Source organism: Saccostrea echinata, unplaced genomic scaffold, assembly GCF_033153115.1.
Source record: "Saccostrea echinata isolate AGI-Se365-2 ecotype Australia unplaced genomic scaffold, CSIRO_AGI_Sech_v1 ptg000016l, whole genome shotgun sequence".
Lineage (NCBI taxonomy): Eukaryota > Metazoa > Mollusca > Bivalvia > Ostreida > Ostreidae > Saccostrea > Saccostrea echinata.
This window is the reverse complement of record NW_026889765.1, coordinates 18,385,388-18,457,476: the sequence shown is the minus strand read 5'-3', so window position 1 is coordinate 18,457,476 and position 72,089 is coordinate 18,385,388. Positions and strand designations below refer to the sequence as shown.

The 72,089-nt window shown below is 33.7% G+C and overlaps 2 long non-coding RNA genes across 2 annotated transcripts; both read left to right on the top strand.

Moving 5' to 3' along the window:
• The first annotated feature begins 52,396 nt into the window (after nt 1–52,396).
• On the top strand, nt 52,397–53,874 carry LOC133188977 (uncharacterized). Its single transcript, XR_009721366.1, has 3 exons — nt 52,397–52,497; nt 53,061–53,133; nt 53,424–53,874. It is a non-coding gene; the product is annotated as an uncharacterized LOC133188977 (long non-coding RNA).
• A 402-nt stretch (nt 53,875–54,276) lies between these two features.
• Nucleotides 54,277–58,705, top strand: LOC133188976 (uncharacterized). The gene is made up of 4 exons (XR_009721365.1): nt 54,277–57,432; nt 57,866–57,928; nt 58,369–58,528; nt 58,626–58,705. It is a non-coding gene; the product is annotated as an uncharacterized LOC133188976 (long non-coding RNA).
• The last annotated feature ends 13,384 nt before the right edge of the window (nt 58,706–72,089 follow it).

Below are 72,089 nucleotides of genomic sequence, written 5' to 3'. Positions count from 1 at the left end.
TGTTTATCTTAACAATTTACAGCTATATATTATAATATTTATGTCATATGTTACATAATAAGGGGCCATAAGGGGCCAGAATGCTTAATCTTTGACGATTTATATCTCGAAAAGGGGAAATATTTTGATAAGCAACATTGAACAAAAGTTGTTTAGAATGATGTTCTCAACAATGTGCGTCCTTTTAATTTTTTCCAAAACAGCCCCTTTAAGGACATAAAGGGACGGCCCCTTAATATTTCAAGTCGTCTACATATCTCGAAAACGAAACGAAATTTCTGAATAGTTGTTGAACAGAAAGTCTTCAAAATTACAAGACCTTTCATGTGATATCAAGAAGAAGGGGCTGACCCCTCAAATTAGGGGCTCAGAGGGGCCGAAAGTCTTACCTTTAACTCTTTAATGTTAAATATTTTGATATCAATTATTGAAGCAAAAATGTTCATCTTCACAATCTGCAACCATATATTTTAAAATTTTCATCAAATATTACGTAATTAGGGGCCATAAGGGGCCAGAATGCTTAATCTTTGACACTTTATATCTCGGAAAGGGGAAATATTTTGAAAAGCAATATTGAACAAAAGTTGTTTAGAATGATGGTCTCAACAATGTGCATCCTTTTGATTTTTCCTCAACAGCCCCTATAAGGACATAAAGGGACGGCCCCTAAAATTTTCAAGTCTACATATCTCGAAAACGAAACGAAACTTCTGAATAGTTGTTGAACAAAAAATGTTCAAAATCACAAGACTTTTCATTTGATGCCAAGAAAAAGGGACCGATCCCTCAAATTAGGGGCTCAGAGGGGCCAAAAGTCTTTCATCTATAACTCTTCAACGATCAATAATTTGTAACACATTATTGAAGCAAAGATGTTTATCTTAACGATTTACAACAATATATGATAAGATTCTGATCATATGTTACATAATAAGGGATCACAAGGGGCCAGAATGCTAAATCTTTGACGCTTTATATTTCGAAAAGGGGGAATATTTTGATAAGCAATACTGAACAAAAGATGGTCAGAATAATGTTCTTAACAATATGCACCCTTTCAATTTTTGTCAAACGGCCCCATTAAGGACTTGGAGGGGTGGCCCCTAAATATTTTCATTCAGCATATCTCCACAACGAAAAGAAATCTCTGTATAGTTGGTGAACAAAAAGTCTTCAAATTCTCGAGACCTTTCATTTGATATCAAGAAGAGGGGGCTGACCCTTCAAATTAGGGGCTCAGAGGGGCCAAAAGTCTTTCATCTATAACTCTTTAACGATCAATAATCTGTAACACATCACTGAAGCAAAGATGTTTATCTTAACGTTTTACAACAATATATGATAAGATTCTGATCATATGTTACGTAATAAGGGGTCAGAAGGGGCCAGAATGCTAAATCTTTGACGCTTTATATCTCGAAAAGGGGGAATATTTTGATATGCAATGCTGAACAAAAGATGGTCAGAATAATGTTCTAAACAATGTGCACCCTTTCAGTTTTTGTCAAACGGCCCCATTAAGGACTTGGAGGGGTGGCCCCTAAATATTTCCATTCAGCATATCTCCACAACGAAAAAAAATCTCTGAATATTTCTTGAACAAAACGTTTTCAAAATCACAAGACCTTTCAATTGATATCAAGAAAAAGGGGCTGACCCCTGAAACTAGGGGATCAGAGGGTCCAAAAGCATGTCATCTATAGCTCTTTGATAAAGTTATATAAATCAAAAGAATAAATCTAATTAGGGAAGTCTATATATTATTATTTTTTAACAAAGATCATAGTCAAAATCATATCTTATCTTATCGAAAAATTGGACGGAAGACCTACTCGTTGCTCGCAACGAGATCTCATCTAGTTATTATTATTATTATTCCACTTTTTCTTTACAATTTTTGTGCAGAAGATATCTCGCAAACGGTTCGATCGATTTTCATGAAATTTTCAGGGGTAATGCCTTTTGATCTGCAGATGATCCTTTTTTGTTCAAATCCTTAAAATTCACTTCCGGTCGGAAGTTATCGCCCTTTAATCGATTTTCAGATAACCATTTTGTCAACACAAAAACTAAAAAACGGCAAAAGCTAAAGCGCCGAAATTTTCAGCGATTATAGACGACATGTTGAAGTTTTCCACCTGGGTTTTCAAATTTTCCAGAAGTACCTAGTATGGAAGCTCGGTAGGGGTCGAAATTTAGGACATGAATTAGGAGTGAATTTTCGAGATATTTTTTATCATATCTCTAAAACTATGGAGATTTTCTATAAACATATAGAATAGAAATTGTGTAGAATTACAAGATCTTTTATATGATATCAAAGAAAAAGGGCTGACACATCACATTAGGGGCCGAGAGGGGCCGAAAGTCTTTAGTCAATAGCTCTTTAACAATCAAAATTTTGTAATGCATTACTGAAGCAAAAATGTTTACCTCAACAATTTACAACTATATATTATAATATTCACATCATATGTTACATAATTAGGGGCCATTAGGGGCCAGAATGCAAAATCTTTGACGCTTTATATTTCAAAAGTGGGAAATATTTTGATAAGCAATATTGAACAAAAGATGTTCTAAGTAATGTTCTAAACAATATGCAACGTTTCATTTTTCTCTAAACGTCCCCATTAAGGAGTTAAAGGGCCGGCCCATAAATACTTCTTTTGCTAATATCTCGGAAACGAAAAAGAATTTCTGAATAGTTGTTGAACGAAAAGTGTTCAAAGTCATAAGAGCTTTTAAGTGGTATGAAGAAAAAGGGGCTGGCCCCTCAAAATAAGGGCCGAGAGGGACCGAAAGTCTTTTATCAATAACTCATTAACGATCAATATTTTGTAATGCATTACTGAAGCAAAAATGTTAATATTAACGATTTACAACTACATATTATGATAATCACATTATATGTTACATAATTAGGGGTCATAAGGGGCCAAAATGCAAAATCTTTAACGCTATATATCTCAAAAGTGTGAAATATTTTGATATGCAATACTGAATAAAAGATGTTCAAAATAATGTTCTGAACAATATGCAACCTTTTATTTTTTGCTTAACATCCCCAATAAGGAGTTAAAGGGCCGGCCCCTAAATGTTTCTTTTGCAAATATCTGGGAAACGAAAAAGAATTTCTTAATAGTTGTTGAACAAAAAATGTTCAGAATCATAAGAGGTTTAAAGTAATATGAAGAAAAAGGGACTGGCCCCTCAGAGTAGGGGCTGAGAGGGGCCGATAGTCTTTGATGAATAACTCTTTAATGCTCAATATTTTGTAATTCATTATTGAAGCAAACATGTTTATCTCAACAATTTACAACTATATATTACATAATATTCACATCATATGTTACATAATTAGGGGCCACAAGGGGCCAGAATGACAAATCTTTGGTACTCTATATCTCGAAATTGGGAAATATTTTGATAAGCAGTGTTGAATAAAAGATGTTCAAAATAAGGTTTTAAACAATATGTAACCTTTTCATTTTTGCTAAACGACCCCATTAAGGAGTTGAAGGGCCAGCCCCTAAATATTTCTTTTGCATATATCTCGGCAGCGAAAAAGAATTTCAGAATAGTTGTTGATCAAAAATGTTCAAAATCATGAGAGCTATAAGAAGATACCAAGAGAAAAGGACTGGCCCATCAAAATAGGGGCCAGGACGGACCGAAAGTCTTTAATCTATAACTCTTTAATGATCAATATTTTAATACACACTACTGAAGCAAAATTTTCGTCTTAACAATTTATTTTTATCATTATATTTGAACAAAAATCTAAGCCAAATTGTGATCTCATCTTATCAAAAATCGGACGGAAGACCCACTCGTTGCTTGCAACGAGATCGCATCTAGTTATTATTCTTTTTTTTTTTCCTTACCGATTTTGTTCAGAAGATTTCTCGGAGATGGATCGTTCGATTTTCTTCAAATTTTCGTGGTTTATGCGATGTCATCTGAAGTTAATTCAGGCAAAACCGTTTTTTGAAATTTACTTCCGGTCGGAAGTTATCGCCCTTTATTCAAAATTCAGAGGACCTCCTTGTCTGTGATGGAACTCAAAAACGGCTTAAGCTAGAACGCTGAAATTTTGGGTGATGATAGTGGACATGTTGCCATTTTGCACCTGGGTTTGATATTTTCCGGAAGTGCCTAGTACGGAAGCTCGGTAGGGGTCGAAATTTAGGACACGAATCATGAGTGAATTTTCGAGACATTTCTTATCATAACTTTTAAGCTATGATTATTTTGTTAAAACATACTGAACAAAATTTGTGCAAAATGATCAGATCTTTTATATGATATAAAGAAAAAGGGGCTGCCCCGTCAAATTAGGGGCTAAAAGGGCCAAAAGTTTTTAATTTATAACTCTTTAACTGTAAATATTTAGATATTAATTATTGAAGCAAAAATGTTCATCTTTACAATCTGCAACTATATATTTTAAATTTTTTATCAAATTTACGTAATTAGGGGCCATAAGGGGCCAGAATGCTAAATCTTTGACGCTCTATATCTCGAAAAGGGGAAACATTTTGAAAAGCAATATTGAACAAAAAATGTTTAGAATGATGTTCTCAACAATGTGCATCCTTTGAATTTTTCCTAAACAGCCCCTATAAGGACTTAAAGGGACGGCCCCTAAATATCTGAATTCAGCATATCTCGAAAACGAAAAGAAACTTCTGAATAGTTTGAATAGTTGTTGAACAAAAAGTCTTCAAAATTACAAGACCTTTCATGTGATATCAAGAAAAAGGGGCTGGACCCTCAAATTAGGGGCTCAGAAGGGCCAAAAGTCTTTCATCTACAACTCTTTAATTATCAATATTTTGTTATAAATTACTGAAGCAAAAATGTTTATCTTAACATTCTGCAACTATATATTATAAAATTTTGATCATATGTTACGTAATAAGGGGCCATAAGGGGCCAGAATGCTGAATCTTTGACGCTTTATATCTCGGAAAGGGGAAATATTTTGATAAGCAATATTGAACAAAAGATGTTCAGAACAATGTTCTAAACAATATACACCCTTTTAATTCTTGCAAAACATCCCTATTAAGGACTTAGAGGGCTGGCCCCTAAATATTGTTATTCTATATATGTCTTAAACGAAAGGAAATTTCTGAATAGTTGTTGAACAAAAAGTCTTCAAAATCACAAGACCTTTTATTTGATATCAAGAAAAAGGGGCTGGCCCCTCAAATTAGGGGCTCAGAAGGGCCAAAAGTCTTTCATCTATAACTCTTTAATGATCATTATTTTGTTATAAATTACTGAAGCAAAAATGTTTATCTTAACATTCTGCAACTATATGTTATAAAATTTTGATCATATATTACGTTATAAAGGCTATAAGGGGCCAGAATGCTGAATCTTTGACGCTTTATATCTCGAAAAGGGGATATATTTTGATAAGCAATGTTGAACAAAAGATGCTCAGAATAATGTTTTAAACAATATGCATCCTTTCGCTTTTTACAGATGATTATCTCAGTCAAGATCTTGACGAATCTTATCCAAAATCTTACGGAAGACCCACTCGTTGTTCGCAACGAGAACCATCTAGTTATTATTCTTTTTTCTCTTTACAAAATTTGTGCAGAGGATTTCTCGGGGAAGATGCGTTAACATCTGAAGTTAATTCCGGCAATTCCGTTAAGGGATATTTACTTCCGGTCGGAAGTTATCGCCCTTTTATCAAAATTTAGAGGACCTCCTTGTCTGCGATGGAACTCAAAAACGGCTTAAGCTAGAGCGCTGAAATTTTCAGTCATGATAGAGGACGTGTTGCCATTTTGCACCTGGGTTTGGATATTTTCCGGAAGTGCCTAGAACGGAAGCTCGGTAGGGGTCGAAATTTAGGACACGAATCATGAGTGAATTTTTGAGTCATTTTGTATCATATCTTTTAAAGTATAATTATTTTGTTAAAACATACTGATCAATATTTGTGCAAAATGACAAGATCTTTAATATGATATCGAGGAAAAAGGGCTGACTTATCATATTAGGGGCCGAGAGGGGCCAAAAGTATTAAATCAATAACTCTTTAACGATCAATATTTTGGTATATATTACTGAAGCAAAAATGTTTATCTTAACAATTTACAGCTATATATTATAATATTTATGTCATATGTTACATAATAAGGGGCCATAAGGGGCCAGAATGCTTAATCTTTGACGATTTATATCTCGAAAAGGGGAAATATTTTGATAAGCAACATTGAACAAAAGTTGTTTAGAATGATGTTCTCAACAATGTGCGTCCTTTTAATTTTTTCCAAAACAGCCCCTTTAAGGACATAAAGGGACGGCCCCTTAATATTTCAAGTCGTCTACATATCTCGAAAACGAAACGAAATTTCTGAATAGTTGTTGAACAGAAAGTCTTCAAAATTACAAGACCTTTCATGTGATATCAAGAAGAAGGGGCTGACCCCTCAAATTAGGGGCTCAGAGGGGCCGAAAGTCTTACCTTTAACTCTTTAATGTTAAATATTTTGATATCAATTATTGAAGCAAAAATGTTCATCTTCACAATCTGCAACCATATATTTTAAAATTTTCATCAAATATTACGTAATTAGGGGCCATAAGGGGCCAGAATGCTTAATCTTTGACACTTTATATCTCGGAAAGGGGAAATATTTTGAAAAGCAATATTGAACAAAAGTTGTTTAGAATGATGGTCTCAACAATGTGCATCCTTTTGATTTTTCCTCAACAGCCCCTATAAGGACATAAAGGGACGGCCCCTAAAATTTTCAAGTCTACATATCTCGAAAACGAAACGAAACTTCTGAATAGTTGTTGAACAAAAAGTCCTCAAAATTACAAGACCTTTCATGTGATATCAAGAAGAAGGGGCTAACCCTTAAAATTAGGGGCTCAGAGGGTTCAAAGTCTTTCACATATAAATCTTTAACGTTAAATATTTTGATATTAATTATCGAAGCAAAATATTCATCTTTACAATCTGCAACTATATATCTTAAAATTTTTCATAAAGTATTACGTAATTAGGGGCAAAAGGGGCCAGAATGCTTAATCTTTGACGATATATATCTCGAAAAGGGGAAACATTTTGAAAAGCAATATTGAACAAAAGTTGTTTAGAATGATGATGTGAACAATGTGCATCCTTTTAATTTTTCCAAAACAGCCCCTATAAGGACTTAAAGGGACAGCCCCTAAATATTTCAAGTCTACATATCTCGAAAACGAAACAAAACTTCTGAATAGTTATTGAACAAAAAGTCCTCAGAATTACAATACCTTTCATGTGATATCAAGGGAAAGGGGCTGACCCCTCAAATTAGGGGCTAAGAGGGCCAAAAGTCTTTCATCTTTAACTCTTTAACAGGAATGTTCATCTTCACGATCTTCTACTATATATATTTTAAAATCTTCATCAAATATAACGTTTTTAGGTGCCATTAGAGGGACAAAATACCTTTTATTTATAACTCTTTAATTATCAAAATTTTGTTAAACATAACTGAATTGTACGTCTCGACTATTTATACAATTATGAACGAAAATCTCAGTCAAATTCGTTTCTCATCTTATCAAAAATCGGACGGAAGACCCACTCGTTGCTCGCAACGAGATCACATCTAGTTCTATTATTATTATTCTTACCGATTTTGTGCACGCGATTTCTTGTAAATGCATGGATGGATTTTCATGAAACTTTCAGCAATGATGGCAAATTAGATGAACTTAAGGAATTTTTTCTTATTTTGATGACGTCACTTCCGTTCGCGAGTTATTCCCGATTTTCTTTATTCATATTGAAATTTTGTCCGGGTCTCTCCTCTAAAATGGTTAAAGATAGAGTCATGAAACTTCTGGGATATTAAATCATAATCTGTAAATTTGTCTCCGCTGTTTTGTTTTTTCCGGCTTCACTTCCGTTGTCCACCGGAAGTAGTTTAAAAATTTCAAATTTTTAATTTTTTTCATTTTTAAATGTTTATAACATTGATATGTACAGTGTTTCAAGTCATTTCATTTCCACCGAAAGTTGTACTTCTAAACCGGAAGTTATCCAAAAAATGAGTATTTTTCATCCAAACTTTCAGGAAAGATTTCTACACACTCATTGTGGAGTTTTAAGTCGTTTTGAGCACTTCTTGTCATACCGGAAGTAAATTTTAAAGAACCGGGAATGGGTTGAAATTAAAAGATATCACTCTTTCATGTGTTTCTAAACATATTTTGAATAATTGAATCGCCTATTTTATTCAAATATACTTGTTCTTCCTTCTTTTATTTTTCCGAATAAATCTATCACAGTCAACCTCGTAAATCAGACGGAAGTCCTACTCATTGCTTTGCAACGAGCTTTGCTCTAGTTATTATTAATCATTCCACTTTTTCTTTACAATTTTTGTGCAGAAGATATCTCGCAAACGGTTCAATCGATTTTCATGAAATTTTCAGGGGTAATGCCTTTTGATCTGAAGATGATCCTTTTTTGTTCAAATCCTTTAAATTCACTTCCGGATGGAAGTTATCGCCCTTTTATTGATTTTCAGATAGCCATTTTGTCGGCACAAAAACTAAAAAACGGCAAAAGCTAGAGCCCTGAAATTTTCAGTGATTATAGACGACATGTTAAAGTTTTGCACCTGGGTTTTCAAATTTTCCGGAAGTACCTAATATGGAAGCTCGGTAGGGGTCGACATTTAGGACATGAATCAGGAGTGAATTTTCGAGATATTTTTTATCATATCTCCAAAACTATGAAGATTTTCTGAAAACATATTGAAAAGAAATTGTGTAGAATTAGAATAGAAGATCTTTTATATGATATCAAAGAAAAAGGGCTGACTCATCACATTAGGGGCCGAGAGGGGTCAAAAGTCTTTCATCAATAACTCTTTAACGATAAAAATTTTGTAATGCATTACTGAAGCAAAGATGCTTATCTTGACGATTTACAACAATATATGATAAGATTCTGATCATATGTTACGTAATAAGGGGTCAAAAGGGGCCAGAATGCTAAATCTTTGACGCTTTATATCTCGAAAAGGGGGAATATTTTGATAAGCAATATTGAACAAAAGATGTTCAAAATAATGTTCTAAACAATATGCAACGTTTCATTTTTCGCTAAACGTTCCCATTAAATGGTTGAAGGGCCAGCCCCTAAATACTTCTTTAGCAAATATCTCGGAAACGAAAAAGAATTTCTGAATTGTTGTTGAACAAAAAGTCTTCAAAATCATGAGACTTTTTATTTGATATCAAGAAAAAGGGACTGACCCCTCAAATTAGGGGCTCAGAGGGGCCAAAAGTCTGTCATTTTTAACTCTTTAACGATCAATAATGTGTAATACATTACTGAAGCAAAGATGCTTATCTTAACGATTTACAACAATATATGATAATATTCTGATATTATGTTGCGTAATAAGGGGTCACAAGGGGCCAGAATGCTAAATCTTTGACGCTTTATATCTCGAAAAGGGGGAATATTTTGATAAGCAATACTGAACAAAAGATGGTCAGAATAATGTTCTAAATAATATGCACCCTTTCAATTTTTGTCAAACGGCCCTATTAAGGACTTGGAGGGGTGGCCCCTAAATATTTCCATTCAGCATATCTCCACAACGAAAAGACATCTCTGAATAGTTGTTGAACAAAAAGTCTTCAAAGTCACAAGATCTATCAATCGATATCAAGAAAAAGGGGCTGATCCCTCAAACTAGGGGCTCAGAGGGGCCAAAATATAGCTCCTTGATAATGTTAAATAAATCAAAAGAACGAAATCTAATAAGGGAAGTCTATATATTATCATCTTTTAACAAAGATCATAGTCAAAATCACATCTCATCTTCTCGAAAAATCGGACGGAAGACCTACTCGTTGCTCGCAACGAGATCTCATCTACTTTTTCTTATTATTTTACACGGAACTGCCTTGACACAGAAATACATGTAAGGTTGTTACAACCGTTGTAATTCATTCTATAAGTCATTAATGCACTCTTCGAAAATCATTATTTGTAATAGTTTTATATATCAGATAAGAATAAACATATCTATTTTACAACTAGAATGATTTTATTCTTTAAACTACAGCGTTCGGTAACAATGACAATGTTTTACAGCGATAAAAATCGTGTGATTAAACAGCTAAATATAAACATCATACATATGTGAAGAAAAAATTGTAAGAAACTTAATTAATAGTTTTACTAAATGTATATGTTTTATCTTTCTTAGGACAATTACCGTTCACGGTAGCTCAGTCGGTAGAGCGCTCGCTCCGTGATCGGGAGGTCGTGAGTTCGAATCTCGGCCGCGACAGACCTAAGTCGATAAAAAATAGGTAGCAACTGTTCCTTCGCCATGCGCTCGGCACTTTGAAGTGAAAGTTGCGGGTCCTTCGGATGAGACCTTAAAAACCGAGGCCCCGTGTCACGGCAGGTGTTGGCACGATAAAGATCCCTCACTGCTCAATGGCCCTGAGTGCCGAGTAAAGGTCAAAATTTGAAGCCCTTCACCGGTATATGGTGACGTCTCTATATGAGTGAAAAATTCTCGAATGGGACGTAAAACAACATACAATCAATCAATCTTAGGACAATTTTTGAATATTTATTTATTTTCCGCCTGACATTAGAATACAATAGAATAGATACAATGCATGGAAAAGATCAGAGGCATTCCGAATAAATCGTTCATCTTGCGTTCACCGTTCACTTTGTGCTCGCGTTCGCGCTCCGTTCGCGTTCTGCGTTCGCTCACCGTTCAACGTTCACCTACCGTTCACCAAGTTGCGTTCAGCATTCACACATCGTTCACTCACCGTTCGCTCTGCGTTCGCTCACCGTTCGCTCTGTGTTCGTTCAGCGTTCGCTCACCGTTCAAGTGGGAAAGTAGAACGTTTCAGAGACTGTATTAACCAGTCGATAGTGAATGATTATTTCACAATGGTAAGTACACTCATCTGGTGCTCATCCTTTCTTTGTTTAACCTGCTCTCAGTTTGGAATCATAGTAGAAAAAACATGCCTTAAAAAAAAGTTCAAAACTACCCCCGGGATAATTCATTTCTGTTTGCAAAAAAATAATTATGAAAGAACAGGGCCTATAAGAAATGCAAATAGAATCCTTCTTTCCTGTCGCAGAGATAATTCAGCATGAAACCTTACCTTTTTTAGTACATAGGGCCGAAGAATTTTATCTTTCGCGTAAACCATAAAGTTCTAGCAGCATTTTACAAGTAATGTAGAATTCAAGCTTTCGATTTGGACAAAAATAAGTTCCATGGTTTGCAGTGTATGCAGCTATGTGAAGGGCGCTTATAGGAATTATGACTTGAAATATTCCGAGAAAATGAATACAATGTTGATATTTTAAAACAGCATGCGTTTTGATGAATGGGAATTCTGCTACATGCATTTGCATTTGTCTATTTCAGGTCTCTGCTAATTTCAGCTTCTTTTTACTTGAAATTGCTTGTCCTGTTTACAAGCATTTCTCAATATGTTAACAGGTGCAAATGCAAAAAAGAAAAACGAAAATTATATGGGATTATCTTATGACCTTAAATGACAAAATGATATTTATAACCATAAGACCTGGAAAAAAGGCAATAAATATCATCCTGAGTGAAGTTTGAATTTTAACGTGATATCTAAAAAACGTAATTCAAAGACGTGGAACGTGGAATTACACACACAAATACACATTTTATGCGGGTCTAATTCTATGGCATAACGGCTTTTAATAACCCGTTTTGAATCTTAATGGGAAAATACCACCCTGTTCTCAAATGTGCATTTCCCTGTTAAGAAGCTAAAAAATTTAGATTAAAAGTAAAAAGTAAAAAAAGCAAAAATATTAAAGTTGTTTATTTTAAGTGTTGATCATTTTGATTGATAGAAAATATGAAGTATTTGGACTTCGAAATCGATCAATAGAATGTTATATATCTGGTAAAGTATTCATACTATAAAAAAGATTGCTGGCTATTGGTTTTGTAGCTTTGTTTAAGAAAACATTATGAAATTGTTGAAAAATTACGCTTTGTGATATGCAGTCTGTTGTATTGTATGTTCCCTGAGGAATTTAATACATGTTTAAAGTGCATCGAGTGATCTGTTAGCTGTGTATTTCAACTAAAATGCTATGATAAAATCATTCAACTATACGGGATACAGAAACATTAAAAGTTCTAAATCCTACATTAAATAAACACACTCATGAAATCTGCTAAATAAACATTTCTAGAAAATAATCCGAATCTAGATTTAATCCTTTTTTTTTAATATCAATCTACAACTCTTATTCATTGGCAATTTGTTATATAACTACATAAATGACTTGAATATACGAAGCTTAAATTGTACATTTAATTCTAATTTACACATGGGCAAATTAATGAAACTCCCATGATAACAATTATAATTTGCTTCTATTCAATTAAATGCTAGGATAACGATCAGCGGTCATGTTTCAAAAGTGAATTTAAACAATTTATACAAATTTTGAGCAGAACAATCACGAACGCCTGAAAACTAAGGTGGGATCGTACACTACTTTGAAGTAAGTACCGGTATCCCTTACCGATCAGTCACACTCACTACATGCCTTTTTTCATGATCGACTTAACGGAAAAATTCGTAGACAATTCAATATGAAAATAATGAAATATCAATTCATAGAAATGTCATCAATATTCGAATCGAAGACAGCTTCTATCTAAAAACAAGGTCATTGTTTCGACAATAGAATTTGTGAAATATTGACTTTGAACAAACATTTTGACAACCTTGTGTCAGCTTTTTACATGTAATTGTTAATAGCTTGTCTTGTTTTTGAAACATACTCTTGCGTATCAAATCAAAGATCTTCATATGCAGGCGATAATTGTAGTTTCCTTGGTTTGAACATATTTTTTTGTTTAGATATTACAACAAAAGGATCGGACACAAGTTCTTAAGACTTAGAACGTCCTCTCCTTTATAACAATTAATTACACAAAATAATGTTGAAAAATTAAACTGGTTTCCTTCATAAGTTAAATATATTGAAGTCATCAATATAGCAATATGAATTTGAATTTTAATTAGATAATTCCTTTTTAAACATCATTGTCTTCTTCGATGTTATATAGTATGTTCAGATTAATAATGAATTCAAAGAAATCTCGAGCTCAACGAAATCGACATTTTTGTATTGAATTTGTCCATCAAATAAGCACAAAAGACATCAATTTTTTAACATTTCTTGATCAGGAAGATGATAAATGCAAGATATCTTCCGTTGAAGTCATTTACTAGATCTTTACCTTTATATAACTCGGATATAATAGACAATAAACGGCACTCTTTAAAAAAAAAAAAACCGGCATTCGGAGGTTAGAAGGTTATTCCCTATTCCCTATTGACTATTCGAATGGTGAACCGGATGCTGCTACCGGTTCCCTATTCAAATTACCGTAAATGTCCTAATATTTTTTTTTCAAAAAACTTGATTAACTCATTATAATACATGTTAAAGAAGCAAATAAAAGACATCACTAAAAAAAAAGAGTGAGGACACCAAACCAATGTAGCTAGCCTGACGAAAATGATGACAATGCATAGAAAAGGTAAACCTTGAAACAGGAGCTAGCTAACACCCTAGATCCCATATTTTGACCTTCATCTTTTTACAGGAGAGGGGACTGCGAGGGACCCCTCCACTGTCAAAAGAAATTGAGTTTACAAGAGCGGTAACTCATTTAGCTAGCCCGGTCAAAATTGGAAAAATCCAGTATAATACAGTTATAAGAGTTCATAGTTCTAGGGGCTGGCTAACACCCTGGATCCCATATTTCGACCTTCATCTTTTTACAGGAGAGGGGACTGGGAGGGACTCCTCCACTGTCAAAAGGAATTGAGTTTACAAGAGCGGTAACCCAATTAGCTAGCCCGGACATAATTGGAAAAATCCCGTTTAATACAGTTATAAGAGTACATAGTTCTAGGGCCTGGCTAACACCCTGGATCCAATATTTCGACCTTCATATCTTTACAGGAGAGGGGACTGGGAGGGACCCCTTGACGATCAAACGGAATTGAGTTTACAAGAGCGGTAACCCATTTAGCTAGCCCGGTCAAAATTGGAAAAATCCCGTATAATACAGTTATAAGAGTACATAGTTCTAGGGGCTGGCTAACACCCTGGATCCCATATTTCGACCTTCATCTTTTTACAGGAGAGGGGACTGGGAGGGACCCCTCCACCGTCAAAAGGAATTGAGTTTACAAGAGCGGTAACTCATTTAGCTCGCCCGGTCAAAATTGGAAAAATCCCGTATAATACAGTTATAAGAGTACATAGTTCTAGGGGCTAGCTAACACCCTGGATCCCATATTTCGACCTTCATCTTTTTACAGGAGAAGGGACTTGGAGGGACCCCTCCACCGTCAAAAGGAATTGAGTTTACAAGAGCGGTAACCCATTTAGCTAGCCCGGTCAAAATTGGAAAAATCCCGTATAATACAGTTATAAGAGTTCATAGTTCTAGGAGCTGGCTAACATCCTGGATCCCATATTTTGACCTTCATCTTTCTACAGGAGAGGGGACTGGGAGGGACCCCTCCACTGTCAAAAGGAATTGAGTTTACAAGAGCGGTAACCCATTTAGCTAGCCCGGTCAAAATTGGAAAAATCCCGTATAATACAGTTATAAGAGTACACAGTTCTAGGGGCTGGCTAACACCCTGGATCCCATATTTCGACCTTCTTCTTTTTACAGGGGAGGGGTCGGGGAGGGACCCCTCGACCATTAAAAGGAATTGAGTTTACAAGAGCGGTAACCCATTTAGCTCGCCCGGTCAAAATTCGAAAAATCCCGTATAATACAGTTATAAGAGTACACAGTTTTAAGGGCTGGCTAACACCCTGGATCCCATATTTTGACCTTCATCTTTTTACAGGGGAGGGGTCGGGGAGGGACCCCTTGATTGTCAAAAGGAATTGAGTTTACAAGAGCGGTAACCCAATTAGCTCGCCCGGTCAAAATTGGAAAAATCCCGTATAATACATTTATAAGAGTACATAGTTCTGTATCCCATATTTTGACCTTCATCTTTTTTTTACAGGGAAGGGGTCTGGGAAGTACCTTTTTTGACTATCAAAAGGAATTATGTTTACAAGATCGGTGACCTATTTTGCTCGCCCAGTCAAAATTGGTAAGAACACCCATTAAACTGTCATAAGAATAGATTGTTCCTGGATCTAGCTAACATCCTGGATCCCATATTTAGACCTTCATCTTTTTACAGTGGTGAGATCTGAGCGGGACCCCTTGACTGTCAAAAAAAACTGAGTTTAAACGACCGGGAACCTATATAGCTTGCCCGGTTAAAATTAGGAAGAATGCGTATAATACTGTTATAGGAGTACATAGCTCTATATGTTCTGGATAACATTCACGATCCTTTATATCTTATATGTACTTTTCTTATATCTTTAAAACATTACATTTACCGACAGGAAAGGTCGCCTAATGTTGCATATCAAATGGAAATAAGAGGTTATCTTATGTGGGTCATCAATCCAGTGACAAGAGGACACCTAACGTTGTTTATTAATACGGAAAGTTAGCGCCCCCCCCCCACCTGTTATATAACGCATTCCTGAAGCAAGAGGCCCATGGACTTTATAAGTCACCTGAGTATCATGTATCAACTTTCAAACAATTGAATTTGGTTCTTGTTTTAAACCAGAGGCCATGAGTTTCACAATTTTGAAAGAGGCACCATTGCTCATCATAACTATACACTTAGCATGCTTAGTTTTATTACGTAATACCCAGAGGCAGAGCAGAGGAACAAAGAAAAAAATGCATTTCTATTATATAATCAGTAGTGCCCCACCCCAAAGGAACCCCTGGCCCTGCAGGGGCCACATATTTCACAATTTTAAAAAAGGCACCCTTGCTCATCATTAATGTTTGATTAATACCAAGGAGCAGATTTCAAAGCATTAATTCATTAATCATTAACCAACCAACCCCGGGTACCTCTGACCCCTTAAAATTCACAATTCTGGAAGAAACACCCTTGTTCTTTATAACTATGTCCTTAGATAATCGGCATACATCGACGTAATACCCAGGAGCATAGGAGTTTCACAGAATTAATTAATGCATTTTCACTATAAAACAATACAGCCCCACCCTTACACCAGAAGCCCTGACCCAAGGGCAATGAAATTCACAATTTGAAAGAGGCACCCTTCCTTATCATATCTATGTACATAGTTTATTGATTTAATACCCAGGACCAGAGGAGAAGATTTTCAAAGAATTAATGCATTTTCACTATGTAATCAATAGAGCTCCGCCCTTACACCAGAATCCCCGACCCTGGGGCCATGAAAATCACAATTTTGGAAGAAGCATCCTTGCTTATCTTAACCAATCACTTAGTTTATTTCACTTATACCCAGGAGTAGAGAAGAAGATTTTAAAAGAATTAATGCGTTTTCACTATGCAATCAATAGAGCCCCTCCCTAACACCAATACTCCTGACCCAGGGGCCACAGAATTCACAAATTTGGAAGGGTCACCTTTGCTTATCATAAATATGCATTTGGTTTGTTTGCTAAATACCCAGGAGCAGAGGAGAAGATTTTAAAAGCATTTTCATTATACATTTATATTCAACATAGCCAACCCTAGCACCAGACTCCTAACATGGGGCCATGAATTTCATTTAGGTAGAGTGCTCAATGCTTATTACAATCATGCTAACAGTTTGACTGCTTATCTTGTTATTACAGCATGTTAAGGCCACTAACTGACATCTACTTTTCATCATAATATCTGACAAGTCTATATAATATCTGATAAGTCTACATAATATTCTGACAAGTCGACATCATTATCTGACAAGTCGACATAATTTTCTGACAGGTCGGCTTGTCAGCTGCAAAGAAACCTCTAAAAAGCCCTGTCATTAAGAGTGATAAACTATTTGGCACTGGTATTAAATCTATTGATCAATAACTATTAAATTAATTTTTGCATTGAAAAAATGTTTAAAGGACATAATTGTCATTAATATTAATTTAAATGGGTGTAAAGTATAGGCTAAAATCGAGGGTTAGCGTGCGTAGTTCTTTCGATTGAGACGGGGTCACAGTAGTTCATTTATTGACCAGGCAGATAGTGCTACTCAAAAATGAAGTTTCCCTTTTTTTATCATTGTCTTTGTTTGTGCAGTGTTTCTTAAAATACATAGACGAGAGAAACCGCTCTTGTAAACTCAATTCCTTTTGACAGTCAAGGGGTCCCTCCCAGACCCCTCTCCTGTAAAAAGATGAAGGTCAAAATATGGGATCCAGGGTGTTAGCCAGCCCCTAGAACTGTGTACTCTTATAACTGTATTATACGGGATTTTTCCAATTTTGACCGGGCGAGCTAAATGGGTTACCGCTCTTGTAAACTCAATTCCTTTTGACAGTCAAGGGGTCCCTCCCAGACCCCTCCCCTGTAAAAAGATGAAGGTCAAAATATGGGATCCAGGGTGTTAGCCAGCCCCTAGAACTGTGTACTCTTATAACTGTATTATACGGGATTTTTCCAATTTTGACCGGGCGAGCTAAATGGGTTACCGCTCTTGTAAACTCAATTCCTTTTGACAGTCAAGGGGTCCCTCCCAGACCCCTCCCCTGTAAAAAGATGAAGGTCAAAATATGGGATCCAGGGTGTTAGTCAGCCCCTAGAACTGTGTACTCTTATAACTGTATTATACGGGATTTTTCCAATTTTGACCGGGCGAGCTAAATGGGTTACCGCTCTTGTAAACTCAATTCCTTTTGACAGTCAAGGGGTCCCTCCCAGACCCCTCCCCTGTAAAAAGATGAAGGTCAAAATATGGGATCCAGGGTGTTAGCTAGCTCCTGGTTCAATGTTTACCTTTTCTTTCCATTGTCATTATTTTGGTCAGGCTAGCTACATTGGTTTGGGGTCCTCATTCTTCCTTTTTAATGTGATGTCTTTGATTTACTTCTTTAACATGTATTATAGTGAGTTATTCAAGTTTTTTGAAAAAAAAATTATTAGGACACTTACGGTAATTTGAATAGGGAACCAGGTAGCAGCATCCGGTTCGCCATTCGAATAGTCAATAGGGAATAGGGAATAACCTTCTAACTTCTGATTGCCAAAAAAACCACCAACGCCTACAAAACTAATCGGAAGTGCAATAGGTGCGAATAGTACATGTGTAGCAGATGATCACCGATATTAACTTCTTAACACAACCACAGGTGATAATAAAACTGGTATTTACTGGTGTATTTTACGCTTAATATTGTATACACTCGTACATGGACAATGCATATTTTATTTACATTGCTAGAATTTATGATAAATAAATGAGTTGCGTCAAGCGAAAAGGGACCTTCGTGACCAAATTTCCGAAAATTGTTTTTTGACAGTTTCTGATAGAGAAAGTCCTTCTGAATATTTTAATACCAAATTTTTATTGGATACCTACTTAATTCTAATTAAAACTTAAAATGAAATCAGTGCAATGCTTACAAGCTTACGCTATAAAACGTTAAATAACGTCACATAACGTCATTGTAACGTCATTGCCAAAACCACTTTTGTATGGCGGTGAACTTGATTTTACCAGATGTATTTTTAAAAAAGTTAATATCATGAGATGAATCTATTTATTGTAAAATAATGATGTTTGTCCAAGAAAAAAAATATAATTTGCATGTATACTGAAATACAAAGGAAGAAGTAAATTTTCAAGGAATATATTCAATGATATCATCTCATTAATACGTTTTTCTTACATCATCTACATAATCATACTTCAATTTCTGGAGAGTGTGCTTGTAAATTTCATTTCGAGGATTTTTATTTTTTGCTTTCAATTATTTTACACACCTTTAAATGGCAATGTCCGTATTATTTTATTTCTATCTTTAATGATAATGAAAATCTAGAAAATCTGCCCCCCCCCCCTTTTAAATAGGCTTATTGCGTTTGTTTTGTTTTTCTCAACATCCTCCCACCGATGCTACGTGCATGTATGTTAGTGATTTATGATGCTAAAATATATCCAATATACACTCGTATCTTAAATTGTGACCTAATAACATCAGTACATGAAATGGAATTTTTGTACATAGGGAAAAAGAGAGCGAAAATGGGCTTCTATACTGAGAAATTTGAGCCCGGCACGCTGTGCTTGTAAAAACAACACGTTACCTTGGTGTTTGCAGTTCGTATAAATTTTGTTTAAGACAAATATTGTACAATTCTGTAAAAAGAAAAACGTGTATTTTGTTTCCATGGTAAATAATATTTCACTATAGACGAAGGAAATTAATTTGTTCAGCACTAAAAAATTACGTGTAAAAAATCAGTTTTACTATCTTGGCTTAAGACGTTATTCCACTTTAAAATGTACTAAAATTGTTAATATATTTAGCTTCTGGTGTATTTTCTTATGTACCACCTACTGCTCCATGTACACGTTTTGGTTGTTTCATACAAGATATTTTAGTGATGGCCAATCGAGGGCCCGGGATGACATTTTAACTTAAAAAAGTACAAATTAATCATTATTTCCCTAAAAAATGATTTTTTTTTAAAAAATAAGTATGCCCAGTTATATACATGTAAATTATCAGGCTATCACGTATTCAGTGTAAATGATTACAATATAATATATGTATAAGTTGTTTGAAATTCATATTTCATATTACTTCTTTCAGTACCAATCTTTTTTAATATATAAACTATTACATTATCCTTATTTGACTGCAACAAAAAGGGGGGGGGGGGCTTTCAATGAACATTTTCATTACTAAAAAAATATGTTTGAAAAAAAGTGGGGGGGGGGGGGCTGATGCTACGTGCCTGGATTAATATGGTAGTTCATGATTATTGTATAATATGTACGCCATATCAAAAATAAATGAATAAATAAATAAACGTAACGGATTTTTATTTCAAAAACATAAGTAAATTAAAAATTTCTATTCAATTCTTAATCGTTTTTCGTCCGAGAAAGGAGGATTCAATGTCGTACATAACGCCGTGGGATATTCTAATTATAGAAATTTTAATCACATATATTGTTTTAACAGAGATAAAAAAAAAAAAAAGGAGTCCTCAGAAAATATTATTGAGAGGGCGTAAGCATAAAATTTTATAGGCATTGATTTTGCAATTGCAAATTGTAAATTAAGATAGGTTTCTAAACTGTGGAATTTACGGCAAGAAAAGGGGTGCACGGCTTTCTATTATCGAATTCTAATGATTCACTGGAAATATAAAAAAAGATACACAATTTGTAATGAAATGACGTAACATTCAAGGGACGAAAATTTGCTCCACGACTTTATTTGGATTTCAAGAGAATCACCCTGCACTAAATTTGATTGTTCAAATTGATAAGCGATTTTTTTTCAATCTTGTTTATTTAGCATTGCTTTCAAAGTGGCCGGGGTAGGACTAAAACGAATTTAATGTTAAATACAAAAAAAAAAAAAAAAAAAACGAAAACGAACAAAAAAAAAATCGAAATGAAAAATAAATCTTTAAAAAGAAAAGAAAAAAATGAGGGGGAAGAACTGGGGAATTAGGGCTGGTTTTTCCTCTTTCCGTTGTGGTAAACATTAATAAAAACGAACATTAGCAAATGAAAAAAAATGGGAAAAAGTTTAGGCCTAACCATTAAATTATACAATATAATGTAAGTTTATGAGCCCAAGATGTGTGCTCATTATAGTCCAGAACTATTTGCCTGAAATAAAATTATTAAACCTAAAATCAAAAATTGTAACTATAGGCCTACATCAGTACATGTTGAAAGCGGAAAGAGTCTGATTTTAAATTCTAGATTCCGACTTCACTGTTGATGTTCGACTTTATGAGCATCAGCTTTACCCAGTGTCACCGTGTTTAGTTTTAATTTATTGTTGTTTATTTATAGACAATGAATACAGGATTTCAAATTACTCTTGAAAGGTCACTGGTCGTTATCTTTACATTTCATTACGTCCAGTTTGAAGGCGAACACGTAGAAGAGGGAATTCAGAAGTCCGTATGGCTTTCGCCGCTTCACCCTTTATGACAGGGCTAAACTTAAATTTCATTTGCTGCTGCATTAATTTTTTTCTTATTCATGTTGACAAAATGCAATTGCAGCTATGTTAGTGTCAGTTAGCTTGAATATTGCAGCTATGTTAGTGTCAGTTAACTTGATTCGAATATTTAGTCTCTGCCGACAAACTCCCTGGGCATTGAGAGTAATGGCGACTTCTCGGGCATTTCCTACAAACAAAGAAACAACCTCGAATGTGTTACATAAATTTACCATGTCCTTGACACCCCTCTTTTTTCATAAACATTGAAATAAATGCAGGAGACTACTTATCTGTAGAGTCTGGAGCTCTGCTAGAAAGGCACAAGACGCGATTGCCTTCAGAGCCAGACCCGTAGGAAGCGATTTCAGTTGTGGTTTTTTTTTTTTTTTTGGGGGGGGGGGGGACCATACATTTTCAATTGAAAGGGCACTAACAACTACCGAAAATTCCTTGACAAGCAAAAAAGTCATCAGATGTTTTTATTAAGGGGGCACAAGCATATAGTAGTTTTGCTTTCTATAGTATTCTAAATATCGGCAAAAATAGGGAGGCACCCCCCCTCCCCCGGTTCATACGGCCATGAAAGCAACGTACATGGAAATGTTCATGTACATTTATTGACAGCTCATGAATGAAAACTATCAAGATTTGTCAAAAATTAAAATGATTTGTACATTATTTAAAAAAAAAATTACCAGTAAATCCATAAATAGAGGACGTTGTTCAGTTTTAATTCGGACAGTAATGAGCGTGTTTAATTTTTTTACATCAGGTATTACATAAATATATTTTTTGTGTTGCTTTCTCGCCTGAGAATTTTTCTTTGGCAAACACACAGGCGAGACGTCACGTCTTTGAAGCGCTATTGTGACGTAATTACGTTTATGTCACGATGGTCCCTTTTCGCTTGACGCAACTCAAATGTTCTTTGAAATGTGAAAAAAATTAACAAAGTACCGATTTAAGTATTCCATTCTCGGACTTTCGATTGAGTACTCGATCAATCGGGAACTCGTTAACATCTCTAAAATCAATACATGTTGCAGAAGAAACGAAGTTCCGCATTTGTTTAACACTCTTTGATCAGAAAAGATTACTTGAACCGTCGGCTCAGGTGAGCTTTAAAGTAATTTTTACCAGAAATAATCATTTCTTATTCTTAAAAATGTGCAGAGATTAGTAACTCTTAAATATGTTTTTTTTTTTTTCAAAATTCCTTCAGGCATTTTCTTTACTATGTGTCTATTTTAAAATGGTTTCCTTTATATCCACAATTTATTCAATCGTATAAAGTTACACTTATTTGTGACATTTAATAATACAGTTATGTCATTTGAAACAGTTTTTATGCAATTTTTATGATGCTGTTTACCAAAACTGCGCAATTTTTATGTTGAGAAAAGCTTAGAATTGTTCATTTGTTATGTATGACATTTTAAAACAAGAGGCCCAAGAGCCTTAACGGTCACCGGAGTATGATACAATAATTGAAAGGATGCATAGAGTATTATATGAACTGAAAGGTGAAGCTTTGTTGCCCAAAAGAAAAAAAAATAATTGGTCTAAATATTCATTAACAGTTCATGAATTAGGTTCTAATCCGTTCCCCATTTATCACTATCACCATACGGTATATTAACAAATTATCAATGTTTCTGTACTATTTTAATCCCAAGTTGAAATCTCTTACATTGGCCTCTCTTGGTCTTTGATGAACATTTAATAAGACAAGTTATTTTTGTCTCAATTTTATTTATCTACTACTTACAAGTCCATTTGATCATTAAAACAATGAAAGTACTTTTTGTATTATACAATAAAAGTTCTTGCATAATTCTCTTATTCTATTTACCTTTCAAGTACATTATTTACAGTGATAAGTTATCAAAAGTAAATGGCAACTGGGAATAACTCCTCTCAGTAGAATACAAACTAATAGAGCCCTGGCCAGGACCAGAACACTTGACCAAATGGTCCAGATGTTCAAAAATCTGGTAAAAATTCCATTCCTTATAAAATTTTTTACTCTATTTACCTCAGATATGCCCAGGTGTGGAGAAGATTTTTAAAGAAATAATGCATTTTTACTACAGATTCACTATATTATCAATAGAGCGCCCCCCCCCCCCCCAAAAAAAAAAAAAAAAAAACACCAGAGCTTCTGACCCTGGGACCATAAGTTTGCTCATCATAACTCATCACTTTGTTTATCTGCTTAACACTATGGAGCAAACAGGATTATTTAATAGAATTAATGCATTTTCACTATATTATCAAGAGCCCAACCCTCACACCAGCACATTTGACCCAGGGGTCATAAAATTCACTACTCTGAAAGAAGCACTCTTGCTCAACATAACTATACACTTAGCTTCTTTGCTTTTAAAACCAGAAGCAGAAAAAAATATTTTCAAAGAAATTTTGCTTTTTCACTTTATAATCAATAGAAGGCCCCCCCCCCCCACCAGAACCCTTAAACCTGGGGTCATAAAATTCACAATTTTGGAAGAGGCATCCTTGCGTATCATAACAATGTACTTAGTCTGTTTAAACAATACCCAGGGGCAGAGAAGAAGATTTTCAAAGAAATAATTCACCTTGACTATAGGATCTATATAGCCCCGCCCTAACACCAGAACTCCTGTCCCCGGGGCCATGAATTTCACATTTTTGGAAGAGACATCCTTGCTTATCATAACAATGTACTTACTTTGTTTAAATAATACACAGGTGCAGAGAAAAAGATTTTTAAAAAATTAAAACATTTTCACTTTATAATCAATAGAGCCCCGTCCTAACACCAGAACCCCTGATCCAGGGGACACGAATTTCACAATTTTGGAAGAGGCATCCTTGATTATCATAACTATGTATTTAATGTGTTTCAATAATACCCAGGAGTAGAGAAGAAGATTTTCAAAGAAATAATGCATTTTCACCATATAATCAATAGAGCCCCGCCCTAACACCAGAACCCCTGACCCAGGGGCCATGAAATTCACAATTTTGGAAAAGGCACTCTTGCTCATCATAACTATGTACTTAATTACTGAATTTAATACCCAGGAGCAGAGAAGAAGATTTTCAATGAATTAATGCATTTTCACTATATAATAAATAGAGCCCCGCCCTAACACCAGAATCCCAGACCCTGGGGCCATGAATTTCACAATTTTGGAAGAGGCACTCTTGCTCATCATAACTATATACTTAGTTAGTTTATTTAATACCCAGGAGCAGAGAAGAAGATTTTCAAAGAATTAATGCATTTTCACTATATGATCTATATAGACCCGCCCTAGCACCAGAACCCCTGACCCTGGGGCCATGAATTTCACAATTTTGGTAGAGGACTCAATGCTCATTACAATGATGCTAACAGTTTGACTGCTTGATGTCCAGGAGTAAAGAAGAAGATTTTTAAAGATTGCATTAATTTTGGTGGTTTTAGCCCCACCCCTCAGGCCCCAGGGGGGCAGGCACCCTGAAATTCACAAATTTTGTTCCCCTTCACCCATAGATGCTATATGCCAAATTTGGTTGAAATTGGTTGAGCGGTTTCAGAGAAGAAGCTAAAAATGTTCAAATGTTAACGCACATCGCACGACGCACGCCGACGGACAAAAACGGATAGCAATAGGTCACCTGAGTGACTCAGGTGACCTAAAAAGTGGCGATCTATATGTATTTTTTTGTTATAATTAATTATTTCAAACTATATTAAATAGAATTTAATGCAGTTATTATACTTCGAACCCATAAAAATGTGAGGATGAAAGCACTTTAATGTTTTTATACTAGACAGGGTATCAATTTTATGTTTTCGTTTTTTAACGTTTTGGACATATTTGAATAACGTTTGTGTGTTATGAATCATATTTTAAGAGTTTTATGAAAAATATTAATTGACTATTTCTTCTGCGCTTTCAAAAGGAAAGGTAACTTTACGAAAGGAAGTATTGCAGTGGATGAACCTTGTCCTATTTTTATATTTCCAATTACATGAGACGTTTTGTAATCAGATATGCTCTTCTTGGGTGTTAGAAAAGCCATGGAAACTCCTGTTGATGAAAGACTGTTAATCCATGGAAGAAAGTCATCGAGAGTTCTGATTTACCATCAAGTCATAAAGCCTGCAATTACAATTATATTTATCAAAATGGATCGCTATTTAATTTTAAAATGAAAATTAGTTCATGCAGAGAATGCGTATTTGTTGGAGGCCGAATCAAGTTTTTTTTTTTTAATCATAAAGAAAAAAAGATAATTTTATATGTAATTTAAAATGAGTCATTTCTATTTCACGGTTCGTTACGGGAATTTTTTGGGGGGGGAAACCACCAACAAAACGCAATTTTATACTCATCTTAACGAGTTTAAAAACACAAAATAAAAAATCTCATTTTCCTGGCAAATATCCCAAAGAAAACAGATTAAATGATAGTAGTAATGCCTTGAATATGATGTGTATCACAGAATTGGGACAGATATTCATAAAAAGGACATTTTGTTTTCTTTTTTAACACAAACCTAAAACACAACACCTGGTCTCAGTTGTCGCATATTATACTATATATGCATAACATATATAATCAAAATGATTTTTTTTTAAGAATTACATAAAGCGACACAATTTATTGACTGCTGAACGGAAAACTAAGACTAGAAATGTATAGATAAACTTGTTAGGTTTGGATAGGTATGTACTCTCTTACTGGCTTTCTCATATAATGTATAAAAAATGGTATACTGTAAATTACTTTAAATTTTCGAGATCTTTATTTTTGTCTAATTCTGTGAGACTGTCTGCTCGCGAAAATAAAGTTCTCGCGTATATTTTTTTTTATTACGAAAGCTTGCACTGTGCATACAAGAATAATAAGAATTCATGAAAATTTTTCTCTCGCACATAAAAACCTTTCTCATAAAAATAAAGAGTCGAAAAAAACTTTTACAGTAGAAAAGAAAGCTGATGTGCGACTAACTTGCACCTATTTCCAAATTGAGTGACTTCCAATACATTGAGTTCCTATATATTTACATGATGAGCTCGATTGATTTATTGAAGAACCTATGCTTCCCGCAGCGTTGTAATATCTGTTAAAATCAGTGGTTATACCAGTGGCTTGTTGTAACTGATTCTGCACTGCCCGAGTCTGGCCACTGGAACTTCCGCTGTCCATGAAAGATACAACCTCTTTTGCTTTTCGTCAAGTTTATCTGACTATTTGTGCTTCCTTTCCTCCTAGCTTTAAAAGGAAGCATTAAATCTGATCAGACTGTGTATCATCTTTCTATAAAAAGTGCATGAATTATTTTAAGATGTCAGCCTCTCCTTCTACATTTTTCTATATTGTCTATAAAATCAATATCATTAGGGAGCTTGACTATATTATCATTGCCAAACGTATATTAAAACAAGCTTATCTTTTAAAAAGATAGGTGAGCTAGCGCTGTAGATATCATAAACCACAGAATTAGATATCTGAATTATTGGATTAATTTGCTGAATCGATTAAGGGGACGACCATTTGATTCTGAGGAGGGGGGTCGGGTGGGGGGTCTGGCAAAATCTTTCGATTCAGATTATTTATTTTCATGCCAGTCAAGGACAGATTATTTTTTTTTTCAAGATGATCAAGGACAGATTATTTATTTTCTTCTTCGCTGAAAAAGTTTGAAAAAAAAAAAGTTCAAAGAGGGACGGGGGGGGGGGGGGGGGGTTAAGTAGCAATAGTCAATGACAGATTATTTATTTTCTTGCCGGTCGTGGAAAGACAGTTATTTATTTTCAACTTTTTTGAGGACAGATTATTTATTTCCAAAATCTGCCACCCCCCTTCAGAATCAAATGGTTGTCACTAATTATTAATAGGAAGACACAGTGGTACACTGGAGGTAGTGCTGGGCGGGGGGGGGGGGGGGGTGACTTAATTAAGAATGGTGAATGTACCAGCTATTCAGTGTTTAATGCAGAATATTCAGCAGACTATTTATAAAAACGGCTATTGTTGGATTAAATTCGGGATACCCAAAGTCAAAAAACATTACAATATTGAACTTCAAAGCTTTGTTTTGAGTGGGTTTTCACATTGGCAATAGCATGAATCATTAACTGTGTTTTAAGCATTCTGTTGTTTACTGTAATTTCAATTTTGAAGTGAAAAATAAGAGATAAGTAGAACCAACGAACACCTATAGTTTAAAAATATTCCAGTGTGGTACTGTTTTGTAGCAATCGCATCCTTTCGGGCCTTTCCGGCAAGCTCGGAAAACATATCCGAGGTTGTTATTTCGAGCTTGCCGGAAAGATCCAGAAAGATAGTTAAAAATAGCTAGTTTTTTAAATTATAATTTTAGAAATTAGAACTGATCTGTACAGTTTTGGCATTTACTGTTACCTTTTGTACATTTATTTAAGATTAGACAACAAAACGCGAAACTTCAGATCATATGTATTTTCAGATTAAAAAACGAAATTGACATTATACAGTTTATCTACAGTAGTATTCCCAGAATGCCCTACCATGAAGTTGAGCATACGTATTCCAGTAAAAAAGACTAATGTAGTTGCTAGCGCTCGAGAGCGCTAGCAATAACAATCGGATCATTATTCGGGCTTTTCCGTCAAAAAAGGAAAAATTAAAAATTAAAGAATTATAATTATATCAGTGCTACTGCATTGTATCAATCGCTTCTCGTGTCTTTCCGACAAACTCTGAAAGATTTCCTGGGTTTTTTTTCTGAGCTTGCCGGAATTATCTAGGAAGGTAGTATACATGGTTAGCTTTAAGGAAAGCTACGTTTTACCAGTTGATCTCTACAATCTTAGCATTATATGACCCAAATTTTCTTGTACTTTTAATCATAGGTTAGACAATAAATTAAGAAATTCAGAATTCGGATCATATCAATTTTTTATGACAAAACGAAATTATCACCGTACAGCCTATCTTCAGTAGTTTTCCCAGAATGCCCGACCGTGAAGTCGAGCATGCGTATTCCAGAAATATTGACTAACGTAGTTGCTAGCGCTCGAGAGCGCTAGCAATCAGTCTTGAGATGTTTGGCTTGGAATAAGGATGCAAGAGTTATCTCGCCTGCACTGGAATTAAAAGCATTTATCACAAATAGGTTATAAATATTGTGATAAATGCAATTAATCCATCGACCAGTTCTAGCACTTATCTGTATTTGTAATTGTTTTTATCAACATAATGTTTAATTCAGTACATTTGTTTTGAAATTAACATAATTCTTAAATCTTTATTGAGTTAACTGACGCATAAGTAAATCCAAAATCTTAATGTATTAACCAGAGCTAACTACTCTCCTCAGCCAGTCTTGTAAAAATTGATTTAATATTTCGTAAACAATGTATTTAGACTAAACTTTATTTCATTTAAACAAGTCACCATATAGACACAAAAAATAATACATGCCGGTCCGGAAATAACTTGTTTCAACTTATTTTAATCCGTTTCTTTATATAAACGTTCAACTATCAATAATTGAAAAAGGGATAACGAAAAAATGAAAGGGAAAAAAAGTAGTATATGAGCAAATATTTAGATACATCATAAGTAATAAAATGTTGTACATGTACGTTAAAAATGTTTATTTGAAAGAGTTGAAGGTAATTAATGAACCATCTCAAGAAATCCACGATACAAATTTGTGAACAGGGCATAAAACACGGATCCCCGGAAATTCCCGAGGTGGGATCAGGTGTCTAGGAGAAGTAAGCATCCCCTGTTGACCAGTCACACCCGCAGTAAGCCTTTAGTACTGATCAGATAGACGGAATATTCCGTAGTCAAATTAGTATAAAAACAAAGGGCAACAACTGGTATGAAAATCTTCAGCCAAAATACCACCTTGATGCGTTATATTTGCTAAAAGTCATTATAACGACCATAGAATTTACGAAATGCTGTCTTTAAACGAGCTTGTTGAAGTCACTGCAACATGAACTTATCTGTCAGTTGCCTGCCTCCGTTTACTAAATGATCGTAGTTAGAGCATGCTCTTGTTTATTGAAAAAGATAGGAAAAATAAAGGAATATTACTACATAAAAATGGAAAGTTGACGATGGAATAGCTTAAGCTAGTTTGTCATAAAATTAAGTTGTTAGTTGGTCCTTATTATATATTGTCAGTAAAACATCCAAGTATGAAACAAATATGGCAGACTCTTGGTGTCTTTTATTTCGAGTTTACTTGGATATATCGAATCGACATATGATTGAACGCAATTATTATTAATTGATAAAACGTCTTCAGTATATCTGATTATCGCGTTGGGGGCTACGGCAAGTGTTTTCTTCTCATGTAAAAGTTTATGAACCAATTCTCCCTCATAGGAATATAGGTAATCTTACCAAGCTTGCCAATAAGGACTCCAGAATCCTTTTCATATCAACTTCAGAGTAATTGTTATGTCAAAGGAATAATTCCCAGTTAGTTTGTCATGTAAGATAATTCAATGTTAAAACAGATGATTTTGACAATCTACTCAATTAATGTATTATACTTTCGTAAGTACTCCTTTAATAGTTTTTGAAATGTATTTCGTTTTACATGTTTTGCATTAATGAATAATGTACTATGAGACATTATAATGCCCTTATACAAATTCTATTTCCTTTTCTTAATTATTTTTGACAAGTTAGAATATTTGATCCTTGATACGTGTTTCTAAATATGTATGTCATGTACTTTTTTTATTTAAATTGATAGATAAACAAATAAATAATTCTACAGAACTTATTCTCATTTTCTTATAACAATCTTTTACAGAAAAATAGTACGCACGCCGATCCTTTTAGATACATGACTTAAAAATATTCTTCATGTTAAGAATCAATTATTACAATTAGAGGGTTCTCTTTATCTCTTTTATATATTTACTTAAAACCTGAAATCATATCCTATTATTAAGATATAAATATCTCATTTATAAGTCTCGTATTTAATCTAATCTTTTATTTGTATAAAATCTCAATAATATGATAATATATATTTAAAATGCCATTTGGTTTCCATTTTGAGTTCCATTGGGTCCATGTGGTCTCCATTTGGGTCAACTTGGATTCTATTGGGACTATTAAGATTCCATTTTGGTACATAATTAAGTTGTGGGACAGTTATTTTTGAAGGGTTTTCCAAAAGTATAAAACCTATTCTGTTTGATCAGATTAGGTCTTACTTCTTGTGCTTCATTCGTTTTTCCATTGCTGAAAAAAATAATTTCATAAATAATCTAAATATGCAATCTAATGAAAAAGGATACTGATATAACATCTTTTGCAGCGACTCAATTCGAAACATAAAAAAAAAAAAAAACAACCAAACTAACGACATGAAGACAAATTACCTGAAGAAATTCTTCGCACACCATAGTCTTTTTGAGATCTCATGATGCATTTTCGATCCAGAGAAGGAAAATCGTGCTCTCTATAGTATAACATTTAAAGATATTTTTGTCTGATTTAGTTTTTTGTATTTTTTTATGCCCTCTTATCGAAGATTCGGGGGTATATAGTTTTTGCCCTGTCCGTCCGTCTGTCTGTTTGTTTGTCTGCAAAAACGTTAACCTTGCCTATAACTTTTGATTGGTTGAACTTTCATATTTCACATGTGTATTTCTTGTGACAAGACCTTTCTTTTGGTACCATCATATTTGACCTTTTAACCTTGACCTTGGAGTTTGACCCACTTTTGCAAAGTTTTATGAGACTTTAACCTTGGCCATAACTTTTGAACAGTTGGTGCTTGGGGTTTCAAACTTCACATGTGTATTTTTTGTGACATATCCTTTCTTTGGATACCAACAGCTTTGATCTTTTGACCTTGACCTTGGAGTTCGACCTACTTTCGAAAAACTTTAATCTTGGCCATAACTTTTGAATGGTAAGTGCTAGGGCTTTCATACTTCACATATGTAATCCTTGTGACAAGACCATCCTTTGGATACCAAGCACTTTGACACTTTGACCTTGACCTAAGAGTTTGACCTACTTTCGAAAAATTTTAACCTTCGCCATAACTTTTGAACAGTTGAAGCAAGGGCTTTCAAATTTCACAGGTATATTCCTCGAGACAAGACCTTTCTTTGGGTACCAACATTTTTTTTTTAATCTTTTGGCCTGGATTTTGACTTACATTTGAGAAACTTTAACCTTCGCCATAAGCTGCCATACGGGGCATCATGGTTTCACAAACACATCTTGTTTTTTTTTTTTTTTTTTTGGGGGGGGGGGGTCGTAATGGAAAATTATTATTTAAAGTCATAATTCTATGACATACCTGACATGCAATGTGATTGTACTTAAACTTAAAATACCAGTTATTTTAATCAAGTCACTTTCAAACCTTGTAGTAAACAGGACAATGAGCAGGTAAGTGCCCATTGGTTTACAAGATCAAGTTTTGGAACATTGCTACAGTGCATTGCGTTATTCAGATCAGGCAAAAGACAAGCAGACTGTTTGTAAATATGGCAACTAAAATTATATGCCTGGTTTTTTTTTTAATTTGAAAGGTAATATAAAAGAAGAACGATAAAGCAGATTTACTGGTATATATGTGCCACATTTCACAGGTTGTTAATGTTAAATAATGAGGCTTTTCGAATCTAATAACATTTTTTATATGTACAAAAGGGACCTTTTTACCTTGAGAATTCATACCTGGTCTCGTTTTTCATTACATAATTATTTTACATTTAAAAAATAGTAGTAATATATGCACGCTTTTGGAAATGTTAGACCTCGAACCACAAAAGTAATCGTTTGATTAGAAAATGTAAAGAGGAAATCCTAATGAATTTTAAACCGAAAAGCTAAAATATTTTTCTTAGGTGATAAAGAGGTTTTTTTTTTTTCGGGGGGGGGGGGGGTCGTTAAATAACCTCTTTGATGTTACTGACAATTTTTATGAAGAGTCTACAAAAGGAAAATATAATGTAACTGTAAACTATTTGTTTATATACTTTTTTTTTTTTAACAAATAAACGAATTTTTTGTTTATATAATATTTGTCCACTTTTGAAAGTATGACTGTTTTCTTCAATTTCAGCTAGTAAAACGCCTTATTTCAGAGCTATTAATACAAGAAATCAACTTATTCAATATTCTGCATTAATGTAGGTGATTAATATGTATATTTGATTGACTTACCATTTTGTTATATGATATATATACTGAAAGGAAAAAGAAACGCAGGGTAAACTTTTTAGGTGAAATAAGGTTATATATTTCAGACGTATTTTCCAGTTATCCTATCTAACATTTAACATCAATTCTCTGTAAGGACCAAAAATGCTTGGCCACGCACTGTCATGGAATTTTATTTTATCACTATAATATTAAAGTGCCCTATATAAAGACTATTGGTGGGTAAATTTTGGACAGTACCTCCTTGGTTTCCATAGCAACGGCTTTGAAATATTTTGTTATGGCAAAACTGACCTGATTGTCATCACCATGTAAAATAATTCCGTGCTTCCTTAATGTAGGAAAGTTATCAACATAACATGAGTTTCATTTTATAGCTAAGTAATTAAAGTTTCTGTGCATCTAAATTTTATTCAATTTAACCCAAGATTTTTAATATGATACAGATCAATTTACATGAATTTGTCATAAAAATGAATACAAAGGCGCCTATTTCTTGATATGCATATAAATTTTTGCAGGCAATTGAAACTTAGAAAAAAGATATTATTAGTAAGATCGAGCTTAGATCTAAAAGATGCAAAAAGATTTGAGGTGGGGAAATCAGTTAAAAGTCATATTCCAATCCCCTCAAATCATAACTTTTCCTAAAAATTAACCTAGAGTTATTTTCCTTTGCTGACTCTTTTGCACTGAAGACAAAAAATTAAACTGGTGTTATTTCCCTTTGTTGACTCTCCTGTATTGAAGTCTAAACATGTGGCAAAAACAGACGCCGGAAAAATAAACATGAAACAATAACAGAAAAATGATGTGTTTTTCAACTTTTTAAAATGGAATTCAGGTGTGAATAACGAAGTAAGTCATCAAAAGAAGGAGACACTGCTTTCTCAGCATTCAACTTGATAATGATGTACAGGTCTTTATTAATAATAGATTTTCAAAGTCAAATTCACTTTGCGAAATATTGAAACAAATTTTATGAAGTCTGACTTGCATTCCCATCATGTGGGATTCCATGTACTCTCTGAAACCCATGAGAAAAATGCAAGATGCAATTGGAGGAATACAACAAGCAGAAGATACGACAGTCAGTGGGAATGGTTAGAACAACCCTAGGCACAGGTATAAATTTGAATTTTTTCAAATATTCATTTTGTATAAAAACTACATGTAAGAAGCTTTTTCAATTAAATTGACATAATTTTTAAATTAAATAATTTTTTTATATAATAGACTTAATTGGTCTATATTGAAAGATCACCATGTTAGCAGGACATTCCAGATATACATCTTAGTAATATATTTGCTGCATTATAGGAATTTTTGCTTGCTTCAGAAAGCAACTTACTTTGGCAAATCATAACTACAAAGTTTATCAAAAGGAGGAGAATGTTATAGAAGATGAAAGTTTGTATGTAATGAAAAATATACACAAGGCAATTTAATATTAAAAAAACATATATTTTTGTTAACGTTGTACACGGTGGCGGATCAAGGAATCTTGAAAAGGGGGGGGGGACCAGTTTGGTGTCGGGATAGGGGCTCAAGGCCACGCCAAAAAATTGATTTATTAAATCTGATGTATATTTTGGACACAGAAAGGGGGGTTGGGGGGTTGGGCCCCCCTCTAAATCCGCCAGTTGTACAGTTTAAAATCTGATTTGGCCAAAAAAGTAGTACCGGTAGGTGGTGGGTAAAAATTAGAGATGGTCGACTTAACGGAAACACATAAAAAAAATTTTTAGCCTAAAAGAAGTCATATGATTCAGATTCACTGTAAAAGAACAAAACATATTTAACTGTATTCTCTATTGAGAAGTTGATGGCTCGTTTTAATACTCCCCCTGAGGGGGAGTATTAAAACGAGCCATCAGCTCCTTAAAAGAGAATGATTTAACTGCAGCTATAAATACACATTAATAAGATATAAATATAATATACCCATGTAAATGTATGTATTCATGATTGACAATAAGTATGAATTTCTTTAATTTGAAAAAAAAATATTTTAATCATATTTTAGATGTACTGGTGCTTTGAAAAAAAGAAGATGAAAAGATACGGGTACATAAAGAGAACCTTTGTTCTTGTGTTTTTATCATTTTTATTTCAACACAAAGGCTAAATACCAGAAGCAGGAGGCAGTTACAAAATTAACTAATGGAGACAGAAACCTTGCAATTGACCGTGAGAACTGAACATCGGAAGTATCTTAACTGAACAATATTCTTTTGGAGAAGATTGAACTGTTAGAGCATGGGGACAGCTTTTGGAGTAGGTGATGGTAAATTGTTTCATTTACTTTTACCTTGTAATTGGCTACACTGAAAATACTGTATGTGTACATAAATTGACGTATTCAAAATTTAGCGCAATCACTGGGTATGGAGTTAATTCATTAATTAACAAATTGTTGTTTGCGTTCAAGGCGATAAAATATGAAGAACAGGTGCTTGAGGATGGGACCCCCTCCCCCGCGTTCCGTACCCCAAGGGTTCTCCCCGACTTTTTTTAATAAAATATATTTCTATGACACATTCACAAAGTATAACAATTGAAAAATCCAAAATATAATTTAAAACTAACCTTGTGATGGAATTGTAATTCCGGATTTTTCTATTTTGCTTGTTCACAATTGTTGGTTTCTTAGTTTAGAATTTATGCATTTCCCGGTAAACGACACCTTGTATGTTTTTCAGTTTTCCGAGCTATGAAGAGCCATAGAGTGAGTTTTATCTATTGCTTAATGTTAATCACACTGTTCATGATGTATCTTATTGGTTTTATAGAGTTTTTAAGTCAGATTTTGTGCATATTTACTTGTTACTCTATACACGTGTTGATGATTGGCTCAGGCCAAGTATAAAACATGGATATGTCCATTACATTTTGCATATCAAATCTTTGATTAATTTCATTGATACTTACCGTGTGCATAATATCAGGTGTGTTTGCATTGATATGTTGTTAAGCTAGATTGTTAGATTTAAAACTACTGTTTGCTAATGTGTAAAACCTTCATTTTCATCTATTTTTTAATTTTGGTATAGTGTAAAATTTGGATTGGCATGTTAGGATTGAATATGGTTCATAACTGTCATTCAGTTGTATTTTCATGGGAATTCATACTTATGTATCTTTGTTATTTGTTTTCAGTATTTCACCCTCTCAGGAGGAGGCACAATAAATTTGCAAGACTAAGCAGACTTGTTGTAGCACAAACCTTTTATAAAAATTCATACTTTCTGATACTAAAAGTTCTCTTTTTTTATCCAAGAGTATGAATTTTTTATAAAAATAAATAAAACAATGAACTTCATGTGTATAAACTATAAAAGAAGATGGATTAACTTGAACCAGATATTTGAAAACATAAACATATAGATAAATTTATGTCATCTTCATTATTATTTTAGTATATCTTGTGTATTCATATTTTTTTTTATTTCATGTTTATTCCTAAAAATCTGTATGTAAGCTTTCCAGCCGTGGTGTGTCTGTGTTTGTGTATGTGTATGTATGTTTGTTTATGTCTAAAGTCAATTTAAAAACAAACAAACAAACAATTAAACAAACTTTGTGAATGTGTCATAGAAAAATATTTTATATAAAAAAAGTCGGGGAGAACCCTTGGGGTATGGAACGCAGGGGATGGGGGGGGGGGGGGTCCTGTCCCCAAGCACCTGTGATAGGAAGCCTGCTTTTTAAAGTACACATGCAGGAATTCTGGGGCAATTTATTTGGAGGTGTAAATACTAACTACTAATAGCTTAGTATTATATACATTTTAATAAAAATAGATATGCTTATATACTTGTATTTGTTATCACATGAAAAATGTAGTAGATATTAAACAATTGATTTTTAATTAAAGTACATGTATGCTTTTTATTCCAGGGGAAAAGATGAAGATGATTATTTCAAGTTTCACTTTTCAAACCCATTTAAAATTCTTCTTGACTGGTCAGACACAACACCACATAATGGTCAACCTCTGATGTAAAGAGAAATCATGGAAACTGTCTACAAAATTGCTATATAGCAGTTATTTTCTACATTTTGTTTATCTCTAAATACACATTTTGGATAATGTTTAGATGTAGATTCTTGCTTGATTAATAATTTGAAAAAAAAAACTTTTTTTAAAAGTAACGATAAAATTATACATATACACATGAATATGTGTATGTTTTCTGATTGTAAGAATATACATTAATGGTTTTATTTTTTAATGGGGTGTTAATTTATGGTCAGTCTAAATAATTCTAAATTTCTTTATCGAAATAAAATTGATATCTAAAGATTTGCATCTGGGAACAAGCAACATTGAAATGGAGGAAATTAACATTAGCTTATCAAATTTCAAACCTGCTAAATTAATATCTACCTACCTATGCATGAAAAAGTAATAATTTATTATTTATTTATTTTATTTTATTTATTTTCTTTTTGGTTGAAAAGTATACTTTAGAGTTTTTATCCATTATCTTTTTCCATTTTTTATCTAGTATTTGAAAATGCTGTTTACTGAAATAAGTTCCAGTGAAAAGTTCTTTAGATTTGAGTTACCTGCCTTTGTAAAGGGTCATAGAGAAACAATAATAATTCATTTAATTTTGTTGTATCTTATTTATTATCTTTAATAATATTTACTTATCATTCCGTTTGTCTTATCCATTCGTGAGAAAAATATTTGGAAAAGAAATTTTATGAAACAACCATGGAGTGTCTAGTAACATATTGAAAAAATATTATTTGGCAAAATGCCAATTTTCGAAGTTAAAAATACCGAAAACGAAAAAATCCCCACTCCACTTTTCATAAAAGTTAACTAATATTATTATGGTGTTTCTAAAATTTCAGGTGATTTTTTCCTGAATTGCCTGCATTTCTTGAAAGACTTCTTGAAATATAGGGTAAAAACGACCATTTTCAAAATGTAAGAATTTGGTCATCTTTGAGCCATCAATTGAAGAATTTGCAGTGACTTGTGGAATTTTTTTTATTGTGTTATATAGTGCTTCATTTGTTCTATTCATTTAATGTATGAATTATCTCAAAATAATAAAGATGATTAAACCACATGAAATCAAGTATATAGCATTTTTATGCTTGAATTGAGAGTAAATGGGGCAAAAATCTATATTAGCCCGTTACCATGGCAACCAAGGTAGTAACCTTAATTTTGAATGTTGATTATGTCATAATGTATGGGCATTAATCACCTGAAAAAGTTTCATGAAAGTCGCTCATGGTGTGTGCCACAGCCCTACAGTAAAATTTTGGTCCTTACAGAGAATTGATGTTAAAATCATCTTTAATAAAAATGTAACCAAAATCTCATTTGATTTTCCCCCAATAATTCAGGAGTTATTGAAATTCGTATGACGGTACCCCCCAAAAGTGAAAAAAGAAAATTCTCATTATCTCACATGTCTCCCTCGCGCAGCTGTCACAGCCCTGATTTCCCTATGCATGGAGTTCATCAGTGTGTTAATCCTTCTAATAGGGATATTATTCAACCCTTCCGAGAAGGCAGCCCTTAGTAGACTGAGTCCAGCTTGGACATTTTAAACCCTATCGTCCACGTAGTCCCACAGGAGTTTGATGCGAAAAAGATTGACTTGACAGAGACCAGTCAAATAGATAAATGTGATTGTTTGCGATAAAATCTTGACAATCTCTGACAGCATTGGGAGGGGGGTTAACATGTCCCCCAAAAATATGCAAACGACGCACGCATGCGCAAGTTAGAGGAACACTAACGTAAAGTTGACGAGCTCACAAACCCAAATCGCGCTATCGATTTCCTTCAGTTTTGCGGTGAATGTAACGATTATGATAGCCTGCTGTATTAATAGCAGTTGTAGGGTCATGTGATGGTGATTATACAGGTAGCAGGATGAATAGCCCGATCTTGACGTGGCGCTGTTACGCATCAACGTCATCGTCACGGTTGGTTGGAAACCTTTCCACGTCCTCTCCGAAGACGGGTAAGACGTTCTATTGTGGAAAAATTCACAACAAACTGCACAGAAACCTGTTGTTGCCTTTGTCCTTACTTAGGCAATGCAATAGCTAGACCTCATGGTTCTTCCATCAACCGTAACTTGATTTCAAGAATTGCAAATCGACTATAAATATTGAAAAACGACGTATATAACTAAAGTCATCGATACGCACGTGTTTTGGCATTTTACCACTTTCCTTATGTGACGTCATACATTTCACGGTTGAGTAGTTCTGAACAATGATTTTAATGCACAGTAACCAAGATATCCCTCTGACCAATTTTCATAATTTTCGGTTACACAGTCAAAAAAATTTCGCATATTATGTTACCCTGCGTTTCTTTTTCCTTTCAGTATGTAAGTATAAAGAAAATATAGTTTTGTCAATTCTTGGTGTACAATTGTTTCACTCGATTTCTTTCTTTCAAAAGGCGATACTTTAGTCAGCCATTTTGTCATGCATTATCTGACTGATTTACAATAATTTAAAATTAATTTAGAACTACCTTTAAGAAGGAGAAAATAGAGTATTTGGAAAATAACACTTTTTTTACTGTACTTTTAATTGATATAAAAAAAAAGCTTTTTATACAACGAAATAAGTCATATTATTTAATCTGTAGCATGTGTTTTATATCATGCATATTTTTTGGAAGAGTAGCACAAAATTTAAATTCTACAGCTTGTATACTTTTGATCTACTTTATAGAAACCTTGCTTAGAAACATCGACCAATACACTTTATTTTGAAAGACTTAATATAGCATTGTACGAACTTTATATAATTCACAAATTGGAAGGCTATGATCAATTGAAAATACAATTTCTTGGTTGAAAAATATTCAATGATCAATCCTTCATTTTATTACTATCCAAAGTGAATTAACAGTAGAACAAATTTATTTTGGCTTCATTTGTCAACTTTAAAAGGTCCAAACAACTTTTACTACTGTCGTTAATTTTTAAAAACGATTTACCTAGAGTATTATTTGGCATAAATTGTTCTTAGTGTGTCAAACCTTAAATATCTTATTGATTTTTTTAAATGAAATATGGAAATCACGAACAGTATTCAAGCTCAAAAGTCCATTCAAGCAATACAAATCAGGAGCAGAGCAAAAATCACGACCTCTAAAACATCAGAGGCGCGATCAGTGCCATGAATCCGCTGCCGACCATCAGAATCGCCGTGTGCTCCCCTTGCCATGATCAGGAGAACCCGTAGACATTTCAGTGTATGTAAATTATGGCCTGACAACTCGTATGAACAAGGTCAGTCGGCATTTAACTTAATGATAGATTAATGAGTATAAAAGTCACGGGTATTTAATGGCACTCTGAAAACTTCCACAAAGGTGTCGGAAAGATGCATAGTCTGCAGTATTGACTTGAGTTCAGATTCGCAAATTTTATATTTAACCAATAGCTGATAAAATCGATTTGAGTAAAAAAAATGATTTACCTAGAATTAAAATCTAAAAAAAACATGTCCTTGAATAAAGCAGTTCCCATGATTGTTAGATGAAATACAACCTGGACTATTTACCTTGATTTTGAGGTCATTTTGATATATCTAAATACACCCAGTTTTTAGCCTTCTCAAGGAGAATACAATTCTGCTAGAATAAAAAAAAAACATTAAAGATTGTTCAAGATAAAGTGAATAATTCTATCGGCGTCTTGATGACGGAGATTTTGATTTCAATTACAATATTCATCAAAATATGTTTCCATATTGCTTCATATATTTTCCACTGTATAATACAGATAAGCATTTCTGCCTGTTCGACTATGGTTTGAATATAAGTAAATGCATACTTTTGTTATTAAAATCGTGATAAATCTTCTGTTCCGCATAAATCATCCAGTTTTCAAAAGCAAGGACGAAGCTTATGTCAGACACAATTTCATTATCATATCACCAACTTTGGGTGAGGATTGTGACCCAATTTTATTTAAACTCAATTTTTTACGTGAATGCAGTCTTAAAAGAAAACAATAATTGCTGATTACAAATAACCTTATCAAAAGACATTAAAATATGCAGGTTTTTTTTTTTTTTTTTTTTTTGTCATATTGTCAAAGTTATTAGTTTTTTCCTGCTTTCCGTGACCAATGGATAATGATTTTTTTCATGTATAACATATATAATACTTTTTTAAACATTTAGGATTACCCTCTCCTCCCTGGCACATGATGCCTTTTTGTTGATTCAATCAAGCGTTTCCTTACAGTGTAACAAAATGATGAATAGAATAAAAATTAATTATGAAAGATATTTTTAAGTAAATTTAAATCATATTTTGCCCCCAAAATGTATATACATGTATATTTAATTTAAAATGCTTCTAAGGCTAATTTATGAAATGCTCATAAAATTAAAAAAAAAACAAAACTCTACTTAGCTATTACATTCATTCTTCAGTTTAAACAGTGACCTAAAATCATGACATCTACCTCCTTAGTGAGCTATAAGAATAATTAAGTGAATAAATGAATAAATAAATTACTAAAGTGCCCACTATGAAAATTTTGATTTACTATAGTGATCACTATGACACTATCGATAACTATAAAAAACTTTGATTTACTATAGTGAACACTATGACACTATATTAGATAAGTCTATACATCTTGTTTAATGTAGTTAATACTATTAATATAATGTGATTTACTAATACAAGAAAGACCAAGGAGAATAAAAGACAAACAATATTCATTTTTAAAATCTTTAGCCAGTAGCAGTCATTGCAAAACATGAGGTTTCAAAAAGAATCACAAGATTTTACCAAAATCAACAGCTTAAAAACTTACGACTTTTCAACTTTATACACAACCATTCCCCACGATAAATTAAAGTCCAGGCTTTTTGATATCATTGACAGCTGCTTTTTCAATAAAAATGGAACTCGTAAATATATTTACCTTGTCATTGGTCATTTGCAAAATTATTTTGTTAAAAAAACATTCTGATTGTTCACACAAGTACTCTGAAGTTGACATTAAAAAGATGCTTGAGTTTCTGATTGACAATATCTATGTGGTTTTTGGAGACCAGGTCTTCCAACAATCTATTGGAATTTCTATGGGTACCAATTGCGCCCCGTTATTAGCAGACCTTTTTTTGTATTCATATGAAGCAGAATTTGTCCAAAAACTTGTACGTGAAAAGAAGAAATCACTTGCTGTGGCGTTCAACTCGACATTTAGATATATCGACGACGTATTGTCAATTAACAATGGCTATTTTCATTCTTATGTCGATACGATATATCCTGGTGAACTTGAGATAAAAGATACCACAGAGTCCGACACATCTGTTTCATATTTGGATATTTTACTTGAAAAAGACGTTAATGGTAATCTAACAACCAAGCTTTATGATAAACGTGATGACTTTCACTTTTCAATCGTCAACTTCCCTTACTTATGCAGCAATATACCTTCATCACCTGCATACGGGGTATATATCTCTCAGTTGATTCGATACGCAAGAGCATGCTCTATGTATGTACATTTTCTAAAACGAGGTAAATTATTGACATATAAGTTGATGAAACAAGAATATCAGCTGTCTCGTCTAAAGTCATCATTTCGTAAGTTCTATGGTCGATACAATGACCTTGTCAGCAAATACAATTTATCATTGAGTCAAATGCTGACTGACGTTTTTCATACTAATTGTTAGGCCATTATTTACACACTGAATTGTCGACGGATTTTTCCGTTATTTCCCGATCATGACAAGGAGCACACGGCGGGTGTGACCGGTCGGCAGGGGATGCTCACTCCTCCATGGCACCTGATCCCACCTCTGATGTTTGGAGGTCCGTGTTTGCTCTGCTCCTATTTTGTATTGTATAATGGACTTTTGAGCTTGAATACTGTTCGTTATCTCCATATATTTCATCAATAAAAAAATAGAATCAAATAAACTGTACTGCAAGCAACGTGCATGGAATTTTTTGAAATACAAGACATCAACAGATAACTTTGATAAAATGAGAAAATCTGTAAAACTGGATATTTTCTAAATATTCAATTAATGTGAAATTAATTGAGACTTCTATTATATATACAGTTGTGATAAATGTTCAACTTTGATTTAACATAGCGATCACTTTGACACTTTGATTAACAATAGTAATAACTTTGAAAACTTATTAAGTATAGTGATAACTATAACACTGAAGTGATAACTATGACAATATACCGAATACTCTGAAAACTTTGATTTACTGTAGTGATAACTATGATACTGTAGTGATAACTTTGAAAACTTTGATTAACTGTGGTAATTATTTTGTCATTTGGTTAACTATAGCTAATGATAGCTAATTAATGTAAACTATAGTATGTTTTGTTAGTATAATTTAATTACTAATAATGATATGGAATGATTGCATTATGTGACACTAAAAAACATTTCCTTAACCATTAGAATAAAAACCCATTTCCTTAACCATTAGAGTACATCCATTTTGTCAATTTGTCATTTCATAAATAAAAAATTTATTCGGAACCATATAAGATTATGTGGCAATGTTTTTTTTTTTTTTTTTTTTTTTTTTTTTTTTTTTTTTTTTTCCACAAAGAAAATGAGACTGTACCACACTATTTAAAAACTATTAAAGACCCAAAATAAGAGTGCATGTTGAACTGCTCAAGTTATGCATAATGCCTGGTTGCATCCCAAATCATGTATGAATTGCAATTTTCGAAGTATTAAATGATGGCGTATTTACTATGTGTGTCAATGATTACAAAAACAGTGTAATTGGGTTTCGTGAATAAATACCAACATGATTGAAATTAGTTACCTTAGTAGATAATTAGTACATAATTAAAGAAACATATAGGACAAAGTTATCGAAGAAAATTCAAAATTTTCAAAATTTTCACAATTGTCAATATTACAATTGCATTAGTGAATGTTTAAAATTTACTGAGCGATGACAATGGTGATGCATTAAATGCATAAAATCAAGGCCAAAATGTAGATGTACTGTAAAAAAGGTATTTTCTGAAAAAATTAAAGTAGGTCACATGCTAGAATCAGTCTTTATCTATTTTTTATGTGCTTTGAAAAAAGCAATGGGTGTTTGAGCAAAATGTCATGTTTTATGAAGAAATAGTTATTCTCAACAAAAAGAATCGTAAATTGGGGATCGCATTTGACTGAGCATATCAAAAATGAAAAGTGGAAGACCTTTCTCGTTATAAAATCATATTGATGAAATATTCTAACCATTTCGATAGCAATTGAAGTTTAAAGGGATGAAAAGCTTGCAAAAACATAACTGATTTATGGCTTAGAAGTAATTACTGGACTGTAAACTGTTATGTATGATGTTCATAATGATTTCAGCACTTTTCTTTTCTTTGACACTAGCAAAAAAGGTTAACTAACAGTTCACATATTGCAATTTTTGACACAAACTGTAAATTTATTGTATTGTCCTGGAAATCATATAAAACAACATGTGTACCTATTCTCGCACATAAGAGTGCACTTGCATGTAGAAAAGGCAATAATATACATTGTGTACTTGTTTGACTATCAATATCATATGTCAACCAAGCGTTACAAAAAATGGCAACTAATGGCAAACTAAGAACCTCCTAACCTCGGCTACAAAAATAAAATGAATTCATGATAAATTGAGATGCATTCGAACTGTAAATGAATCTCCAAAAATTTACATTTCAAATAATTTTATTACACAACCTTCGCGTCGGCCTTTATTATAATTATTTTTTTTTTCGAAATAACATGCATCAAGTGCATTGGTTATTTTTTTAGATTCTATTTTGATCAGCTGATTTCTTTTATGGAAATGTGTTCATCTCCAACCTCACTGTTATTTAATTTCTGCCTTTCTTTTTACTTTGAAAGGTTCTGTTTTCACTCTTTTTTTTTTTGAATAACAATGCACGTTTATGGGTTAGAATGTGAAATTTATATCCCAAGAAATCAAGAGAAAAAATCCCATATAAATATTGAATTATTTTGAGATGTTCTAAAATAGGAATAAGTGCATTGCCAAGTATCATTCACGGTTAATGTTCTCAATATTTGCAATTTTTTTGACCATGAAACAAATTAATTGAATTATATACCTGTACTAATGTATTTCGATACTCGATACTGACATTAACAATTACTAATATAGATTATCAAACTACAAATGTCTGAACGTGAAGCTTATATGTACTATCAATACTCTGATCAAATAAGCGAAATTTAAAATCAAAATACCTTCTTGCAAACACATTCAAACATGCTTAACAAAACGAGCAAAGTTTACTAGTAACCTTTTTCTAGTGTTCGTAAGGTAAAAATTCGCATTCTGGCTGGTTAAGATAAGGAACTATGAATTACGTTATAATATTTGTTTACCGCGATAATTATCTTGCTATAGCTAGCAATACACGTACAACGATGTTTATACAGTACCTGAAACGTATTACGTTCCCATTTTTCCGTTCGCTCACCGTTCGTTCAATGTGCGTTCACTTTTCGTTCATCGTGTGTTCACCGTGCGCTCTCCGTTCACAGTTTTGCGTTCAGCGTTCACAGTGCGCTCGCGTTCACCGTTCACAAAACGTTCAGCATTCGCTCTTCGTTCGTTCACTTTGCGTTCAGCGTTCACTTATCGTTAAGTCTTCATGGTCATTCGGAACTCGAATGTGAAAGTACGTATCTATTAAAGGGAGAAAGATGAGAATGCGAGCATCTACAGGTTTTTTTAAATTTTATGAAAGATATATCTTGTTTAAAAAATTATCATTTTATAAAAAAAATATAATTTTATTAACTTAACTATTATGTTATTTAATGATTTAATATACAAAACAAATTCTGTTTGTGAAACACTGATGCCCCGTATGGCAGCTTATGGCGAAGGTTAAAGTTTCTCGAATGCAAGTCCAACTCCAGGTCAAGAGATCAAAAATGTTGGTACCCAAAGAAAGGTCTTGTCTCGAGAAATATACCTTTGAAATATGAAAGCCCTAGCACCAACCGTTGAAAAGTTATGGCGAAGGTTTAAGTATTTTCAAAGTAAGTAAAATGGCGAGGGCAAGGTCAAATGGTGCTCAAGGGAAGGTCTTGTCATAAGTGATACACATGATCCTGAAATGTGAAAGCCTTGGAACCAAACTTTCAAATGTTATGGCCAAGGTTAGATTTTTTAAAAAAGTAGATCAAACTCCAAGGTCAAGGTCAATACCAAAATTGTTGGTATCTGAAGGAAGGTCTTGTCACAAGGAATATACATGTGAAGTATGAAAACGCTAACACCAACAGTTCAAAAGTAATGGCCAAGATTAAAGTTTTTCAAAAGTAGGTCAAACTCCAAGGTCAAGGTCAAAGGGTAAAAGTTTCTGGTATATAAAGGAAGGTCTTATCACAAACAATGCATATGTGAAATATGAAAGCCCTAGCATCAACTGTTTCAAAGTTATGGCCAAGGTTAAAGTTTTTTTTCAACAGTAGATCAAATTCTAAGGTCAAGGTCAAAGGGTCAAAATTATTAGTGTCAAAGGAAGGTCTTGTCACAAGGAATACACAGGTGAAGTATGAAAATCCTAGAACTAATTGTTCAAAAGTAATGGCCAAGATTAAACTTTTTCAAAATTAAAGCAGGTCAGACTCCAAGGTGAAGGTCAAAAGGTCAAAGTTGTTGGTATCATAAAGGTCTTGTTACAAGAAATACACGTGAAATATGAAAGCCATAGCACAAACTGTTCAAAAGTTATGGCCAAGGATAAAGTTTTTTCAACAGTAGGTCAAACTCCAAGGTCAAGGTCAAAGAATCAAAGTTGGTGGTGTCCAAAGGAAGGTCACAAGAAATACACATGTGAAGCTTGAAAGCCCAAGTACCAACTGTTCAAAAATTATGGTCAAGGTTAAAGTCTCAAAAAAATATTTAAAAGTGGATCAAACTCCAAGGTCAAAAGGTCAAATACGATGGTACCCAAAGAAAGGTCTTGTCACAAGGTATACACATTTGAAATAAGAAAGCCATAGCTTCAACCAATCAAAAGTTACGGGCAAGGTTAAAGTTTTTGCGGACAAACAGACAGACGGACAGACGGACGGACGGACAGGGCAAAAACTATATGCCCCCGAATCTTCGATTACTGGGGCATAATAAATATTGCAAGTATATTCAATAAGAACGATACTGAACGATTAAATTAAAATACGGCAATGTATGGATATTTCAAGTGCTGCAACATTTTGTTGATATGGCAAAGACGACAAATCATTAACAAAGATAGAAATTCGAGTCCATTGAATAACCAAGTGCAGCATAATTACGAAAATACTCATTTCTAACACATTTTTCGGTTACTATAGAAATATATGTAAGAGCTATTTCTGAGAATTATAGATATAATTATGGATTAAATATCTAACCGTGTGACGTACATTGATAGTTAAAAAGAATTTATTTAAATTGAAATAAACACAAAAAAAACTAGCAAAGTTTCGGCGGAATTGAATTGGAATGAGCTTTTCTACTTTACATATAGTCTTAGTTTATGATAAGAGAGAAAAAGAATGCTTTTCTACACTGTAACCATATATGTTGCCGTTCGATATCATTAAGACCACCCTTTTTTTCAATCAGCCACTTGCACAATATTTGTAGTATATATTTAATTAACATTGAACAAGAAATCAATGAGTTTTATGACATAAAAATGTCAGTCACAAAACATACACATACATCTATCTAAGAATTTTATTTGGGAATTGTAGTTTAAAATACATGTGCCGTCAGTGGTATTTGAAATTGGCATAAAGTGTGTATCAAATTCATGCATCTTAATCATTGCAAGAATTTAATATGTCCTACTTAGTTAAAAACCGAGGCCCGTGTCACGGTAGGCGTTGGCACGATAAAGAACCCTTACTGCTCAATGACCCCGAGTGCCGAGTAAAGGTCTAAATTTGAAGCCCTTCACCGGTTTATGGTGACGTCTCTATACGCGAGTGAAAAATTCTCGAATGGGACGTAAAACAACAACAATCAATCAATCAATCAATCCCTTGATTAAGCACATTTCTGGCGACAGTACTGTTACGTTTTATAATCAATATATTAGATAATGGAATAATTAAGCACACATTTATTTTAATTGATGCGTCAGCTAAATATTCATTAGTGTCAGTATCCTTTGTTTCTATTCCTGTTTCTTAATGCGGTTTTCATGTATCGCATATGTCCCCTAAGAACCCGGAATCTGTCTGCATTGAAAATATTAATAAAATAAGACGTAATTTATTATATGAAACTTTAAAACATGCATGTGACTCTGCATCTGTCTACCAAAACCAAAATACACCTTGAAACAAAATTTTGATTCAAGGACAAGAATATATGCATAAAGGAGTTGTTCACTTTAGGAGTAATGCCCCTCTGATAAGAGAGAGAGATTACTTTCCAAGGAAACTATTGGAAGCATTCCAATGAATAGTCTTACCAGAGTTTAATACTGGGGACCATTATATAGTCAATTTAATCAAATCTGGGTTTGTTTGTTTGTTTTTGTTTTTGTTTTTTGTTTTTTTTTTTTTTTTGGTTTAATTTCCCTCACGAGAATTTTTCATTATAATGGAGACGCCACCACTTGCCGGTGAAGGGCTGCAAATTTATATCTATACTCTTCACTCAAGAGCATTGAGCAGTGAGGGATCTTTTTCGTGCCAACACCTACTGCTACACGGGACCTCGGTTAATACGTTCTCATCCGAAGGACCGGTCCCCGCGTCCCGCAGTGGATTGGAACCCGCAACGTAAGGATCAGCTCCTTACTCCGCAACTCTAGAGTAGATGCTCTAACCACCGCTGGCGACCAATCAAATCTGAACTATGTTACAAATATTGATTTCTATTTTCTATTGCCAATATTTTTATGAATTACATGTACTTGTAATAGTTTACCTAAAACATTTAAACTCAGTTTCTATAAACTGTTAAAATTGAGATATTTCTATCTTTAACATATAATTCTTTTAATTGTTGCAGGAATTTCAGATACAGAATTTTTATAATTAATTAATTAATATTTTTTCACTTAAAAAAATTAAAGACAGATAACTCCTGTAGATTTAAAGATAACTCTTGTAGATAGATGTATTTTTATTCTACAAGCACAGAAAAATGTGATATTCTGATAGAAAAAGCAACGCTTCATTATGTTTTCTAATAAGAATTAAATAGGAATGAAGTTAAATATCATTTTCATTTATGCCTCATATTTTTTATTTATTTTGAGATAAAAAAAAATTATTGATCTTTCTATTCACCATATCAAATTTTCTTCATAGCATGATTAGACAATATTTATTTCTGAAAAAGTAATAAACGCTTCATACTACAACCTATTTTCCATTTGAATCATATGCTGTTGTTGTTGATGAAAATCAATGTTGGAAATTAAAAAAAAAAACATAAGTGAAATTTAGAGCAGAGGGATATTTCACCTTAAATATAGTAGCGTGTTCACCTTTTTTACCCTTAGTTTACCGGTTTAATATTAGCATACGGTATTTCATAAATTTTCATTGTGCATAGCAGATTAAAGCGTCGTTAATTAGGGTGAGTTAACCATGCATCGGACACATACCTTGCTTCGGACAACTTTAAGCAATAAAGTGTCATTGAACCTGAGTCTCCCCGTGTTTTTACTCGTTTCTGTCTTAAAGGTGAAAAATTAAACTTTTTTAATGATGCCGATTTTTATTTTCATGTTGTGATAAAAATACCACAAGAAGGGCCTTGAAATTACGTCATATTTTGCATCATCAAAGGGGAGTAACCAGAATTTTACGATTTTGCAATTTTTAGAGTTGTCGTTCTTTTAAATAAACGTCAACGGAAAGGGTCGGACCTTGGTAAAATTTGTCAATAATTTATAATTTTACAGAAATTTTTCAAAAATTTTACATCAATGTTTCTATAATATTTTTTTAAAGTTGTTTTTAACTAGTATGTTTATTTCACCGTACATCGGACACAAATTAACCATGCATCGGACACTTTCCAATGCATGGGTAATCACTTCCAGTGTCATGTAAAACCCAAACGACAGCTGTTTTTTACGGAAATAAAAAATAGAAACTCTAAATTTTCAGTGAAAATAGAAATTATCGATATATGACGACTAGAAGTGGACTCAATTTATTTCTTTAAAGTAGATGATTATAAGACCTTTGCTCGGCACCCAGGGCCATTGAGCAGTGAGGGATCTTAATCGTGCCAACGCCTGCCGTGGCACTGGGCCTCAGTTTTTAAGGTCTCATCCGAAGGACCCGCAACTTTCTCTTCAAAGTGCCGAGCGCCTGGCGAAGGAACAGTTGCTACCTATTTTTATCGACTTAAGTCTGTCAAGGCCGATATTCGAACTCACGGCCTTCCGGTCACGGAGCGAACGCTCTACAGGCTGAGTTACCGTGACGGCTACTATAAATAGAAGATACTTGAAAGTTCTCATTGCAAACAAAAATTAAGTAATTTTACAATCAAATTAGTCGCCAGCGTGGCACAGTGGTTAGAGCGTCTGCTCTAGAGTCGCAGAGTAAGGAGTTGATCCTTAGGTCGCGGGTTCGAATCCCACTGTGGGACGTGGAGACCGGTCCTTCGGATGAGACCGTATAAACCGAGGTCACGTGTCGCAGTAGGTGCTGGCACGAAAATGATCCCTCACTGCTCAATGGCCGTAAGTGCCGAGTATAGGACAAAATTTGCAGCTCTTCACCGAAAAGTGGTGGCGTCTCCATATGAGTTAAAATTCTCGAGAGGGACGTTAAACAACATACATTATCTATTGATTGACATTTTCTGATGTTGACTCAAATAATAAAGACATCAGTTAATAATATAATTTAATTCTGAAGGTTTTTAATAAATGTTCAAACTTTGATGAGGAACTGGGGACGATAGATAAGCCAATTGAGACTTATTCTTTTAACCATCCATGACATATTTTACTACCCTTCGAATGATGCGGATTATTGTGTAATGTTTACTAGATGAGGCAAGGAAAATAGGGAAGTTTCTAGTATGCCGGTCCCCAGAATCACGAGACTGCGCATGAGCGGTTATTTCCATTGCCGTTGCTATGCAGAGTGTAAACAAACCGCCATTTTCTCTTTGCTTCAACAAAACACATTCGATCGAGTGATTAGGGTTAGAGTATATAGTTTTAAGACTGGAACTGTTTTATAAATCCAGTCTTAAATCTTTCTGACTTTGGGCTAATTCATGTAATTTTTGCTTACAAAAGACACTGCAAAGTGCCTTTTGTGATCAAAAACTTGCATGAATCAGCCTAATGTCGAACCGTACCGATATATTATCTTACAGCAGTAAAGCACGAAACATGTAAAACTTAAGCAAAACGTTAATTAAATATCTGTACGTTGTCTGCGATCTACGGATTAGGGTTAGAGTATATATAGCTCGGATATTGTGACAGTCTTATATGCACGCATGCTCGCATCTCCATCACTTTGGGCTTATTCATAAAATTTTTGATTACTAAGAACAGGAAAGGCTTGTTACCGAAACTCGGATGAATTAGCCTTGGTTTACTATCGAAACATGCCCGATATTGTGCGGTTTGTTTAGGCAAGTTATTGGTAAAAGCGACTTACCGTTACTTGAGCTCGATATCCCAACCTCCGAATGTTCATATTTAGATTATTTTTCCTTTCAAATCGATGGAGATGCACAATTCAATCATCCAACTGCTAGTAATTAGTTACAACTTGTTAAATCCCTTCATTTCTCACAAAAATCTCGCATCTTTAGTAGCATTTCACTTTGAGTCCTATCAACTATTTCTTCATTACGTCAAAACACAAGTGACGCACGTCATGAATATTTATGAGATTACATCAAAAATTGATCATGTGACCACATTCCTAAACAACGCAAGATAGAGTTTTACCTACTAAACAAGCACGTTATTTTACGAAATTCTCATTTAAAAAACTGTGTTTAAAACCCACTTTTTTAACCCAATTTTACACACGGAATACAAATTTTGGCTCAATTTTGCGATTTGTGGCCTTTTTATCGATTTTTTTCGATCGCGTATTATAATGTATGCCGCCTTCGGCGGCACCTATTTTAGCGCCATATTTATAGGGACCGGTATATTAGAAGTGTTCCATACTATAAAGTTAAAAGGAACGGCATTTGACTTAAAAGAGAAAAATTTTGATTATTAAAAATTAATGGGTTTTTTAACTTTTTAAATAGAAACAAAACAAAATTGAGATTGTTAATGTTTGTACATATTTAAATATGTACCTTACAGATACTCAAAATTTATAATTGCAGAAAATTTCTCAATTTAAGTAAAAAACATGATCCCAGATATATACTGGTCGCAGACATATTAAATATTATATCTTTTAGTAGAAGTGTATTTTTTTTTTTTTTTTTTTTTTTTTTTTTTTTTTTTTGATATTATATCAAAACTGATAATCATTGTGAACAATAAAACATTCACAAATTGTGAATCAATCTGTTAGTGAATATACATTGGAATAGGAATTACCTTCACTAATGATATATTTTAAGAAGTTGTAAAAGGAAATTATCTAGCCTTTTTAATAGGAGTCATAATATGTAGAACTTTGTGCTATTTTTGAGGTCGCTTGTCTGTTTCAGATCATAAAATTTTATTACTCGATGTTTATAAATATATTTGAAAGTCAAGGATTGGTGTCAGAAAAGATTCCATAGAAATGGTATATTATGCAAAGAAATCGTAAAATAGTAATTTAAATTTCTGTATTCATATCAATTTGAGTCTTTGCACATAATTTGCATAACAGACCTAACATGCCTACAATCCTGCTTTCTACATTACAAACTGCTCATTTGCTACTTTTAATAGGTCGAAAGAAAAAATAGCACTTGTATAACATTTAGAGCATGCAAAAATTATGCAAGAAGATACAATTGATGGACGCACATATATATATTTTTCTCATTCAAATAAGATGCTCACACTTAAATGATTCGTTTGGGAAAAAGGTTACAAACTTTGATATGAAGAAGAAACATTGCAAAAGGGTTCCAAGGCGGGGTTACATTGCAAGAAAAGAGGAACAGAAAAGGCAAGAAGGTAGGAATGCTCCAAACATCATAGAAATTTATTTTACTAAACAGATGTTAACGCACATTTTACTAAATCTTACATAAAATATGTAAATAAACAAACGTCCCTAACAAAGAGTTACTATAGTTAACTATTGCTTAATATAGTTTTAAAACTATAGTAAACACTTTATAACATTGATTTACTTTAAAACTTCTGATGAAATTTAGGCCTTAGTATCTCTTTAATTACACACCACTGATGTAAAGTTTAGAAATAATTTGTGATATGTAAGTAATATTTTCTTATAATATAAAAAAAAATGCATACAAGACTTCGAGACGATAAAATATAATAATTCAAAATTCTAAGTAAAATTACTTTGATTTACTACAGTCAAAACACTTTGATTTACTATAGTAAAAACTAATATACTATTGTAAAATACAGTTTACTATAGTACTTTCTTTTTTGTTAGGGGTATTTGTTCATTTTAATAATATTACTCCTTTGAGAAATGGCCTGCAAAATTCTCTTTTATCCTAAAATCTTATTTCACAGGTATCTGAACATGACTCATTTCTTTTTAGACATGCGGGAAAGGCGTTTGTTATACATATATATGAAAGAAATAGTAAGGCTTCTTCCAAAATCTCGTTGTTTGTAAGTGGGGTAATTCATTTTATTTATTTATGCTTTCATGGAGCAAGGAAAATATGAATAAAACACGAATTTAAACATGAATTTGAACAATATCAATGTTATTGAAAAATAGCAATAAAAGAAAGAAACAAAAAGAAAATCAAATAAAAACAGAGGTTTACATTATAATAGTAGAATAGCAGAAGTAATCTTATTTTCTTGGGAAAAATGTTATTTTCTAAGGAAATAATTGCTACACTACGTGTGTGTGTTTGTTTAAAATATATTTATTTTTCCTTTTAAAATTCCAGGGAAATAAAAAACGATGTATTCTCTGTGCTGACACTGGATAGAGTACATAAAGGAACTGAAAAATGAAAACGCAAAGATGTTAACATCCAAAACCTATAACTAGTAGCAAACTGCCTTTAACATGTTTGTTTTACTGAACGTAATTATCAATTTTCAAAAGAAGTTTTGGTTGTGGTTGCAGACGCAATGATGAAACAAAGAAAACAAATTAAAGAGGGATTTAAAAATGAAATGTGATGAATTTAGAATCAAAAGGTAATGGTTAGGAGAGGATATATGCTTAACATGTTTGTCGAGCTGAAATTATTAATTAAAATATCATTCCTCTGATATTTGTAGTCCCGTTAGTTGCAATGAGTAGCAAATGCTTTCCATTGCTTCTTTGTATGCTGCAAGTTGATGACGTCCGATCCTAAGAAAGCAAATAAATTCATTTGAGCATTCTCTAAATGTTTTGATGATTATTTTTGGTGTTTATATTTTAGTTTTAAACTTTAGACCATTATAACGAAGGTAATAATTTGCAGGTTAATTTATGTTAATAGGTTAAAGAGGTTCATTAACAACTGGAAAGCTACATTCAGTCAGTCTTTTTGAACAATTATGCTAAATAGTAACAATTAATTTGTTCACGAATTCTTGTTAGAAGACAATAGATGTTTATAATTTTTATCTTTTCTTACAAATATACATCGTCTTTTGCTTTCAAACCTTTAAATTAAAAAAACATACAGTACCTAGATATCAAACAGCTGAAACATAATTCTCCAACGTGTTCCAGCGTGTTCATGTTCTTCTTCATCCTTCAACTACACAGGTAAAATAACATATGTTGAACATACGTTGTACATATGTTGACCATATGAATTTTCGACAGTATGTTGAACATATGTTTAAAACATATGTTGAACATATGTTTGAAATATATGTTGAACATATAGCAGACCCAAAACATATGTTGAACATATGTTTGTGGTAACTATATGCTTAACATACGTGAACATATTTTAAACATATGGTTGTTTCAAACATATGTTCAACATATGTTTTGAGTTTCACATAAAATTCATACTGAACATTATATAATAATTTAATTTTGTTTGTATTCTAGCTTCTGATTGGTTAATATCCAAAAAGGAACACAAATTATTTCTGTATAACCTGGTTTGGTACGGGGACACACCCCCCTGACAACCAGCTGGATCATCTGTATCCATACAATTCTCTCATTTCCAGTCCTCGGGATTCATGGAAAATTCCAGATTTAATCAATGTACCTTTAACTTCAAACAATAATTCGATCTTACCACATGTAAACAAACAACAAGGCTGCTAGGCCTATGTATCAGTTTTTACCTCCCCTCGCTTCCCATCACTTCCGATACTTCCGTTACTACGGTTGTATTATTGAGCGACAAATTTGAACTAATAAAAAGCAACGAAATTTTACTTCCATAGTCATTTAATGATTTTAAAGTTAAATTATAAGGAATGACTCTAATTCTTGGCCAAAATATTCGAGTATAACCTGGTTTTGAGTCAGTTTACGCTGTTTTATAATCCGCGCAATACAGTTAAGGTGACAAAAGGAAATATCGGCCAATTTTTACATAGAAAATACATTCTTTACAAGGATGGACAATTCTTTTTAGGACTTTACTATTATCGGACAAATGCAATGTGGTTGAAAACTACATGTTGAGGACAATTAGATTTCTTATTTAGACTTGTCACGTGATGAGGAAGTCATGTGATTTTAGCAAATATACCTGAAGTATTGAGGTCATCTATAAATTCCAATATTGCAAGGGCATAACCAAGTTAAAAATCTAGTTTAATATATACTTACTTTCAACACTCTTTATATTTTGTGAAAAGTGCTGCGAACCTATATAGATTCTACTATCTAATTGCTAAAATTACATTTGTTAGACCGTATGTTGAATATTTTGCTGGTCAAGTACATTAAATATAGATATAATTAATTCATTTGTAAGATTTCAACAGGTTCGCAGCACTTTTCAAATATCTTCATACTTCTTGAATTTATGTGTAAAAGCTTGTCATAATTCATTGAGGGTATGCCCTTGCAATATATCGATTTATTACGACCCTTCTATTACCCTTCAATGAATCTGCATACAAATATACGGCAGTATCGCTTGTCTAGGGAATGTATTGGAACTATATGAATAAAATCATAAAATAGACATCGCATCCAAGTTAATGGCCTCTTATATATCTGCAAATAATATTTTATTTAATTACAAAATACATTTTTCATTGTATAAAATACACTTGATCCGCCTCTCACTGCATACAAACTGCGTCAAATTTTACGATATGACGTCACATTGACAAGTGCATTGCGATCAGTGAATTGTTTATATATTGCTGTGTGGGATTTAACCAACGACAAAAATGCATGCACTAGTTAGTATTGATGTAGTTTAAAGCTATCCAACAGTTTAAAATAGCAAATCCTTCCATTTTGTGGTAATTTGAAGAACTTATATTTTTGTGTGATGTCATAGAAAGCATTTCCCGTATAAATTAGGCCCCGCCTCCTTATTGCAGCCTTAACTGTGCTGCGCGCTTCGCGGATTATAAAGCGTAAACTGACCCAAACCAGGTTATACTCGAATAATTTGGCCAAGAATTAGAGTCATTCCTAAAATAACCAATATCCTTTTCACATTTATTTCATTTAATATTAAGTTAATGTTATCGTTATTTGAAATAATTTATTTTAATTTAGCGAGATAAAAAAATATGTTAATTAATTTAATGTTAATCAATGAATCAGCAATAATTTAATATTAAGCCTAATATGAAAAACATGAGTTAGGCCCCCTTTATGTTATATTTTAACACGTCGGAGGGGGGGGGGTCCAGCAAATTTTGAAAGGGGGATTTCCAGGTCGGTGCCCCTAACACTCATGCATAGAATCACAACATAGGCACTTCAAACCATAGCACTGAACGGTTTTCGAAGGGGACAATCTCCGAACAGAGTTGACAAGCAACCCCCCCCCCTCCCCCGGCTTCCTTCTGGATTCGCCAATGCAAGTAGACTGCATGTTAAAAAAAATTAATTTCAATAACATTAATCAAGATCAATTTGAATACTTATTTATTCAAAAGAATGGTCATTTCTTATAGAAGCTTACATAAAAAAGGGGGAAAGGTTAACTACTCTGTTAGGTACCGTGCACCCCTCCTCCACTCGTTTCTTCAAATTCAGTCCCCCCCCTCCTTTCTTCGAATCAAAATTTTTCTTTTTGAACATTGTATTCCCCAAATTAAATTTATCAAGAATTAATAAATGTGTATTTTACCACGTTTTGTTTGGATTTTTTATATGAGTTTAAAAAAATCATTCCATATTTTATTCCCTGAACGGTTTTGGTTTTTATTGGATGAAAGTGTACGTACGTCATTTTTGACGTCACTGTTGCAGCAGAAGTGTTGGGTGTTGGAAACAAGTAAGTGTTTTCAGATATGTTTTTAGAATTTAGTTTATGGTGGTAAGAGATTTTTTTAGGGTTACAGATTCATACGAACTTCTACTATTCTCTCTCCTGACTTGCATAACATCTAACTGTAGTTGTTATTAATGCAGTTCGTAAAAAGACGATACATGTAGTGATCTTGTCTACGTTATTTTGGATTTGTTTTCGACCAATGTAAAAACCAATTAGCATTACTAATTTTTCAGATTTGTTTTCCTTTTGTCAATTGGCCTAGTTACGTTGCATATCATGTACGATCTTAATTGACTTGAAAGTGAAAGTAGAAATGTTGCAGTTTGTATGTAGCGTATGTTAGATGGTTATCCATTCGGTTCTTTTATCAAATGATTAATGGGAAATGTTTGTTTTATTATGTATTAAGCAACTGGAGTTCAGTGTCAGAGTACCGTTTTTATTGAAAGAACCCAAAGCTGTTAAGACTGACTATTCCACCCAAAGCTGATTTGACTGAAGATTGCACGATCACAATATACAGGTGAAAATAAATACATATAATAATCACAGTAATTACAGGGTGACTCTTTAATAACAAAATATTTCTTGAGAAATTTCTTTTTGCTTCTTAATTCTACACTGGATTACTTTATGAAAAATTAATCAAACTCTTTTTTTTTTACTAAAATATTGAAGATATTGATATGGATAGAACTTGCCGGCTTTTAAAGTATAAAGTATCTGAAAGATGCTCAATTTCAGACTAATCTGGCATTCAAGATAATAGTGTAAATGTATTTAAAGTTCATCATCTAATTTATCACTTATTTATATATTAATTGACATAGAATATTTTTCAACACTAGAGAAACTAGAAACTTGTATTCACTCTCTTTCGAAGTTTCTTTTAAGTTTTAATTGGAATTTGATTAGAAAATATTTACTGTATGAGTATCAATTTTACAATTTTATAGGCTCCCCTCCCTGCTATGAATAACATGGAAGAACACTATGACCCTAGGCTTGCTCCAGAATAGGTAAGTACACCCTGTAGTACAAGCTTTGTTATTTTCTTCCAAACAAAGTTTTGGGATATACTGGAAACAAAATGTCTATTTCTCTGCCTGTATTTTTGCCTGTATTTTTTTTAATATCCAAATATACATTTGTATCTGATTATCCATTTAATATTAATATTTTATACTATTTCAACATTCCAAATTCATTTGTAAACAATTAGTAAAACTAATTGTTTTTTTATGATTTTATTACTAAGCATATCTTCCGAGAGTGAAATTGTCTTGGACATAACAATATATGGTGTTATACAACACCATGTAATGTTTTATGAAATTAGTTTCAACTCGTATCATAACGGATAACTGTTTAGGAGAATGGAGTATGCATTTGTTTGCACATGACAAATATCTTCAGTGTATGAACTTAAATTACATGTAGAGTTTAATTTGTATTTCAGAGAACCTGTATTAATCAACAGAACCTTAAAATTGGAGTTTCCATGGTAGTGCCACTCAGTACCTTAACATGTGACACTTTCAAATCCTTTGATGAAGTTCCAAGGGGTTGTAAAATGGAAGAAAACAAAGAACAGGGCAAGAAAAAAACAAGTGCTCAAAGTAATTACTCTTTGTGCTAACTAATACCAGTATATATTTATTAATTATACATGTATTTGACTTCTTAATTTTTATTTTTTTTTCTTTATCATTTCAGATGCAATGCAGTCACTGTCAGGGAAATAAAGCCAGAATTATGTACAAATTTGAAAAAATAAACACAAGATAATTGCTGGAGATTGTCATGATAGTGTTATTTGATTTCTTATTATTAAGTGATTAAAGGACAAGAGTACTATTTAGTTAACTTTGCAATCCAAAGAAATACCAAATGATTAAATAATAAATGTAAGTAAGAAATAAACTTAACGTATGTTTAACATATGAAAAACATATGAACATAAACATATGTTAATCATATGTTCAAACAACATAAACATATGTTAAACATATGTTGCTCGCTTTTCATGGCGAACATATGTTTCAGAACATGTGTTCAACGTATGTTCAACATATGTTAAACACACGTTGCAATTTTACCTGTGTATAGTCTTGCTGGACACGTCATTACTGACGTAAACATAATTAATTATGAGGACCTTCAATCACTCATTAAAAGTTTCAAAATTTAAGAAACCCCGATCTTTCAACTGGCGTCATAATGTCATAAATATTATTCATTTCGTGGAAGATTACGCCAGACAATGGAATCCCATGCAGGACTTAACATAATTCTGGATTCCTAAACTTCTAAAAAAATCTTTTAAAAATTTACATAGCAGGTTCTAACAATAGGTCGGAATTTCCATGGGTAACAATTGCGCCCAGTTGTTGGCAGACCTATTTTTGTGTTCATATGAAGCAAATTATACATGACAAGAAGAAAACACTTGCTGGGCCTTCAACTTGACATTTAGAAATATCGACAAACATGACGAAGAGTACATGGCGGGTGTGACAGGTCGATTTGGAGTGCTTACTCCTCCATGGCACACGATCTCACTTCTGTTTTTTTTTAAAGAGTTTTGTGTTTGATCTGCTCCCAATATGAACTTGTTTTATTATTTCATTGAAACATAGGCGGGTATGTTAAAGAAGCATTCAGATCATTTCTCGGGAAAATTAGACTTTTTTAAGAAATTAAAGTTTGATGATTTATCAAAAGAACCAATAATAAATTAACTATAATAAACTATTGCATAAAGACAGCAGAGTGTCTGAAGCCAAGAAGTCCACCACCACGACGTCATCACGTGACTGCTAATAAAACAAAAATACTTCAAATAAACAAAAGTAAACAGGACAACACTACCCGGGGTTTTAAAATTTCTTTGAGTAAATAACATAGATGAAAAACATCTCATACATGTATGTCTAAAAGGTGCTGCTTGAATCCTACTGTCCGGTCGGGAAAATAATTATACCACACATTCACACGAATTGCTACCCGATGTTTTGTGTTGAAGAACAATTAGATTTATAGCATAAATTTAATCATCTCACAACAAAGTTGGATTTCTAGAGCAGACTTAAGAACTTCCCAGCAAAGGTTGATTCCTAGCGCACATTTAAGCACCTTGCAGTACAGGTAGATTTATTCTATACATTTAAGCATTTCCTAGCACAGATATCTAGTAACTATACATTTAAGCACTTTGCAGCATAGTTGGGTTTCTAGCGTACATTTAAGCACCTCGTAACACAGGTGGATTTCTAGCTTATATCTAAGCAATTCTAGCATAGGAAGATATCTAGTGTACTTTTTAGCAATTTCTAGAACAGTTAGATTTCTTGCATAAGTTTAAATACTTCACAACATAGCCGATTCCTAATGTTCATTTAAGCATTTTCCAGCACGGGTTAATCTCTAGTGTACATTTTAATTCCTAGCAACACGGTTGAATTAATTTCTAGCGTACATGTAAGGACTTTGCAGTATAATTGAATTTCTAAGGTTCATATAAGCACTCGTAACACAGGTGGATCTCTAGCGTACATTTAAGCACTTCCTAGCAAAGGATTGATTGATTGATTATTATTGTTTAACGCCGAGTCGGCAATATTTCAGCTATATTTCGGCGGTCCTAGCTAAGGAAGATTAAATTCTAGTGTACTTTTCAGCAATTTCTTGTATGCAGATAGACGGACGGTCTTAGATTTCTAGAGTACATTTAAGCATTTCCCAAACACAGGTCGATTTCTAGCGTATATTTAAGCACCTAGCAGCACAATTGAATTTCTAGAAATCATTTAAATCATTTAAGAACTTTAAAGCATAGTGAGATTCCTGAGGTATACTTATGCACCTCTTAATACAGCTGAATTTCTAGCGTACATTGAATCATTTCTTAGCAAAGGTAAATTTCTAGCGTACTTTTGAGCACTCTGTAGCAAAGTTGGATTTCTAATTTTCATTTAAACTTCAGAGCATAGTTGGAATTCTAGCGAACAATGAAGCAGTTCCTAGCACAAGTAGATTTCCAGTGTACTTTGAAGCACTTTTCAAAACAGTTTGATTTCTAGCATAAATTTAAGCACCTCAAAACACAGTTGGATTTCTAGCGTACTTTTAAGAACTTCCTAGCAAAGGTAGATTTTCGAAGTACATTTAAGCATCCACAGCACAGATGGATTTTTAAGCACTTCCTAACACAGATAGATTTCTAGCGTAGATGTAAGCACTTTGCAGGAAAGTTGGATTTCTTAGGTACATTTAAGCACCTCACAGCTCAATTGGATTTTTAGCGTACACTGAAGCAGTTCCCAGTTTCACAAAAAAGTTATGGTCCAAGAATATAACCCTATGGTACACCTTTTTTATACCAACCAAACTATACTGACGATTCCTTGTTAAAAACGTTCAGACAAGAAGCTCCAAACAGAATTTGGTGATAGATAATAATCAGAAAGCTAACGTAACAAAACATCATGTGGCATTGAGTCACTTGAGTGACCTTTTGCTATCTGTTTTTGTCCGTCATCGTGCGTCGTCCATTGTTACCGCGTGTTATCACTTGAACATTTTCAACTTCTTCTTTGGAACAGCTAAACTAATTTCAACCTTTTTTTTCGCATAGCATCTATGGGTAAAGGGGAGCAAAATTGTGAATTTCATGACCACTCCTTGGGCTTGAGGGTGCGGTAAAACCATCAAAATTTATGCAATGTTTAAAACTCTCCTTCCTTACTTTTTGGACATCATGTAGTAAAACGGTTGGTATGATTGTAATAAGCATTGGGGTCTACCAAAAATGTGAATTCATTGCCCCTGGGTTAGAGGTTTTAGTATTAGGGCGGGGCTCTATTTATCATATAGTAAAAATGCATACCTATTGAATTACACTACACTTTTGTCTAAATTCAGTCTAACTCGGCAATTACAAGTAGAATACGCTGAGATACATAATTGAAAAGTCTCCTCTCCCCCTGTATACTTAACATACAAACCAAGTGCATGATTATGATGAGAAAGGGTGCCTTATCTAATATTGTTAAATCCATGGCCTTTGGGTCAGGGGTTCTGGTGTTAGGCCGAAGTTCTGTTGATTACATAGTAAAAATGCGTAAATTCTTTAAACTCTTCTAATTTACCCCTAGATATTTAGCAAAGAAACGTATTCCATTGTTTTGATAAGCAAGGATGCATCTTCCAAAATTGTGAAATTCATGACCTCTGGGTCAAAAGGTTCTCTTGAAAGGATGAAACTGTTATTGAACATTTAGTGAAAATGCATAAATGATTGTAAAATCTATTACAAACAAATTGCATGTTAATAATGTGAAAGGATGCCTCTTCCAAGATTGTGAAATTCATGGCCTCTGGGTTATATGTTCTGGTGGTGGGTGGGGCTCTATTGATATCAATTATAGAATGAAATGCATTTAATGTATTAGCAATGGCAAGTACAGGCAAGTAAATAGATTTGTTTCGATTTCTTACTGAGTACTAGACTAATTACTTTGCTGATCCCTGACCATTGTATTTCTCATGATTTTTATACATTATACAGTATTGTCACCTTTCAGATTTTGTTTTATTTTATACTTCTATGTATTCTTTGCAGTGTTGTACTTTATTTAGGTGGCTGTTACGACCCTTTGGCCTCTTCCTTCCAACGAGTATTTGTTCAGCAATGTTTAGAGATGCTTTTTCAAAATTTTGATAATTTACATTTTATAGAATATAATTTTGAATATAATCTGTCACAATATAAATATATTTCAATGCAATGCTTTTAATAATAAATTTCTCTAGATTATTTTGATAAGAGACATTGTCACTTTTCTGTATGTAGCTACACGGACTGTCTTAATTTATCGATGTATTGCAAGCGCATACTATCAAGGATCATGATATGTTTTTTAACAGAAACTCAAGAAGTATTGAGATATTCAAAGGGTATGACACGTATGAAATCTTGCAAATGAATTATTTGTTATTTCAAAACAGCTGACAATCTTGCAAATGAATTATTTGTTATATTAAAACAGCGGAAAATCTTGCAAATGAATTATTTGTTATATTAAAACAGCTGACAGTCTTACAAATGAATTATTGTTATATTTATGTAGGCGATCGAAGTAAAATTTCAGAACTCGGTTTTATAAATCTGATTCCAACAATTAATTGTGATCTATCTTTCTAATATCGCAATACTATTAATAGTCTAAAAAGGTTGTTGAAGATATTTATAAGCCAACTTTTTATCATAACTAATCATAACTAATATTGAAATTAAAAGATGACCTCAATACTATAAGTATATTTGCTTCATTTACATCTCGATCAGTGAAAATTTATATTCTATTCACCTTCAATAGGTAGTAATCGTTTTTTATGTTACATTTGTGCAATATTGGTAAGAATCAAAATAACCCGTTTACATAAAGAAAACAATCACAAAATTCACCGATTTTGGCATCGTGCACCTTAACTTTACTGCGTGTTCAGGTATATATTAAAAGATGAATGCCTTCGGTTCAGTATGCCATATATGTACATTGATTACATTTCTTTTGCACACATGATTTATTCATGGTAAACGTTTGCAAAAATATTTACATTTCCAATGTCTTTGTCCGAGATAAAATTACATTTTATAAAATATTAATAAAATTAAATTTCATTGATAGGCGCGGTTAAAAAAAAATCACGTGCGGGCAGGACAAATAAAGACAGAAGCGGGGCTTTTAGCACGGAAATTTGCAGAATCAGGAGCATGTAAATATAAGGAATAACTGTCAGATTTTTTGGATTCATGACGATGATCAATCGATTGGCTTGCGTGATGATTTTATGCATAAATGCCTTCGGCGTTTATGCAAATTATCACGCAAGCCACTCGATTGATCACATCATGAATCAAAAAAATTAGACAGTTATTCCTTAAATAAATCTCAAAATCAAGCTAATCAAACATTGTTGGACATTCACCATGATCGTTTTTGTGTTACAACAGACTGCAGCACTCTATTTTGATTGTTTTTTTTTTTTATTAATATCTTATTTAATTGAATACATTAAACACAATTTCATTTTAGTGACGGCTTGAGTAATATATTAACTGGTGTCAACGTCCAATTTTTTTTTTATTTATGTGTCTTGGTAAGTTTCATGCATGACCAATGTCGTCTAAAAATAGGAAATATGTCAGCCATGAAAATATTAGTGAACATGCTTTCAATTCGGTATATGAAATTTACATACAAGCATGTTACTCTGCAATCTAATTAAAATTAGATGTCCGCTTGCTTACTCGCAACATTATGTTAATTTTAATTTAAGTTACTCTGTATCTATGTTACCTGGTTTTTTGAAGGAATAAATCCAACACTGGATTCGGCTCAAAATTAATTTATTTTGTGCTTCAAAGAACAGAAAAACCTCTTAAAATATAAATTAAACACAATACAAACGTCATGGTGCTCAGTCGGTAGAGCGCTCGCTCCATGATCGGAAGGTCGTTAGTTCGAATCTCGGCCGCGACTGACCTAAGTCGATAAAAGATAGGTAGCAACTGTTCCTTCGCCAAGTGCTCGGCACTTTGGAGTGAAAGTTGCGGGTCCTTCGGATGAGACCTTAAAAATCAAGGCCCCGTGTCAAGGCAGGCGTTAGCAAGATAAAGATCCCTCACTGCTAAATGGCCCTGAGTGCCGAATAAAGGTCTAAATTTGAAGCCCTTCACCGATGTATGCTGATGTCTCTATACGAGTGAAAAATTCTCGAATGTGACGTAAAATAACATACAAACAATCAATCAAACACAATACAGAGATGACCCAATTTATTTACAATTAACGTCAGACATTGACAACATAAATTATCTAATTGTTTGCTGTCAAATTACGTGATTAATTAATAGATGCCAAGTATATAATACATTTACATTAAAACTATGATAAAGGTAAACATAAAGCTTACCAGAAATCCTGGAATTCTAGGTAAATTATTAAGGTCTTCCGCTCCAGCGGGAGACCTTCTACTGATTCTGATGGTTAAGATTATTTTTATTATTCTTTTTTCCTAGACGCCAACTTTGAGACCTCATATCTTGCTCATTTCTCAACGGATTTTGCTCAAATTTGCAGGGTTTATAGACGTTACAAAACTCTATCAGAATACTGTCAAACATTTCAAAAATCCACTTCCACTTTTGGGTTATCTCCCTTTACATGAAAATTTAGGAGGCTTCATTTCCAAACAAAGGCTCCGAGACTACAAATGCTGGAGTAGAAATTCTACCGAATTTAAATAATGGAAGCACTGACGTTATGCACATTGGTTTTTATTTTTCAATTTCTGTATTCAAAATGGCGCTAGAGAGGGGTCAAAAATTAGAACGCCTAAAAGAGCGAAAATTTGCACATATTTTCCTTTTTATCTTTTAAACTAAAAATATTATGATAAAATATGTAGAATAAAAGTTGTGCACAATTTTAAGGCCTTTCATTTGACACCACTAAAAAGGATCTGACCCCTAAAATTAGGGATCTGAGGCCCTTTAAAGTTTTTGCTTTCTAACGCAAAAACGGTAAATATTTCGAAAAAGCTGTCGTAATTAAAGTTATTATTTAACGTCTTATTGATCTCAAGAAAACGTTATTTTGTTTGAGTCTTGTGTTCTAAATGAGCTAGAAGCATACGTGTAACACATATCCAGGTATGTGTTTTCATTCAGCAAGTAAAGAAGAGCTCTTCATGCGTGTAATTAAAATAAACTTACTATAAATAATAAACCTAGCTACATTAGATGCTAATATTCTTTAGAATCGGGTTCTTGAAGTATTCTGTGCTTTATTTCCAAATTATTTACTGACAACTTTCCCTTTTATTTCGTTTGTTTTCAAATTTGGATAAACCAGTCTACTTAACAGGGAAAAAAATATAACCTTTTCTTCTTATCATATAAAAACAAACAATAAAGTTAGAAAATAAAACAAAACTTTAAACATAGACTATTCACAGTCATTAAGTACACGCCTTTTACATTCACCTTGTGTGTTTACAATTATGTAACCCCTCCCTAGCGCGTGGCAAAGGAGGTAACCGGGGATCAATCGGAGTGTGAACCAGCGACCTAAGGTCATACATAAAACAAACCATAGGATGGCCATTCCGAATACATTTTGTGATGAGTGGATAAAAATGTTGAATCTTTCAGATTATTTCATAATATCTTTGATTAAGTCGCTAGTACGCAGTACAGTTAAGGTGCCAAATGGAAATATCGGCGAATTTTTTAGATAGAAAATACATTCTTTACAAGGATGGGCGTTTCTTTTGAGGACTTTACTATTATCGGACAAATGCAATGTGGTTGAAAACTACATGTTGAGGACGATTAGATTTCTTATTTAGACTTGTCACGTGATGTGGAAGTCACGTGATTTTAGCAAATATATCTGAAGTATTGAGGTCATCTTTAAATTCTAATATTGCAACGGCATAACCAAGTTAAAAAACTAAGTTTAACATATGATTATTTTCAACACTCTTTGTAGTTTGTGAAAAGTGCTGCGAACCTATATAGATTCTACTATCTAATTGCTAAAATTACATTTGTTAGATCGCATGTTGAATATTTTGCTGGTCAAGTACATTAAATATACATATAACTAATTCATTTGTAAGATTTCAACAGGTTCGCACCACTTTTCAAATATCTTCATACTTCTTGAGTTTATGTGTAAAAGCTTGTCATAATTCATTGAGGGTATGCCCTTGCAATATATCGATATTCTTCTATCCTTCTATTACCCTTCAATGCATCTGCACACAAATATACGACAGTATCGCTTGTCTAGGGAATGTACGGGAAGTATATGAATAAAATCATAAAATAGACATCGCATCCAAGTTAATGGCCTCTTATATATCTACAATCTATATTTTATTTAATTACAAAATACATTTTTCATTGTATAAATATAACTTGATCCGCCTCTCACTGCATACAAACTGCGTCAAATTTTACGATATGACGTCACATTGACAAGTGCATTGCGATCAGTAAATTGTTTATATATTGTTGTGTAGGATTTAACCAACGACAATAATGCATACACTAGTTAGTATTGATGTAGTTTAAAGCTATTCAACAGTTTAAAATAGCAAATCATTTCATTTTGTGTTAATTTGAAGAATTTATATTTCTGTGTGATGTCATAGTAAGTATTTCCCGTATAAATTAGGCCCCGCCTCCTTACTGCAGCCTTAATTGTGCTGCGTACATTTCAATTTATATTTTATTCGCTAAATTACAGGAAAGTTGCATATTTATTTTTATAAACATTGTATTTCTCGATATCGAGATAATTGCGCTTTGTGGAAAATTACTTTAAAATCATTTTGAATCTTTCATATGATTTCGTCTTACTGTTTATCACTCGCTCGTTTTAATCAGCTAGTCTTAACTGACTTCAAATTCAATGCATTTTGAATGCCGAAAAGACCACTTTGTTTGCGTATTAAAGAAACAGTTTATTTATCTCTGTAATGTTATTATTTAACGAGTTGTTATTTCTTTCATGAACATTAAACAGCATGTATATAATTATCACAATAATTGTACGTAGAGGTCACATTTTTAATTGTCAGGAAAATCGAAAATAAAATTAACTACTTTTGAGTTTGTTTTATTTTCTTCCTAACTTACAATATTATTGCATACAAAATACTTGGTCGGACGCAAGTTACCTAAATATTTCACTTGTATTTGAAAATTCTATCGAGCGTCGAATGAATTTTACCCGTTAAAAAGTGTACAAAAAAACCTTCCTATGCAGTTTTCTTTGGGAATCAATTGGCTTAGATAGTCTACCCCGACATGTGTTGACAAAACTCACGCAATGAGAAGCCATACATTTCAAACTTGTGACCTCTTGGTCTGTGCATGTGAAGATTACGCATGGCAATTAGTGACAGGAAAACGAAGTACGTTTTATAAATGATTTGACAGGTTAAGATTTGTTCTCATTCCAAATTAGATACAAACACAAACCCGTTATTTTCTTTGTTATTTATACTGTCAGTTATATTAGATAGATTGTTTTAAAAACGTGTTGTTCAGGAAGATTAATCTTATGCATTTGTTTTAGTTCATCTGATAAACTGAATTTACCTATGATACGAATTACTGGTACATGCATGTAAGTACGCGTAAATGCGGTTTTATTTGTTTATTGTCACATATTACCAATGATCTGTGTACGAATTGTCTAATCATACGAAAACCGGAAGACATTACAATAAATGTTATGTTCTGTTGCACGTGTGTCTAACTTTATATGGTGTCAGAAGTGTGCCGAATCCAAGCCATCGACAGCCATCATCTCTAAAAAGGACGATGGAGAGCCTTATTGGATCAAGTCTATCCATGAATTGGGACAGTAATGACTTGGAAGGTGCTTGGAAGTCTTTCAAACGACACGTGGAATTTGTGTTTACCGGGCCGCTTGAATCGAAATCCGACACAAAAAAATGTGCATACCTGTTAATTTGGGTAAGAGTGAAATATATGGAGATAACGAACAGTATTCAAGCTCAAAAGTCCATTAAACAATACAAAATAGGAGCAGAGCAAACACGGACCTCTAAACATCAGAGGTGGGATCAGGTGACATGGAGGATTGAGCATCCCATGCCGATCGGTCACACCCGCCGTGTGCTCCTTGTCATGATCGGGAAATAACGGAAAAATCCGTCGACAATTCAGTTTGTAAATAATGGCCTAACAATTAGTATGAAAAACGTCAGTCAGCATTTGACTCAATGATAAATTGTATTTGCTGACAAGGTCATTGTATCGACCATAGAACTTACGAAATGATGACTTTAAACGAGACAGCTGATATTCTTGTTTCATCAACTTGTTTGTCTATAATTTACCTCGTTTTAGAAATTGTTCATACGTAGAGCATGCTCTTGCGTATCGAATCAACTGAGAGATATATACCCCGTATGCAGGTGATGAAGGAGATAAAGGTCGTAATATCTTCGCTACATGGAACCTATCTGGGGATGATCGGAAAAAGATAAGTGTACACTACAAGAAGTTTGAGGAGTATGTCAAGCCGCGAACTGATGTGATCTATAACAGGTACAGATTTCAAACTAGAGTTCAGTCTGAAACATTTGATCAGTTCGTTACGGAGTTAAAATTACTTGTTCGTGATTGCAACTATGAGAAAAGTGAGGAAATGGTCCGAGATCGAATTGTCATTGGTGTAAAATCGCATAAAATACGTGAAAAACTCATAAACGTTGGGTCTGATTTGACTCTGCAGAAATCACTTGACATTGCACGACTTCATGAACAATCTACAACTCAGGCAAGACAAATATCTGGTGAAGACACTTCAGTTCATGCCATTCGCAGCAAACTACAGTCCAAACAACCTAAGTCTTGGAAATCCACCAAACCAAACAAAGCCGTTCCCATAAACAATGGTAAACAACATTAATGACAGAAATCTAATTCGCACCACACAAAACCACAGCAAGTAGATGATTGTTCACGTTGTGGATACTCACACAGTGCGTCCCCTTTAGCATGTTCAGCCAAGGGAAATCGTTGTCACAAATGTGGCCGTCTAGACCATTTTGCGAAAAAATGTCACTCAGGCTCAAAGTATGTTAATACGGTGCATGTCCCTGTTACAGATGCTTCAGATGCTGAAGAACTATTTCTGGGTTGTGTTGATGTAGACATCGATAGGGTGGACACAGAGTGGACCGAGTTCATCAGGAATAATGACACGCCAGTATGCTTCCAGTTTCACACTGGTGCTAAGTGTAATGTGTTACCAATGAAAATTTTCAATGAACTAGGCTTAAAACTTGACCAGCTTGCTTCATCCAAAGCAAATTTGAAATCTTATAGTGGACATAAAGTGAAACCTGTTGGCAACATTAAACACCAGTGTATATATCGAGACCATGTGAGTGAAAACACTTTTGAAGTTGTTGACCTACCTTCAGAACCCATCCTAGGATCTGCTTCTTGCTCAGCCATGGGACTTGTTAAGCGAGCCTACAAGCTTGACTGTTCAGAAACAACAAATATTCCAAAGGATATTCAGTCCGAATATGGCGACGTTTTCAAGGGCTTAGGACTTTTACCTGTGAAACAGGAAATCAAGATTGATCCATTGGTGCCTCCAGTGATACATCCACCTCGTCGTGTGCCATTAGCACTCCATGACAAAATCAAGGATGAACTCAACCGCATGGAACAAGCTGGTGTTATCGTTCAACAGAAAGAACCCACACCATGGGTTAATTCGATGGTGACCGTACTGAAACCAAATGGAAAGTTGCGTATTTGCATAGATCCCAAGGATCTTAACAAAGCCATTCGCAGAGAACATTACCCACTCAAGACCATTGAGGACGTCATACAGCAGATCACTGAAGCCAAGGTGTTTTCTAAATTAGACGCCACACTTGGATTTTAGCAAATTGGTCTCACAGAAGAAAGTTCGAAACTCTGCACTTTTAATACTCCATATGGGCGCTATAGGTTTACCAGGCAACCATTTGGCATAAACTCTGCTTCTGAAATTTACCAACGCACAATTTCAGATATGGTTAGGGACCTGGAAGGATGTGAGGCAATAATAGACGATATACTGATACGGGGAAAAGACAGGAAGGAACATGATAATAGACTAAGAGCTGTCATGAATCGCATCTGTGATCGCGGTCTGAAACTGAGTGCTGAGAAGTGTGAGTTCTGGAAGAGCCAGGTCGGGTATGTAGGGCATGTACTTACCTCTGAAGGGATTCAGCCCGATCCTGAGAAAATTCGCGCTGTTAAAGATATGCCTGAGAATGTTTCAGAACTACAAACATTTCTCGGTTTCATATAATACCTAGGAAAGTTTTTACCAAACTTATCCGAAGTGAGTTCATCACTCAGAACACTTCTGGAGAAGGACGTCTGCTTCCACTAGGACAAACCACAGGAAGAAAGCTTTCAAACTTTAAAGCGTCTCGTCAGCAACACACCTGTATTGCGTTACTATGACCCGAGAAAGCCACTAACCTTGAGTGTAGATGCCAGCTCGAAGGGCGTTGGTGCTGTTCTTGTTCAGGATGGTCAGCCAATTGCATACGGGTCGCGGGCTTTAACAAGGAGTCAGCAAAACTACGCCCAAATCGAAAAAGAGGCCTTAGCCATATCGTTTGGATGTACCAAATTTCATCAGTATGTATTTGGCCGCCACATATTGGTGGAGAGCGACCACAAGCCACTCCAGGCAATTTTTCGTAAGCCGCTTTATCAAGCGCCTGCCAGACTACAGTCCTTTCTGCTAACCTTGCAGCGTTACGACCTCGAAGTTGTATATAAACAAGGAAAATCCATGTTTTTGGCAGATACCCTTAGCCATGCATTCCGTAAGGAAACAAAAGAACAGCTCATGCCTGATATTGAAGTCAACTCTATTGCATACTTACCCATGACACCAGAACAGTACGAGCGATTTCAGAAAGCAACACAGGAAGACCTGGAACTTCAAACATTGCAGGCAGTCGTCAAATCGGGTTGGCCGGATACCAAAGACAACTTACCAAGATCCACTTATCCATTTTGGCCTTCCCGGGACGAGATTACATGCATTGATCGTTTAATATTCAAAGGACTTAAAATCATAGTATCGACCACATTGCGAAAGGAAATGCTAGATCGCATCCACAGCTCTCATCTTGGAACTGTCAAATGCAAGAGCCGAGCTCGTAAAACCTTATTCTGGCCAGGGATGATTACTTCTATTCAAGAAGTGGTAGAAAACTGTCCCATCTGTGCAGTAAATAGCAAAATGAATCCTTAGGAACCTCTTGTGGAAACTGAAACCCCATCACGTCCGTGGTCCATTATATCAGCTGATCTTTTTGAGTTTCAAGGACACTTGTACTTACTTTGCGTTGATCACTTCTCAAAGTGGCCTGAATTTGCTAAACTTGAAAACCAAACTAGTGGCAACACCATCTTACATTTGAAAAGCATCTTTTCACGTTATGGAATACCCGACAAATTCATATTGGACAATGGTCCCCAATTTTCTAGCGAATCCTTCAGGCAGTTTTCAAGGGATTACAGCTTCATTCGAGCCCACACTT